This window comes from Homo sapiens, chromosome 18 (genome assembly GCF_000001405.40).
Source record: "Homo sapiens chromosome 18, GRCh38.p14 Primary Assembly".
NCBI lineage: Eukaryota > Metazoa > Chordata > Mammalia > Primates > Hominidae > Homo > Homo sapiens.
Genome location: NC_000018.10, coordinates 65395661 through 65464638, shown reverse-complemented (window position 1 = coordinate 65464638; position 68978 = coordinate 65395661). Strand labels below are relative to the sequence as shown.

Sequence of the window (68978 nt, the reverse complement as noted above, 5' to 3'; positions counted from 1 at the left end):
TTCAAGTTTTAGCTGTGCATATGGCCATGCAGCTTGAATTTATATTTCTAAGTCTTCCTTGCAGATGGTGTGGCCATGTGCCTAAATTTTGACCCAAGAGATTCAAAGGAAATCAACGTACTCACATTCTGAAACTTTTAAAAAAGTACATTGCTTATCTTCTGGTATGCCTCCCTTTTTTTTTTTTTTTTTTCATGGACTGGATCATGGAATTAATTGAGAGGCTGGATATTTCTTTGCCCATCTAGACCCACTCTCCCCTATTCAGTTGTTCTGTGCTCTCAGAAACAGGCTGTTATGGACTCTCAGGTGCTCTGGCTTCAAATTGGTTCAGTCAGTGGAAGATTGGTACATGCAAAGAATGATGTATTTTTATGGGTTCTCCTGTTTTCGAGGCTATGTTCTCTTGTTCAAGACCGTATTTCCTGGAGAACTGTGTCTAGTCCTGCAGCTGCGGCTATTCTTCTTGGATTTTTGGATTCCAAATATTTTTTCCTTTTAAGTTCTAGGCATGATAATGATTTTATTGTTTTGAGGTTCATTTAACTCTCTCTATATCTTTATAAACGGCTCCTTTATTAAACTCTTTTCATTTGTTCAGTTGAGTGCCTCCACCCCTTCTGAGACCTTGATTGATAACAATGCATAGTACTAAGAGTTGCGCCACAAAACAGGTCATTAAGTAGGTTTGTGGGATAGGTTTGCTCACATATCTGCAGTCCTCCTTGCTGAGAGGAAAAAGGACACAGATAGTGTGAGACATCCAGTGCCATAATAATTGTTCAAATTATCATGCACAATCATAGGATTAAAAATGCGGATGGATGGAAAGTCAAGCATCTCGAGATCATGTGGCCATGGCACTTAGTTGCTGAGGAGATCATAGTCAATATAAGGATTGTGGGATAAGCTGGTTGCTTCTGTTGACCCTAAAATGAATGTTGACTTTGTCAGTCTAACTCAAACTAGGATGCAAAGTCTGAAAACCTCTATGAGGAAGATAAAACTGAGGATCAGGCCCACAGTCGGATTTCAGGGGTTGCAGAATTGCAGCCCAAGTTAAATGCTTATCCTCACCAGGTCTCTGATGCTTAGATAAAGGAAGTGATGGAGACACACTGAAACCCTGAAATTGGGTAGAGGACACTTGAAGCTGAGAAACTGAACCCTCAAATAACGTAAAACTCCCTTACTGGTAGAAGCATTCTGGCCCCTCTCTGTCTGAGGAAACCTGAATTTACTACCTGAAATCATCTTTAAATTACTGTACTACAGTTGCCTTATAGAGGGATTCTCCCCATAACCTACCCTGACAAATCGTCATTTTTCTCCAAGCTCATGAGTTAATGCCCAGCCTATTGCCAATGCAAAAGTACAAGATCTGGCAGAAAATAGCCAATATACTGAAAGAGTTGCATAACATTGTCAATTTTGATGAACATAAACCTGACAATTGTAAGATTGTATTCTGAAGGTGTTAGAGAAGACATGCAAAACAGAAGATATTATCATCTTGAGTTTATTAACATTGGTGCACTTCCTCAGGTTTCTAGGTTTAAAGTGTTGGCTTCGGCCCTGGGGAGTGGCATTTACCTTCCATAAGGATACTAATTGTTTGGCCTAAATTCAATGAAGATCAAATATCAGTACTGTCCTGGCATATACTAGATGAAAGAGTACCCTAGATCACGCATGAGAACATCATGGTGTATCTATTATGTATAAAATAAGATGGTTTTAAGCCACAACCAATGGGAGGGCCAGGAGGGCATTCTGGTCATCAAAGCTAGCAGTAAAAAATGGCTTGGTGATGGGGACAACAGAATCTTTTAAAAATTCAGGGGTGACTGTCTAGTGTAGTCTGGAGATGAAAATGGGGAATATCACAATTAGTTTAGGTTATCAATCTGAATGAGAACAGCGGAAGGAAGAGGTAAATAAAGAAGGTTAAGGCCTTTTTATAGCACTGAAAATCAGACACAAGGTGGATTACAGGGTTAGAGTGGTGACAATTAGCAACAGGGTTACATGATATTCAAAGCATTTGACCATCATTCTTAATAACACCTAATTAGTCCCAAAGTTCTTAGAAATAAAATCGATAAGAAAACTACTAAAGTCTGTGACATAAGTTAGGAGATATTTGTTTCTGAATGTTGAAATTATGTCTATCATGGCAGTAAAGAAAAAGTTTAAGATACTGGAACTGTCTTCCACACCCACACCAATCTAGTAAACCAAAAGCAATATGACCTTTCTGTGGGAACTCCAGAGATTAGAATGTTTTTCAAAGTAATGAAAAATACAGAAATGTTGATTCCTCTAAAATCCTCACTTAATTGATTGGCTGGCCCCCAAACTAAATGCACCTAAAAAAATTAAGAAAAAAACTATAATTTGTAACTGTACTTCCCAAACTGTAATCTACATAAATCTCACCAGAGATAATCTTGTTAAAAGGCACATTTTGATTAAATAAGTCTAGGATGACCTGTCAGATTCTGCATTTCTAACACATTTCCAGGAGACAGATGCAGGTGCTACTGATTGCCAATTCAAATTTGAGTAGCAAGAGATTAGAACAAACTTAATCTGCTGGTGTTGCTGTGGTCGCTGTGGTTCTAGATAGTCATTTTTAGAGAAAGTCAGAATCACCAAATCTATTTTGTCCTCCATTTGCATCATTAAAGAAAATGAGAATCAGTTGACTTTCAAGTGATAGCTGTAATATTCCATGCTGATCTGTTATATTGATAATTATTATTGACTGAATGTTTGTTTTCCCCTAAAATTCATATGTTGAAGCCTTAATCCTCAATGTGATGGTTTGGAGGCAGGACATTTGGGAGGTAATTAGGTTTAGGTGAGGTCATGATGTGGCACACATAGGATGGGATTAGTGTTCTTTTAAAGAAGAGAAAGAGGCCAGGTACAGTGGCTCACACCTGTAATCCCAGCACTTTGGGAGGCCAAGATGGGCGGATCCCCTGAGGTCAGGAGTTCAAGACCAGCCTGGCCAACATGGTGAAACCCCGTCTCTATTAAAAATACAAAAAAACAAATAAATAAATAAGTGGTGGGGGCATGGTGAAAGGTGCCTGTAATCCTGGCTACTCTGAGGCAGGAGAATTACTTGAACCCAGGAAGCGTAGGTTGCAATGAGCTGGGATCACACTATTACACTCTAGCCTGGGTGACAAGAGTGAAATTCTATCTCAAAAAAAAAAAAAAAAAAAGAGAGAGAGAGAGAGATAGAGACAAAAGACAAAAGACATCTTTCTTTCCCACCAAGTAAGGATGCAGCAAGAAGAGAACTGCCTGTAAACCAAAAAGATAGCTTTCACCAGAAAACAAATCAGTCTGCACCTTGAGCTCAAACTTTCAGCCTTCAGAATTATGTGAAATAAATGTTGGTTGTTTAAGCCACGAAGCCTTTTATCATAGAAGCCTGCACTGATCCCAGCACTTTGGGAGGGCAAGGCAGGTGGATGACCTGAGGTCAGGAGTTCAAGACCAGCCTGACCAACATGGAGAAACCCCGTCTCTACTAAAAATACAAAATTAGCCTGCCGTTGTGGCAGGCGCCTGTAATCCCAGCTACTCGGGAGGCTGAGGCAGGAGAATTGCTTGAACCTGGGAAACGGAGGTTGTGGTGAGCTGAGATCATGCCATTGCACTCCAGCCTGGGCAACAAGAGTGAAACTCCGTCTCAAAATAAATAAAATTATAAAACAATACGATAATTGTGCTTGATGTTCATGGGGTAGGAAGCACCACAGATACCTTAGTAAGAAACTTGCATGTCAAAGATGGTGGATAATTATCATTTAAGGTCTTTGAAAACGGTCACCATCACTATAGCACAACACGCAACATAGCTTCTTGCAAATAATTCATTTTACAATAGAGAAAAGGAGGTATTGAGCTCACTCCTATTGTATTAACTGTCCTTTCCTCATACCCTGCCACCCAGAAGAAAACTCTTCTTAAAATGATGCATTTGCTTTCTGAAATCTCAGGTGTAGGATAATTTTGTAGACAATACTTTGGAGGGTTTCCTTCTTTTCTATCCCAAATGGGGCCAAATGGGAAGTGGCCTCTCTCACTATTGTTCCAAATAAAATACTGGGAGAATTTTTACTTTCTTTTATTAAGACCTCCATTCATATAAAGGTCCTAGTAGTACCCGAGGAAGAAAAGTTTTTAACCAATAAATGTAGTTTTGTTCAATGGTAACCTGGGATTGGACCTTGGTCATGTTGCTCCTGTTAAGCTCATTCCTCAGAAGACCAGTGGTCTCTTCACTGCCCGTAGCAGTGTCTGATCTCAATCACAGAAGGAAAATTGAGTTGTTGCAAAGTGGTGGGGGCAAGGAAAACGATGTGGAACAGAAAATATTCACCAGGAAATCTCTTCGTTATTTCTTGTCCTGTAGTTTTAATCCATGGGAAAACATGGCCAACCAATAGCCACAAGGTACTGATTCGATAAAGTTTTGGGTTAAACAATCCAGTCAAGCCAAGGTACTTGGGTAAGGGAAACATGGAATGCGGAGGGGGGCTATTGAAGTTTTGTTTGCATTACATTAGCTCATTTTGTATTTTCCTTTTTTTCCCCTTTACCTTATATAAGAAGTGCTGATATTAGCTGAAGTTCATTGTCAGATCAGAGCGTAGCCAAATTGACATTGATCTGTGATTATGCAATAGCTGATGGGAATTATTATGTTGTCCATTTTGTGAATATGTCTTTTCTTCAGGAAAAATGACCGCCTATCTTCCTAAATGCTCCCTCTGGACAGCTCCTTTTGAACATCCCTCTCCCACAGGTTCCATAAATGCTCCCTTTGCTTGTCCCTTCAGGCAAGTTGCTCTAGGCTCTCTGCTCTGGTCCCCTTCTCCTAGGTTTTACCAAATCCTTTTTGTTTCCTTTAACCCTGTGCCTGCTGCTGTAAACTGTCCCATTTCCAAATTCATTTGAAATATGTCGATGGATTCCGTCCTATGTTTCTTGCAGGGACCTTGATTGATATATTTTGAGGGCTACCTTTTGAACATGCAGGCAATGTGATATTGGAGGTGGTAGCAAAGCAGCAAGATAAAAGGAATTTGTGTCTGTCCTGGAATCACCTACTGAGCGGAGCTTCCTATCCTCCCTGGACCTCTTGCTTACCAGACTGTCATATGAAATAGAAATATGTAATCAACTGTTTGTGATACTGTATTTTTCAATATCTTTGTCATAACAGCTTAGACTGTACTCTAATTAATATACCTACTATGTGACCAGCACTGAGCTAAGGGATTTACACAGAATTTCTTATTTAATCTTTATGAAATTCTGAAGAGGTTGCCATTATTAATCGCATTTACAAATGAGAAAACTGAGCTTCACAAGCCCTGAGTAATTTGCCCAAGTTCACAGAGCTAACAAGTGACAGAGTTGGGAATTCAGCTAAAATCTATCTTATTCCAAGGTGTGCAATCTTTATCCTGTAGTGTACTGCTCCTTAAATGGATCTGCTCTGCTCTTTCCAGGTTCCAGTCTCTTCAAACTCTGCAGAATTTACCTAAATTAGCACTTTTCTCTCACCCTCACCTAATCTGTGGGGAGCTGTGATCAGAATGTTCTGTAAGCACAGGAGCTAAGAAATAATCATCAAACCTTACCCCCACAATGAGTCCATCAATCTTTTGTGTAACACTGATCAAAAATAGAAAGCAATGAAGTACTTTTTGTGCAGTATATTTAAGGTCGTCTTGAAATTGATGTACTCCTCCACAAAGTAGAGAGTCAATAGTGATAAGGCAAGCTGGGATTAGATAAAGACACTTATCAAGGATCTGCATCTTTTGCTTGAACAATTTTGAAGAAAAAACAGAGATTCTGTTAACTTTGGCAGAGGCTTTTAAGCTGCCAACACGACCCTAATCTTTGAAATGTTTGACAGGAGGGAAAAGAAAGGATGCTGGCAAAATTATGTGCTTTACATTCCAAGGGCAACATTACAACAAGCTTTTAAACTAATACAGGCTTAGATCATTGAAATATCTCTTAAACACAACATTATAGAGCTTCACTTCAATTTCCCATACTAGTTGTCCTCCTGTGTGTTGACCTCGTCTTTTCCATATTGTGTTCACAAGTGTACTTGAAGAGTATTTCCAAATACTAAACATGTGACTGGAACTATTGAGAACACTGATACTGTGACATTTTTGGTGTTGATGGAGCTCTTTATGTCAAATCTGGTGAGTAGAAATGCAAGCATGTGTTCAGTTATTTTCTTAGCAATTATATGAAAAGTAGAAAAGCTCAGAGTAGAAATAATTAACTGGATTCTATATTTTATGCTATGTATGGTATCACGCTGTAAGCTTTTGAGACGTGTTTGGAGATAGGAATATGGCCTATAGAATAGATGGCTCAGAGCTCTCACAAATTCAGAAAACCACCAGGAGACTGCAGGTCTGCTGAATATAATAATGGTTCTTATAACTAAATTGTTAATTTAGATATTGACACAATACTTTTTAGCAGCTCCAACTATCCATAGACAATCTTATGGGAATGAGAACTGGATTATATTAGAAACTGTGGATTCTCATCCCAACTCTATCACAAGGGTTTTGTGACCTCTGTAGATATAATACCATTCCCATGTACTAGAATAAATAAAAATGTGAAAAGCCTTCACAATATAATTTATTCTCCCACATAGAAGGGTATATGCCCCAGTGCTTTAGGACACGGGTTTTAGAGCCAGAATTTGCAGGTTCGAATATTGGTCCCGACACGAATTATCTGGAATTCTCAGATACTTACCTTGTATCAATGTGTCTTCACTTGAGCACATCCCTTTGCTATTACTAAAAAGTATTTTGATATATAGAGGTTTTTTTAAAAAATAAATCTCATTTAATTGTCACCAATAACTTTATGTACTAGGCCCTTTTTTAAAAAAATCTTTTTTTTTAATGTTTTTATTTCCATAGGTTTTTGGGGAGCAGGTGGTGTTTGGTTACATGAGTAAGTTCTTTAGTGGAGATTTGTGAGATTTTGGTGCACCCATCACCTGAACAGTATACACTGAACCCAATTTGTAGTATTTTATGCCTCACCCCCTCCCACCCTTTCCTCCAAGTCTCCAAAGTCCATTGTATTATTCTTATACCTTTGCATCCTCATAACTTAGCCCCCTTTTATGACAGACAACATACAATGTTTGGTTTTGCATTCCTGAGTTACTCCACTTAGAATAATAGTCTCCAGTTCCATGCAGGTTGCTGTAAATGCCATTAATTTGTTCCTTTCTGTTGGCTCAGTAGTATTCCATTGTGTGTGTGTGCATATATATATATGATATATATATCACAATTTCTTTATCCACTGGTTGATTGATGGGCTTTTCAGATGGTTCCATATTTTTGCAATCGTGAATTGTGCTTCTATAAGCATGCATATGCAAGTATCTTTTATGTATAATGACTTCTTGTCCTCTACTAGATACCCAATAGTGGGATTGTGGGATCAAATGGTATTTTTACTTTTAATTCTTTAAGAAATCTTTAATGTCTTTAAGAAATCTCCACACTGTTTGCCACAGTGATTGTACTAGTTTACATTGCCACCAGCAGGTTAGAAGTGTTCCCTTTCCACAGCATCAACACCAGCATCTATGCTCAACATCACTAGTGATCAGGGAAATGCAAATTAAAACTATGATGTTATACCACCTTACTCCTGCAGGAATGCCAATAATAAGAAAATTTAAAAAAAGAGGATTTTTTTAAAAGAAGACAATTCTCAGCCAGGGACTTCAGAATGTTTTCTTATTTTGATTTATTTATATATTTTCAACAAATACTTTTTTGCCTACTTTAGGGCAGATACTGAGATAAATATGGTTCTCAATTCTATTAGCAATTATAGGGAAAGTCTAAAATAAAAAACACAGATATTTAGTGCATTTCCATGCATGTGTTGGACATTTGGAAGTTCTTTCCAAAAAGTTACAATAATTTGGTACACACTCAAGAAGAATATATGTATTTATATAACCACACAGTTTTATAAAACAGTATTATAATAAAAAAACTTTATATTACAGTTTTAATTGCATAAATTTATCGTTATGCTCTAAACATATTTTGAGGTAAAATTCAGCAATTAAATAGACTGAGGTCTTGCTCTTTAGCAGCTGTGGACAGAGCACATGTATGTATTTGCTTCAGAAGTATCACAGTGTTTCTTTCTAATGTCAAGACACTTTACAATATCATGTTTGAACTTTTATCTGTTACTCACAGTTATCCTGTGAGAACATTTTTATTAACTTTATTTTTCACTTATGGAAGCGGATTTAAACAGATTAGAGCTACATTCTCTCAGCTAGTAAGTGGCAGAGGAGGGCCTCATACCGTGGCTCTCACCCCAAATCCATTCCTCTGTCCTTCGAATCATGCCATGTGGGTTGTCACCTTCTTCCATTTACTGCTCCACTGGTGTGTTTCCACATGCTACCTCTGTGTAAATATCCTATTTCTTAGTTTTCTCTTTTGAATTTTATTATTTATACTCTGTATCAGCCACATGCACAATTTGTGTATGTTTGTTAGAGTCATATGCTGTGCATATGAAGAGTTTTAGAGAGAAGCGTCGGTAGAAGTGTCATTCTTCTGGAATTAAATGAGTATCTTTTGTTGATTGTAGTGATAGCACAAATACTCTCAGTGGAGAAAAATAACTATATATATGCTTCTCTCTCTTTCTCTCTCTCTCTCTCTCCCGTCTCCCCCTCTCCACACACACACACACACACACACACACACATATACAGACAGAGGTATAGAAAATATATTTTATATTACTATATAGTATATAGAGTATACTATATAGTATCTATGTATTTCCCATGCATATTCCCTATACATGTTACTATATATTACTCATTCCATATTCTCTCTATTTGTTACTCTCTATATTACCATATATCAAGTAATATATGGTAATATGTTAAATATATTTACGATTTATATATTTTATATTTTTATTATATATTTACTATTTATATATTTAAATATATGAATATATTAAATATATTTGCTATTACTATATAGTATGTTATTAAATATATTTGCCATTACTATATAGTAATATATAAATTATTAATTGTATTTACTATTACTATATAGTAACAGTTATTAAATATATTTACTATTACCAATATATTTACTAATGTGCTATATTATTTACTATACATAATATATACTATACACTATATCTACCATATACTATATATATTAATTACTATATAGTAAATTATACAGTTAATACTATAACACTACAGTAATTATATAGTAAATTACTATGTAATAAATATAGTATCGCAATATTTACTATTACTATATAGTTATATATAGTAACATATAGAGATAATCTATAGAGAGTAATATGCAGTTATATAGAGAGAATATATATAGACAGATTTTTTAATAAAGAAGAGTTATTTATTGAGCATCTACTTTGTGCCAAGTCATCTATATATGCTATCTCATTTAATTATGACAACATCTCTTGTGTTTGTATAAGTTCCTCCATTATATAAATGTCTTAAGAAACTCACATGCGTGAATTACTTCCTTTGTGTCACATAGTAAATAGAGCCAGGATTCACTTTTCTGTGTTTCCAGAACTTTTGCTCCTTGTGTTTCTTTTAAAATTATGCAATAATATTTATACATACAAAATAATATGTATATTAAAAAATTGCATAATGACAAAATACATAACTGATCCTATCACATAAAGAAATAAAATATTACTAATATCTGTGCATTTAACTGTAAGCACATGGAATTAACTACTATTCTAAATTTAGTGTTTTTCACTACATCACTTTATCAAAAATCCTTTAAAAAGTTTTTATCATGTGTGTAAATACTATTAAGCAATTCAATGTACTGCTTAGGCTTTTTTTGTAGATTTATTAAAATATTATTATAAATATTATTGTTTGCTGTAGATTGGATTATTGATCAACAAAGATCTGAGCTCCAAAGATCTATAGTGGTGTAAATACATTTTCAAACCACTGATTGTGGCCTTGGCCATGTGATGCACTTTAAACAATGGAAAGTTAACAAACTCAAAGCAAGCAGGAAAGGAATTTGAATGTGCTAGTAGTGTGGCTTGCATTAACTCATGGACTATAATAATAGACCATGTCAAAAACATGCCCAGGTAGTTGCTATTGTTTCCATCTGGATCCCAGAACCAGAGGTGTTGCAGCAGACCCAGACTTAACCTCCCTAACGGTAGCCATCATCAGAAAGTGCAGCACTCAAAGAGCAGAGACTCAGACAAGCCCAGACTTCATCACCCATATGGCAATCAATCTGAATACCTGAAAGCATCAGAATAAATGATGTTATAAATCATCAGTTTGGGGGGTAGTTTGTTGCAAAGCAAAAATGTGGCATTAGCTGATTGCTATGGCTTCTCTTACTGATTTTTAAAATCTAATTTTATGTTTTTAAGATATATCCAGGCTGGGGTTTTTGTGTGTTTTTATTTAAATTCATTTCTTTTCATTACTATATATTTAATGGTATCTATGTGACAAAGTTTTTCTAACACATTTCCTCTTTGGTGGACTTTTTTGTTTCCTTTTTAATTTCTTTTTAAATTGAGGACACAGGTGCTTGCATTTAGGGCCTACTCAGATACTGCAGCAAAGATTTCTCCTCTTGATCTCTGTATCTTAATTACATCTGTTAACATCTTGGTTAATATTCACTCCTTTGTGAAGATTTTTGCACCAACCAAAATTTGTTCATCCATTCCCTTGATGAACATTTGTATCGTTTACAGTTTTTAGCTATTATTACTAAAGCTGCTACAAAAAATATGTGTAGAATTCTAGTATGAATATATGCTTTTATTTTTCATGGGTAAATGCCTAAGAGTGCAATATCCGAATCACATGGTCTGTGTATGTTTAACTTTTTAAGAAGCTGGCAAACTGTTATCCAAAGTCGTTCAAAATTTTTACAATCCTCTGAGCAGTAGATAAGATTTCCATCTTCTCCATATTGTCACCCACACTTGGCATAGTCAGTCTTTTAAATTTTAGATATTCAAATAAGTGTGGAGTAGTATCTCATTGTGCTGTAGATCATAATGATGTTGAGCATTTTTTCAAGTGCTTTTTTTCGTCTTCTCTATATTTTCTTTGGGGAAGTGTCTGTTAAAATATTTGTCCATTATTTTTAATAAGTTTATCGAATTTTGAGATGATTTATATCTTCTGAATATGTCTTTCTTGAGATATGTGACTTTCAAATATTTTTAGTGTACTTTATCTGTTCATTATCTTAAGAGTGTCTTTCAAAGAGCAGAAGTTCTTAATTTTATGAAGTTCAATTTATTATGCTTTTTAAAAATTTGTTTAAGTCACATTTTGTTCTTGCCAATGAACATGTTCTATTTCTCCTCCTGTTTAGGTCTTCTTTAAGTTTAATCAACACGTTTTGTAGTTATCAAAGTATAGGTCTTTCACCGAAGGTTAAGGTTTGAATATTAACGTGCTTTTTTTCATCTATTGATAAAAATCTCATGTCTTTTCCATTGTAACTTATAAATATGGTATTGTATCATAATATACTTTCTAATCATCAATAAAACCAACAAGACTATTGTGTATTTATTTTATAATTGCTGATTTGATATTTGCACCTTGGTGTGACTTCTGTTTTTCCCTCGTATCTTTTTCGGTTTGGGCATCAAGGTTATGCTGGCCTCATGTAAAATTTTGTGTAGTAGTCCTTTTCTTTATTTTTTCTCTAAAAGATTTTGTTTCTGTCTTGTTTTTATATTAGAGTGATCTGTTCTTTGAAAGTTTATCAGACCACTGTTATAGAACAATTTTATTCTAGTGTTTTCTTTAGGTATACGTTTAGCGCAAGAGTAATTATTTGAACTCCCAAATCAATTTATTTAAGGTTCCAAGATAGCTTTTAAAATTCTTCTTGAGGTTGATTTTTAAGTTCAATTTGTTGGACATTTTCTAATATACTGGACTGCATTTGTTATATTATTCTATTAAATTGAATATTTGCTAGATATGTACGTATGTCAAATTTTCATTCTAAAAATCAATTATTTATAATTTATTTTCTCTTCTCTCTTTGATAAGTCCTATTAATTATTAGAAGCTTTGTGTATATTTTTGGTCATTTCAAAGAATCAACTTTTGATTTAACTTTACTTTGTTGGATTTAATTTCATTTTATTTTTCTCTATTTTCTTAATTTTAGGCTTTTAGTTCACTATCAGCTTTTTTCTTTCTCATGTTCATATTTGAGGTAACGTATTTTTTCTTAGGTATCCATTAACTACTTCCCATCATTTTAATGGGTAATATTTTCAATATTAGTTTATTTTTAGTATTGTACTTTTATATTTTATTATGATTCCTTCTTTTGACATTGGCCATTCAGAATTATACATTTATTCATATTCATTTTCATTATGTTTTTGTTATTGGCATCTGTTTGAACAGATTTGAGTCTGAAAATATTATTGCATTCATTCAAACTACAAGTATTCGTTGAGTACCTACTGCACAGTAGGTACTTGTCTTTGTTCTTCAGATAGCCTGGTGAATAAACAGACAAAACTCATTTGCCTTCATAGAACTTATAGTCTATTGACATTAATACTTCATTAAAGTTTATTTTTATAGCCTAAAATATGTTGAGTTTTTATAGATGTTCTATATGTACTTAAAAAGAGGACATATCACTGTTTGTTGCTCAGGTCACTAATTCCTTATATAAATATTTCATTAACCAAGCTTATGAATGTTTGTCAATTCATCTACATTTGTACCAGTTTTTTATATATCTAAAAGAAATAAGTTGAAATATTTTATTGTGATGATGTATCTAAAATTTTCTCCCTGAGGATTTATCAATTTTAGTTTTATGTATTTTCAGGGTACTTTATATCTTGATGCGTTTGTAATGTTGTAACTCTTAGATCAATTGAAAATTCAATACACACATGCAATTCTTAGCTGGTATCCACTTGTAAATCTTTTTCTTTCCATTGGTTTCCAGTTCTCTCCACTTGATTTGGGATTGTTTCTTATAAACAAAGTACAAAAAATCTTTTAAAAATTAATCAGATGACTTCTTTCTCTAAACTTATATTATTTACATTTATTGTGTTTAGTAATAAGTCTGAGCTTATATTTTACTATGCATATTTTAAATATTTTGCTGCTTTAAATTGACTTTTATTGCTTTCATTTTTTGTTTGTGTTATTCCACTTTTTTCCATTACTGACTTACAGTTTGGAAGTTATATAAACTTTTTATTTCTTAACATTGATTCTTCTGATTTTATCTCATGTACTTAACAAAGTTTAATACACATCAGTAAGACTGTTGAAAAATATGGCTCTCTTAAGCAGTAGGTTCCTGAGAACAGTAACTCAGGCCACACTTTTCCTGCTTTATGTTCTATTCTGCATCACTCATGTTCTACCATTTTTATGGCCCTATTATTTAGACACCGGCATTATTATTTTGTAATGATAAGGCCTTTTATCTTTACTCATAAATTTAGCAATTAATTTGATCACCCTTTCTTCTTATAGTGCTATTCCTATGGAGAATCAATTGTTGATTGTATTTCACAGTCTTCTAGTTTCATTTCTTGCCATCGAGATTCTATGGCATTGTTAGTCTGTTTATCAGTTATCTATTGCTACAAAAGAAACATTCTAAAACTTGGTGTATTAAAGCAACAAAATGGTTTACTAGTCTTAAAATTTAAGAGATTTACTTGTTGTTGCTTCTGCCTCACAAAGTACCACCTGGGGCTACTTATGTGACTGCATTTATCTAGGGGCTAAACAGGGATCAAAAATCCAAGAAGGCTTCTCTTATATCCGAGAACTTTATGCTATTGAATAAGGTGACTGTTCTTCTTATGTGGCTTTTTTCTCCACATGATGTTTTTAATATCATCTCCTTTCTACACGGCCTCTCTTGCCAACTGAAATGGACACAGGGTCACTTCTACCTCATTTTATTGGTCATAACAGGACACAGAGTGGGCTTAGATTTAAGGGGAGGAGAAATAACTCTACATTTGTAATGAAAGGAGTGACATGTCCTGTCCAAAAATCTTCATTTTTTTCCCCCAAATGACCAGTTGTAAAAGGTCAAGACTGTACTAACAAAATATATGCTATAAATAACGGCATTTTTTTCCTTTCCTGTTAAATCATTACTACAAGGAAACCTGGTAAAAAATCACTATAAAGATCAGATTTACAGGGAATTCTGGTTAAGGACATTCATTTGCCTGAAAATCCCTGGTGAGAAAGAATAAGTTTAAAACCAGCTGTTAGCCGTATTCTTCCCACTATCATTATTCTATGATTCAAATGAGCCCAAATATGGCCAGTGATAACCCTATCAAGAGAGTTATTATTCTTATTTGGCACAGATTCATTTATTTTGTTTTTTATTTAGACAATTATACATATTTTCCACTTTAAACAGTTTTAATATGCCTCTAAAAATAATATATTATAATTTGCTGATTATTTTGATCACATGTGCTTTCTATTTCATATTTTGCATTCAGATTAATTTTATATTCTCTATTAATTCTAATAACTAAGGTATTTAACATTATAAAGTTATTTTGCTGTTTCTATGGACTTTCATTCATGATGGCCGTCTCTCTTTTTGTTTTCATTAATTTTTAAATTTATTTGAATTATATTAATCTACAGAAAACCTGATAGCCTGAATTGAGGATAATTAATGTGTAAAAATGATTGGGTTTGCATCTGTATCTCCTTGGGAGAAAATAACCTGGAACCACTCGAGCCATTTCTCAGATTCTAAGAATTAATCAGGGTTCTTAGGTTTGCCTCCCTCTCCTTGATGTTCATCTTAGATGCAGTATGAATATCACACGGCTAATTCATACGTGCACTGAGGGACATCACAAATTTTATGTCAGCTTGGGAACTATGTCTGTTTTTTGTGTGTTTCATTTTCTTAACTTTTATTTTTTTCCCTTTCTTTCCTTTTCTGTTAAAATTTTTATTCCTCTCTAAAAGCCTAGCAATGAATCAAAATATCATTTTATGCAGGGTCTTTTCTGATTGAGTCTTCCATATTATTGTAAATGGAAATTCAATGTTTCTTCTACTAGAAGGGATTTCAAAAGGAGTATCAGTTTGCCTGTTTTATATATTGGCTGTTGAGTAAGTTTTCGTTAAAAGTGTTCATAGCTAAAGAAAGAAAATAATTATTGTTAATAACCACTACAGCACATTTTCATGCATACAGACAAGGGATTCATAATGGAAAGACAGAAGAAAAGTGAATAACTTCCAATATAGTCTGCCAAATTTTCTTTCCTAAACCTAGTTATATTAAATTTCCACATTAATGATTTACTTTTTGAGCTTCTGAATTACCTTTGATTTCCTGTAGTCACAATTATGTTTGAGAAACTGTTCTCATTTCACTCTCAGTTTTTTTTTTTGTTACCTTCATTAGTTGACAAGAACTGTGTGGGACAGTGGGGTTTGTATAAGCTCTAGAGTTTCTATTCAATAGCTAGTGATTTTCTTTCACCATTCTTTAAAAAGCAAGAAGATTCTACTTTTGAATTTTCTGCCTTTCAAGAAGTTTTATTCTTCCCTTGGGGTTTAAGGAGCCATCTTTTAAACTTCAGAAGTCTCGACTTCAGTTCAAAGATTAAAAGGAATGATGGAATGTCAAAGGCTTCTCGAAGTAAACAACGTTCTTCCAACTGTGAAGAGACAGTCTTAATCCAGGATAAAACGACTATGGATGGAATAAACACCTTTATATTTATTAAAATTACAGAAAGGTATTGGTTACTGGCTGGTTTATACTGTAGCCCTTTTTAAGGGTGAAGCTATGTACTTTTGACATTATTTAGTTTTTAGCAGCATTGTATTATATATATACAAAGGCTTTACTTGGAGAGGGGCTTGTTTTTTTGTTTTTTGTTTTTTTTGATGGAGTGTCACTCTGTTGCCCAGGCTGGAGTGCAGTGGCACGATCTCGGCTCACTGCAACCTCCACCACCCAGGTTCAAGCAATTCTCCTCCTGCCTCAGCCTCCTGTGTAGCTGGGACTACAGGTGCACGCCACCATGCCCAGCTAATTTTTGTATTTTTAGTAGGACAGGGTTTCACCATCTTGGCCAGGCTTGTCTTGAACTCTTCACCTTGTGATCCACCCACCTCAGTCTCCCAAAGTTCTGGGATTACAGGCATGAGCCCCCGCACCTGGTCTTGTTCTTTTCTGTTTTAAAATACATCCAAAAATTTCCAGTATTTTCAGCATACATATTTTTATCTCTGGAACAAATACCTCAATGGTATCAAACAGAAACAATAAACAATTGACAATCTGAGTTAATTTTATTAAGAGAAAATAAAAATGTACTATTTTCATTTCCCAAGGTGCTAGATATTTTTCTTGTTTCAAAGGATATACCTGTTAGACTTAGGGTCATCCCTGAAGGAATTCTGAATTGACATTTTTATTGCTACTGTCTTTGAAACAACCTATATTTTAAGAGCACTGACATGAAAATAAAGAGACTTAATTATTAGTATTTTATAAATTTTTACAATAGATTTTTTGTAGTTAATCTGAAAAAATTAACAAGTTTTTAAAATATTTTCTCACAAAAACGTCATGAATCTTTAACTTGAAAATATAGTCATAATAGCAGGTACACTTACAAAAAACAGTGGCAGATCATTTCATAATATAAATATTAAAATTCAATGGTTTTAGTGTGTTTCATTTAAATAAAGGACCTCTTCAGAATTATAACTTTTTATTCATTTTAAAACATGAAAGGTTTTTGTATATTTATTAGTGGCAAAAAAAGAACGAATCATCCAAAATTATGTCTATAAGCCACAGAACAATTAGTTAATAGCTATATAGTCTTTGTGAATATTAATGTATCCCTAATACACTCATTATAGATAACATTAATCATGACATATACATTAAAAGCAGTTTAATTATTTTTACCAAACATGTTGAGAATCTCAGAGATGTTGTATCACCTGTCTCTTGTTACGTAACACATTATCCCAAAACAACAGTACTAATTACTTCACAATTTCCCCGCATTAAGAGACTGTGCCTAGCTTAACTGGGTCCTCTGGGACTCTTACATGACTACAATCAAAATGTCAGCTGGGATTGCAGTCATGTCAGGCCTTGATGGGGGTGGGATCTGATTCCAAGGTCATGCATATGAATGTTGACAGGATTTAGTTCTTTGTAGCCCATTGGCCTCAGGGCCTCCATTCCTCACTGGCTGTGGGCAAGAGGGTCATCCACTCTCTTGACATGTGGGCTTCTCCACAGAGGTAGCTCGTAACATGAAAGCTGGCTTCATCAAATCTGGTAAAGAGAAGCAACAAAGAGAGTATGCAAGTGAGACGTATGTCACAATCCTTTTAACCTAATCTTGGAAGTGGTGTCCCATCATTTTTGCCATATTCTGTTTGCTAGAAACAGGACACAAGGTCTAACTCACTCTCAAGGGGAACAGATTACCCAAAGATGTGAGTAGCTGGAGGCTGGTGTACATGACAGTCATTTCAGAAGCTGCCTTCTGCACAGATGTTAGGATATTTGAACAGGTATTTTATAGGGTTGTAAATTTAAAATAACAACACAGTTTGTGTCTACATAATAATACCAAACATTCTGACAAAAATAAAAAGTAGTTCGATAATTTACATGTAGCCAAATTATCAGAATCATAACCTGATGAATTTTTTAAATGACGATTTCTCCTTTTATTCTGGGGCTCCTTTGTATTTAACTTCAAAGGTACTGATAGATGAATATTCAGCTAGAGAAGGATTGCTAACTTCTTGTTTGCAATAAAAGCTCTGTGATTACAAATGCTTCCAGCTGTGGGAACTTAGGAGGATATTCACGCAGAATATGCCAATACACCTTCATAATGTTTACTTGGCAAATCTAGGACTAGTCTATTTTTGTTTGTTTTCCCTAGAATATATATTGAGAGCACAATTGTCAAACTGGCTCCCTTTATGTCAAAATACAGGGAATAGAACTTCTTACTCAATTCCTAGGCTAGGAATCTTTGCTATAATAAATTTGAGCTTATCCAATAGAGATTGATTGGCTTTTTTATAACAGGTAGGTATTATATGTGAAGATGTTAATTTTTATATAAGCGAGTGATTTAGATAGATATAATAATCTATATATTTGCAGTCCATATTCAGCAATAACATTTTTGCTGTAGTAGTGTTTTTTCTTTTTAAATTCACTATTGACCTATAAATGAAATAATGAACCAATCAAATAACACATTTTATTATTTATCCATCTTGATCTTATTTCTTTTGCTAATGGTTTCTTAAATTAATTCCAAATCTATTTTATCCACATTTCTTCACTGATTTATACATTGATGTTGAATACATTTACCTTTTTAAATCTAATTTATTACTCTAATTAGTTTAAACAAATTATTTATGAAGGAGTCAGTGGAGGCAAACACTACATTTAGAATTAAATAAATTAATCACTAAATAAAAAAGTTCAGCTGGTGGATGATGATTTCAAATTCTTGCTTACCCAATCCTACCAACCCTTCCCATCAGAATGGCCTGTTAGAAGATAGCAACAAGACTCATCAATTATGCTCTCAACAAAAAGGTTATGCACGTATAAATTAACAAGGTTGTTTTTTATTATGCTATTAAAGTAATTTATTTTGCCAACATAGTCCTGCAAAACAAAAGAAATATTTATATTCTGTTCCTGTTTTTCTTAGACCATACCTACCTAAAAAGAAATTATTTTTAACAAACGTGGATTAAATTACAAGTTAATTAAAATATATTATGTTAAATTGAGAAATAAAACGAAGATATTACCACCATAGAAATGGTTTCAGTAGAATAATCATTTGACATTATAAAAATAATCCTCCCAATCCCTGACATGCTTCCCAATGCATCTTAGTTTCTGATTTTGTATTTGTTGTTCTATCATTTTCCTTTTCTGTACATATGTATGGTACAAAAGTATTGCTTTGGTTTTCAATATGCAAAGTACATTTCAGTTGTAGTAAAAAATTATTAAGTTCCCACTAGGATCAGAAAACTGTATTATGAAGTCTGAAATCTTATTTATAAAGTTGGAAAAAAAATATTTCCTCCAAGAAGGTCATTTAACTTTTAATTAAAAAGAGAAATAATTTATTTTTTATCCAGGTCTGATATCTAGACTTTTATTTTATTAAAAAATATGGAACTGTGAGGCTGTATGATTGTATAATGAACAGAAAATTAAAATAGAACCTTTATAAAAAAAAAGGAGAAATACTATTCTTGGTTGAATTTGAATTTTAGTGTATAGGTTTTCCGTTAGTATATAGCTTTTAACTTCTGCCATTTTCACAAAATGGCAATTTTTTAAAGAAAAACCATGACTGATATAAAAGTTGAAGAATCACGTCTATTTTAAATTTTAATCTGAAATTATTTGAGGTAAGTAGTCTCTAGATGAAATTTCATGGCAATCTCTATTTGTTAATGGTCCTGGCATCATTAGTTAATGGCATAAACATAGAAATAGATGAAACAAAAGTGAAATGTTGACAAATTCCTCCCAAACATAAAGACTCTCCTTAAATGAAGAAATACAAACAAAACTTTAAAAGTCTTCCACATATAGACACAGAAAGAAACATACAACAAAATATGAAAAAATATACTTAGAATACCATATATGTAAGAAACAAAGAATGCACTTATTCTCTTGTCAATACACTTACAGATGTCTATAAATGTGTATAACTTATTATGTTTATGTAAATATGTATTTAACTGTTTTTATGACAAAAATATGTAAACTATGAGAAATAAAACAATAGCTTACTATGAAATTCATATTTAACAATCTATAGAACTGGATTAAAAGATCAAAAACCAAGTTTGAAGAAACTTCAGTAATGTTGACAGAAAAAAGGGATCACTTGAGCCCTCTGCAGATAATAATTATGAAAACTGGCTAAATATGTCTTAATGTATCAGAAAGAACAAATAAGGTAGAAAGATTATTCTTTAAAAAAACTGCAATTGGAAGGGGTAAGAGTTCGAATTTGAATCTGAATTTGAATTTTTTTAGACTAATTGTCCCTCCATCTTCCCTTGGCTTTAGAGGTAAAAACTAAAACAAAAAACACAGTATTATTTGTTCATTGTGCCCAAAAATATAACATTGAGGCAGATAGTTCAGTTAAAAATACAAAGGAAAAAATTCTGGTAGCAAGGGGGGAGTACAGAATTAGTAAGATTCAGAGTATAGACATAAAACTTGGCATATCATTGACTGAATTTAAACCATGCACATGTAAAAGAAATAATAGGGAGCCTGGTGAAGAGATAGGCAGAGGCTGAAATATAATCTATTATTGAAAGTTAGATGTGTACTAGACAAGATATATAATTTTTCTGCTTAACAGTGTGTTGCTTCATAGAAAGCCCAAGTCTTATATGCTTCAGTTGTCAGGAGAGAGTGCCCAAGGCCAGCTAAGCAGCTGGAAAGGGGTTAGACATTCTTAGGAACAAAGAGAACAAAAAGCAGTAATCCACAAATTCCACAAATCTCACAAATTGAGGAAAACATGTAATGTCTACTCAATATATTTATGTAGACATATATATATATATATGTCATATATATATAATTTTGTGGGTAATTAACTGGGTTTATGTTATCTGAATATTTTTATTTCTTCTTTAATTAACCAGTGAAGAATTATATCGTTTTAAAGTATAATTTTGGAGGGATATTTTATTCATTCTTTTCTGTGCATTTATGAAAGAAGTAAATTCCTTCCATAGGACCTCAGTTTGTCAAATTGCCAGGATTTTATTAATTTATTTAATTATTACTTACATCCAATAAATTCAGCTTCTTATGCAAGAAAAACAATCTGTTAGAAGATAGGTTTTTTGCCCTCCTTATTAAATTATTTCTCATTATCTTTGTCTTTCTATTCCCTGTGTATTCTGATCATATTTTTATTCTTCTTCACTTCTTTGCTCTTTTGAATCAGTAAAGCCCATAAGAGATGTGTACATTTTCACCTAGTGTCTATGATATTGACTCCAATTTTATTCAAGCGTCTATAAACAAAAATACACATTTGCAAAAGGTAACTGGAAATTTTCGCTCAGCTTCAGTGAGCTCAAATAGCAAGTCTCATTACCATTTTCAAGGTTACTATACATGGATTTATAAACATCTCTATTCAATTATGGATTGAACTTCTGATATACAAAGTTGTTTTGATAAATTTTTCCTTTTAAAACTAAAACCATTATTTCATTTGCTAGAATATTTTCAGGATTACAAACTTTATTTTTTGTGTGTTTGGTTAAAGGACAACTTCTGAATAATATTTAACTCTCAACACAAAAGCAAATACCAACCAAAAAATTATTTGGTAATTATTGTGAATTTCAGGCAGACACAGGCAAACACGTTCTCTTCTCCTTTTCTCACTTCTTCCTTCCCTTATTCTACTTCCCTTTTTTACTTCTTCCCTCCCTTTTTGTTACCTTCTTTTCTTTCTTAACTTTAACAAATAATCATTGATACTAGGTGTTGTGTTATGCACTGAGGATGCATTTTTGTTACAAAATTGTGACTGGGAGTAGTTTAGCTTAATTTGGGTGATATATCTGTGCTGGGTTGGCAAGAAATAAATGCTATGTGGTAAATATAAAACTCATTTTGCAGTATAGCAGAAGGCAAACCCAGAGCATTTGTAGAAATCAAAAGACTATTGAGCTATCTAAAACACATCTCAGTACAACTATACCATCTCGGTATAACTATACCCGGGATTGTGCAGTAGCTAGGATTTAATTACTTATTGATGGTTAATGTGTATCCTGAGTAACAACTGAGAAGCCAGTAATGTTTGAGCATTACTATTGCCCTCAAGTAACTTACAGGCTACACTGTGTAGTCATAAAAAAGTATGGAACCAAGTCCTTTGCAACAACATGGGTGGAGCTGGAAGCCATTATCTTAGTGAAATAACTCAGAAATAGAAACTCAAATATGTCATGTTCTCACTTATAAGTGGGAGCTAAACAGTGAGCACACATGTAAATAAAGATGGAAATAACAGACTAGCAATTCCAAAAGAGGGGAGATTGGAAGGGGAGTGAGGGTTGAAAAACTACCTATTTGGTACTATGTTTTAACCATTTGGCTGATGGGTTCACTAGAAGCTCAAGGAATCATATTCAGTAATGTAACCTACCGCCTTGGAGGCTTCCATCTGGGACCATTACCATTGCCCCACAGAGACTTGAAGACAGGAGGAATTGACTATGCTGATGCCGATGCTGTCTGCTGTGACATTCATGATGAAGTCATTTGTCTCTGATCTAAGAATCTCATGTCTTCTGTCTTCTAATAATATCATTAACATTGTTACAGACTAACTTTGAGACTGGAAAGTAGAGTAAAATCATAGACCCTCATGTTTCTGGAACATCATAATGGACATCAGGAGGTAAGAAAAATGTTAATAAAAGTATCCCAAATCCAAATGCCAAAAAACGCTTATTAAAACCCTACAATAGTTAAAATACAATAAATGTAGTTGACAAGTGTGTTCAGAGACAGAAGGAAAACCAGACTTTGTATCTCATTCTACCTGCTGAATGGCATGAGTGCACGGCCAAGGCTGGTGGGGGAGTGACTAGCCACAGCCAGCTCGTCTGTTCAGGCCTCCAGGGCTGAAACCTCAAGCTCATTTTCAAATCATTTTTCTCATAACATCACAGGACTCTAGAAGAAAAGAGAAGCAGTTTTTGTTGAAGTTCCAAAATACTAGTGTTTGAAAATATTTATTTTTGTTTTGACTGGGAAACACTACCCAATACTTGTAAAAAACGACCACGCTGTAGAACAGAAGTTTTTCTAGAATTTCTAATTTGATAATCACCAAATATTTCAGTTTAGCTACCCATTAGAAAGTTTTTCCAGTTGCAATTAATGTGGAGGAAAAAGCAGTCTGTTCTAAAATCAAGGGTTCTGGTTAGGTAGACATGTAATGTAGAAAAAGAAGACATTTTCCAGGTTGACTGAAATGATGGAGCAAGATTAAAAAAATACAAAGATTCTGTTAACCTTGGAAAAATGTATATTGAGAAGTAGCCGGGATTGGCTTTTTAAATTTCGGAATTTGGTTTCATCCTAACTTACAAGGTGACTGTTACATGCTTCTATATTCACTGTGTACTGCAATATTGGAATGATGGGTTTAGAACTAGATCTTGGGTGGGATGAACCTAACACTTAGGAACTGAAGAAACAACAAACGTTTTGACAGATAATGGCCCAGTAGAAGCTGCTGAAGAGGACTTGCTCTGAACAAGCCGGACCTGATGGTTGTATTGAGAAGAAAAAAAAAAAGGAAGTGAGATTATGCTTAGTGCCAATTTAAAGATATATTAAAGGCTTTAATATATCTGTAGAATTAAAATACAATGAGGAATAATTATTGAAACGCTAAATGATATCAGCAAATTAGAGCATTTTACACAAATAGCATCCTACGTTGGCTATGTTAACTTTTTTTTTTTTTTTTTTTTGAGAACGGAGTTTCACTCTTGTTGCCCAGGCTTGGAGTGCAATGGCGCGATCTCGGCTCACTGCAACCTCCGTCTCCCGGGTTCAAGTGACTCTCCTACCTCAGCCTCCCTAAAAGCTGGGATTACAGGCATGTGCCACCAAGCCCGGATAATTTTTTTTTTTTTTTTTTTTTTTTTTTTTTAGTGGGGACGGGGTTTCTCCATGTTGGCCAGGCTGATCTCAAACTCCCGACCTCAGGTGATCCGCCGGCCTTGGCCTCCCAAAGTGCTGGGATTACAGGCATGAGCCACCGCGCCTGGCTTGATAATATTTTTGAAAACATTGCATCATCAGTATAGTAAGGGGGAAATGAAATTTTTAACTTTGTCCATATTACAGTGTTCCTTCTGTAAAATAATTAGATGGATGAAATGTCACAGTGTTTTTCTTGGGAACATACAAGTAGTGAGGCTTTTGTATTATGGTAAAGAATACAAACTGCTGCTTCTTTAGTAATGTGGTTGCATTTATAATTGGATGTCATCACTGACAAACATCTCTGCCTGAGACCAGGATAAAGGATGGTGGAGATAAGGTCAGAAGCAGTTACCAGGCCCTGCCAGTGGAGCTTTTTGGATGTCGCTCCCAAAACTATGGGCTGTCAGATATACGGGCAATGAAAGCAACACAGAAACCTCACCAGCAGAGAGCTAGAAAATCAATGCAGGCAATTAGTTCTTAAATTTTCCCTTTAGAAAGTTTATGTTCCATGGAGAAAACACCTGGACGTAGTTAAGTACTGATGTCCTAGCCACCATACCTGGCTCACCTTATCTCAGGGTGGGCCCTCCACCCTGGCCATTTGACTTGGGTTGGCTTGTGTGTTGCACTTTGACCAATGGGCTGTGGGAGATGGTGTGTACACCACATACAGTGGAAGCTTGATGTGTTTGCCATTTTTGAAAGCTCTTTAGGACTTGCTTACTTCTCCTCCTGCCTCCATCCTAGCTTTTCCCTCTACCTTGTGAGATTAACCACAGCTACCCACATCCCCTTGTAAAGGGAGCAAGATGTAAATGTTTAGGCAAACCCTGAGAACCAAGGCGTGTTTATTGCTGCAGTAAAGGTTCAATAATCGTGGCTTTTGCTGGATCTCTGTGTTGCTGTATATTTTTACTTCACTGTTCTTGCAAAGTATACATATTAGGAGCTTGAGAAAGAGAAAAAATGTTAAAAGCACACTTGTAAATTCCACAGGAAATAAGGAGAAACAGACTGGAAGGCATTAAATCACTCAGAGCAAAATAACAATTGGCTAAACCCTTAAACACCAACCAAGGTAGAGATGGGCAGACACCGTTGTACTCACTCTGCTAGAAGAAGAATGTTCCATGTAAGGCAGCCTATTCTCTCTGCCTGTCTGATCCCTCTGCCTTAACCAGGATAGGCCCTGGAAATTACTTCACATCTGGCATTAATCAAAACTTCCAAAAAGGGCTACTTTCTTAAATGTTTGTGTCCAGTATGTGTCGCTGTTTCTCTCTCTCTCAATAATCTGTATCTCTATCTTTAACTCTCTCTCTCAGGCTCCATCTCTAACTCTATTTGTCTCTCTCTGTCTCTTTCTAACACTCTCGCCATATCTCTATCTCTATAAGTCTATTTTTCTCTCTGTCTTTATCTCTAACTCTCTCTGTCTCAGTCTCTATCTCTAGGTCCATATACCCCTTAGGGTTCTTTGGGGATTAAGTAAATAACCACATATAAAGCAGTTTAACATAAACAAGCATGTGGCAAACAGTATATAAATACTTTTTTAAAATAATTACTTAGGAAACGGTTCTGTCTCTTGAAAAAGCTACCTTTGCGAGTCTCAGAATCACCCATGCAGCTGGTACCAGGACAATTAATGCACTCAACACCTCTCATCATCATTTTGGGAATACATAAAGTCACCCATGGAAAATCACGGTACGGGTACCATATTTTATCTCAGGGAAGCATAGATTAGACTGTTCAGACTACATCTTGTCTACAAGAAAGTTATATTTATAGTCTCTCCTTCTGCTAAATTCACAAAGACAAAAATCTACCTGGAGGTTTCCAGCCAATATCCTACTCTGTGTAAAGGAGATACAAGTGGCAGGAATATCCTACATTTTCTAAATGTTTTCCTAAATATTTTCATGAGTCTACAGTAGTAGACCCTGTATTCAGGGATTTAAGATCATAACTATGCTCTTACAGGAGGCACAAGGAACAGTTTTGTGTTATCCTGTGTACATTATGATCTAGACCACATTCCTTATGGGTCTAATTAAAGACTGTGTCAAGTGCATTACTGGTTTAGAAATATATCCTTCTAAATGCTAATGTGGGTGCAGTGAGAAAGGTACTTTTGTACATTACTAATATGAGTAAATATGACTACAAACTTTGGAAAGTAATTTGCCAACATCAATCAAGTGGCTTAAATTATTCCTACTGCATAAATTTCACTTCTATCAATAAGTTCTTGGCTTTTTTTTGTTTTGTTTTGTTTTGTTTTTCAGACGGAGTCTCCCTCTGTCACCCAGGCTGGAATGCAGTGGCACGATCTCGGATCTCGGCTCACTGCAAGCTCCGCCTCCCAGGTTCACGCCATTCTCCTGCCTCAGTGTCCTGAGTAGCTGGGACCACAGGCGCCCGCCACCAGGCCCAGCTAATTTTTTGTATTTTTAGTAGAGACGGGGTTTCACCGTGTTAGCCAGGGTGGTCTCGATCTCCTGACCTCATGATCCACCCACCTCGGCCTCCCAAAGTGCTGGGATTACAGGGGTGAGCCACCGCACCCGGCACTTCTATCAATAAGTTCTAAGGAAATAACCAGAGAAATTGACCACAATGTTAATAATAAAATTATTTATAAAAGCAAAACTGGGGAAATTCAATGGTCAGTAGAATCATGGGTGACTACATTATAATGCAGACATACATGAAATATTTTGCAGACATAACTATACTTTAAAAAAAATTAGTAACATGGGGAAATGCTTACAAAATAATGTTACTTGAAAAAAAAGAACCAAAACTAAACATATACCAAAAGCTAATTTATATTTAAAACAGTATATATAATTTACATAAGTTATCCAACACACAGAGAGGGAAATATCTTGGAAATGCATGTTGCATACTAAAAAATATTTATGTATTTGTTTATGATTTCTGGATGTTTTTCTTTCTTTTTTTTTTTAATTATACTTTAAGTTTCAGGGTACATGTGCCCAACATGCAGGTTAGTTACATATGTATACATGTGTCATGTTGGTGTGCTGCACCCATTAACTTGTCATTTAACATTAGGTATATCTCCTAATGTTATCCCTCCCCCGTCCCCCGACCCCTCAACAGGCCCTGGTGTGTGATGTTCCCCACCCTGTGTCCAAGTGTTCTCATTGTTCAATTCCCACATATGAGTGAGAACATGCGGTGTTTGGTTTTTCATCTTTGAGATAGTTTGCTGAGAATGATGGTTTCCAGCTTCATCCGTGTCCCTACAAAGGACATGAACTCATCATTTTTCATGGCTGCATAGTATTCCATGGGGATCCGTGTTCATTTTCTAAATATCTGGGCATGTAGTTCATTTCTCTTTATAAAAAAGTAAGATTTTTGAACTTCGCTGTAGTTTAGGTATTCAAACTCTATAATAGTCTGTTGGACTACCATTCCACTAGTCATAAAGTAATTTAAAATGAGATTAATCTGCAGTAATCATTCTAATTAAATCTGTTTTGATTTCTAGCAATCATTTGTTGTAAGTGCTCAGAGACCATTCACTTGAAACAGTTTACACTTTGACGTACTTTAAACTCACTGGTCTATAGTTTGCAGAATCTCATTTCTAATAAAAACATTTTTTTTGGTCTACTAACACTTAAGTGTTAGTATATTTATATATTTTCCTTACTTTTTTAACTGTTTATAATATAAACATCAATTTATTGTGGAGAGAGCATACCTTCTCCCTTTTCTTCTATCCAAATTGATAGTGCTTCTCATTTAAAATGTTATCCAGGAGGTCTGTGTTTTACAATTCCCAGATTATACAATGGTCTTTTATCTTCCTTTTAAAATAGAAAATACCAGCCCAAGAGTCCATCCTTAAAGAACCACAATCAGACATGATCTTTGTGAGGTATGGATGGGAGGTAGACTAGTTCAAGGCTCAAACCGGATGGGCAGGTGAGGTGAGCCCTGAGGTCTCCGCTCAGTGCTGCCCCCAGTGTGAGAGGTGGCTCTGAGGTTAGCCCTTGGCTAGGTCATGTTTTGAACATGTGGTTCCTCCAGAGATGAGCACCTGGTAATGTTTCGGGGTCAGGGGGCGCCACAGTTGGGTTTCCATCACACAAGGGACATCCTTGAATATATTGCTCCATCTTTTGTTCTGTTGTATTTGGCTACCAATGACACCATCAATTATTGCTTGTCCAGTGACTTCTCTTTTCTCTTGATACTCTCATGTTTGTTTCAAATCTATTTCACGGGAAAAGGCTTTTTAAAAAAATTCTCATACTTTCCTGATTTGACTTAAAGAAACTACTGGTTCTTCATTGTTGTTATTTCAAGGCCTACGGCTGCCCTCTTCACTTTGTTTTTTTTTAAAACTTTGATGAAAGTTTACTAAATTCCTTTTTTAAAAAAAGTTTCCCCTGTTTCTGGGACAAAGAGAAAAGCAAAACAAACAAACAACAAAAATCAAAGTTTCTTGCTTTTCTGGGTCATCACAATTTGAATGTAAAAACAAGATTTTCAAATACTTTTTATTTTGAATGAAATTCAAATGAATAATCATCTTGGCCTTCTGCTTTTTTGTAAAGCAGCAGAGGAAAATTCTAGGAGAACTTAGCAACTCATTTGAATTTCTTCCCCTCCTTTGCCTGAATCTTTGCCTCTCGTGATCTACATGTCAGAGCTCCTACTGTCTTGTTTCTCCAAGTAGATGTCTTCTCTTTGGAAAGGCCCTCAGGCTCCATAGTTGTTTTCTTTGCATGATTTCCTACAGAGCTTGAGCACTTAGCAAACACTCTTGATGATGCCCCTCTGTGCCTTTAAATTTAATTTATGAATCATCTGTATACTAGAGACCTGCTGTTCTGTGTCAGCTGCGCACATGGTATTTTCTGCTGTTCAGAGCCACAGTGCTGCGCTCTCTTCCATAGCAACTTACATATTACAGGAAAATTACCTCAATGAGACTTCAATACCAGAGCAGAACTATAAAGGAGGTATCTGAAATAGCTGGCATTTCATCCACTCAGTTCCTGAGATAGGGAAGCTTTGTGTTTTCCTTTACAATTTTTTTGCCTTTTTACTTCATATTTTATTTTATTGATGTATAATAATTGTAGATATTTATGGGGTACAGAGAGATATTTTGTTTCATGTATACAATGTATAACGATCAGGGTAATTAGCATATCCATCATCTCAAATAGTTATCATTTTTTGTGTTCAGAATATTTGAAATCCTCTCTTCTAGCTATTTGAAAATATAAATAAATCATTGCTCACTATGGTTACCCTATAGTGCCACAGAACATCAGAACTCATTCCTCCTATCCAGCTGTAATTTTGTATCCACTAACCAACCTCTGCCTCCCTTCACCCATACCCTTCTCATCCTCTAGAATATTTTCTTAAACAAGATCAGTTCCTTGGTTTTTAGCGTGTCTCTTTTCATCTTTTCTTAAATTTAACATATTGTTAATTATTATCTTTATTATTTATAAAATATATAAATGAATACAAGTAAAGATATTTATTTAAAGTTGCTTATACAACATTCTTTCGGTAAGTTATATACAATAATCTTTAAAGCCACAGGATTTGCTTCAAAATTTATTTGTATTTATGTTGGGTTATTTCTAGTCCAATTGCTGCCAACTGTATGAGATGTTAAAAAATAACTAAAAGATTATAGAAAAATATTTCAATAGATTGTTTTCCTTAGGTACTTTTAGCAACAATAAATTTCTTCCTTACAAAGTCTGAAGTCTAGTATACCAAGCAGGGAAATCAAAGAATGTTCCAATTACAGCGGGGAGAACTATTTGGAGCTCACTACCCTCACTTCCTCATTTTCCCCATACTTGCCACTGGGATGCCTAGAGATACTTCCAAGAAACTCTGTAAGTCTGGAATAAGACAGTAGAAAATTAATATTTTAGAAAATTATGTCTATATGGAACCCTGCAACCACCAGCCACAGTAACCACATATAACTGCAGTAGCCACTGCTACTTCACATTTCAACATAAATTCCACCATTCTGCTTCTTGTGTGCCACCTGATAAAGAAATATTTTATTCCTTTCCCCTGCTTTCATTCATCAATTCACTTCTACTGAAGTCCAAACCAAAGAGGCAGCAGAAACCATGTAGTCAAAAGGTAGCCACTGCAAATTCATAATGTCGCCTTACAGAAAGCACTTGAGACACGGTGTTTCCAGTGCTTATGGTTTGAATAATCGGACATTCTACGACATCATTAAAACTATAAAAGTCAACACAAAAATTCTAATAACATGCCTTTGAAAAATAAACATTGATCAGTTGAGGAACAGGCAAACTTCAAGAAAGCTACAGAAGGAAGAGATGCATTTCAATTTTTACAATCAATTAACTTTTATATTCTGTCCAAAACCATGGAGGTAATAGGAAAAATCAGAATATCCACATTACTTAAATTGATTTTAGAATGAAACATGTATGTCAGAGACAGTTACCCAACTGAAATTGCACAAAGAGAAATTTAGTATTTAACTCTTATTACAAAATATTTAGGCTTTTGCTAGAATAACAATTTCATATACAATGAGTTTACTTTGCTAATAAAATAAGAGACATTGAAGACTTTATATAAATATTATTTAAATTTATGTAATAATCCTTAGTATGTTTCTCGATATTAAAAATAATTTAAAAAAGCTTTTTATAAATTGTTTTTGGATGCTCTAATACTATATAAATGCTATATAAAAGCTTTCAAAATTGGGAGATATATATTTGACTATTTTGCATTTTATTAAAGAATTTCTCAGGTTTCTTTAACAACCATTTGTTCTTATTCAAAATATAACACTTGTGATATAATAAGCTTGACTTTAAGAAGTCAAACCACGAAATATTCTGAGGAATAACATATATTATGATTTGATGATGCTAAGGTTTCCTTCACTGGAGTAAATTGGTCAAATATGAGTAAATTGACCAAATAGGTATAGGTATAGATATAGACACATATAAATATAGATGCTCCAGTACCTAGTACAAACAACTAATTTGAGAAGCTAGGTGGTGGTTAAGCACAGGCATTACTAGATTGCTGACATTTATTGCTTTAACTGTCCAGCATGTCCCCACTGCTTTTTAGAAAACTGCCCATACCCTCCTACCCTCACAACTATCATGGGAGCCTCACAATAAGATAGTAGGGCAGAAGTTTTTGCACATGTTTTGTTGGTTTGCCTGTGGTCAGCAGACACAATCTAAACCAATAACCATCCATCTCTAGGAAAAGCTGAGAAACAGGCCTAATATACCAACTCAGTAGAATGCTCTGAGGATATATAATAAACAGCTATTTATGTAACCATTTTTCTTCTTTCTAGGAACTTCGGACAGCAGTTAAGTAATACATTTTAAAATGGAGTAAAATAGCAACACAAATTATAAATTATACAGATGGATAAAGAGCAGCATGGAGAGACAAAAAAAGAAAAAACGTGACAGAATCTGATATTTGATTTCTGATCCCAATGGAATGTCTATCCTTATTTTTCGTAAGATATACCAATGCCTTTATTATAGGCTCACAGTTGACTCACTTTTATTTTATCTAATTCAAGCTGGTTTTTTTGTTTAGTCCCTAAAATATGTTCATATTTAAACATTAGTTTTAAAAATTAGCAATGTTGCTGCTGAATATAAAATATATTATCTCTAAATAAGATCACCGTATTATTTCACAAAAGCACAATAAATGTTACCCATTTTCATTTGTTTAATTTTCAAGTAAAACATTTATTTGAAGAAAAAGCATGTTAATATATAAGCAAAATATAACATTTGAATGATACATGCTTGTCAACTTCTAATGTGTAAATCAATGCTCACAGTAGAATTTTACACAACAGCAAAAACTGGAAGCAATTCAAATGTTCATAAATAGGAACGACAAAGGTGTATCAATACAATGGATGTTATATAACACTCCATAGCAATGAAACACAGCTATACACAATAGGACAAATTTTAGCAAAATAAAAATAGCAAAAAAAATTTAAAAGATTATACATAGTACGATGCACATTTGAAACTATCAAAACAACTAAAACACAAAACTGCATGTTAGCAATAGATATAGGTAAAATGAATGTCAATGAAATTATAGACAACAAAATGATAATCATGAGATTATCATGACTGGAGGAGGAAGTCAGGGAATAGATGGTTAGATATCAGTTAGTGAATATGCTACTTTTTAGAGTATTAGTAGAAAATATACTGAAAAAGAAGTTAAAAAAAAGCAGGTCATATATGATGAGAATGTATCAAAAGCTAACAATTGTTGTTAATCTAATTCAGTTTTTAAAAATCTATTGTTAGCTCGACCTTCCCCTTGACACACACAAGTGATACATTATACAGCATGTTTGCAAGTTTAGGCAGAAAAATTGGATTAGCACATATTTAGTAAATTTTCATCAAATATTGTGAAACATATTTGTTGTCCAATTTTTTTAATGGAAATTCTCCTAAAACCTGTATTTTATATTTTAAATATAATATTTTAGAATTTATTTACTATAACATTTCAAATGGTTCTAATACTGTCAAGTATAAGGTGCATTTTATTTTCAAAGTTAAACATGAGAAAGGGAAATGAAGGTCACAGATGAGATGAGATAAGGGTCAGATAGTTACAATGCAAAGCAACACAATAAGAGGGAGGTGTTTCTGCTTCTGCTTGTCTACCTAGCTCAGTTATTCAAGTCTGTGTTCCTGAAAATATTATTTTTAGTTTACATGACTTAGAAGCCAAGATTTTACTCAGCAGAGATTGAATTATACTGAACCTGAACCATGAATTGGTAATTTATGCACCTGAAACATGCTTGAAAATTATGAGCAAGGTGACCTGATGGTATTTCTAAATAATCGGCCCTCCCACTTCCTAGGAAATTTCACCTTTATTACCTCAGCATGATGCTTTCCATCTTACAGCTCATCAGAATGGGCCCACCAAGGATTTTGCTGGTAGTCTGCCTCACATGTTCTAAAAAATGATTGTTATTAAAGAAAAAGAGAAATGTATTTTTCATGTACCTGATTTCTATTATCATAAGAATGATCCTGACTGAACTACGTTTCTTTTGATTGTGATTACGACTATAAATAGTATAATTTGGTTCCCTTGCTCTCTAAGTGGAAACTAAGATTTTTTTTCAGGCTACCGATTACGCTACACTGACATTGAAGCTTGATCAACATGATTGTGTGTTACTAAAGTGTATTCTAAGAGATCTTTACAAATAGGACAATATCCCATCTGAGAAGTAAATTTAAGGTCAGGACCTTTTTGTAATAATTTTTGTATTTTAAGAGCTTAGTTCCTTTCAGTCTATTAACTATATGTTATCTTAGTTATCAGTAGTATTTTTGCTCAAATTAAAATTACTAACAGTTTGAACAAGATATATTCACGGTATATCTGGGATAATGCCATTAGCTGTGATCAGCAAGAAAATATACAGATTATTGTTTTTCAACCTACAGATAATCCCAGTAATTGCTCTTCAAGGTGACCCTCCTCCCTGCTGCCAATCATCAAGTCTTTTTCCATCCAATCATCCTCCGTGTGCGTTTAAATATCTCTTTTGTACATATATTCAAATTATTCAATCTTTCACTTTTCCTCACTTCCTATTATTTACTATTTCCTTTTTCTCCCTTACTTAGCCATGTTTATTCTTTCTGATCAAGCTAAAACCTCACTTTCCATAAAGAATTACTTAATAATACTATTCCAAAATAATCTCTCCTTTTGTGAACTCCTAAAAGTCAGGACTTCAGCCACTCATGTGTATCTTTAAAACCTTATATTTTAGTTACTTAAACATTTGTCATGACAATCCTATTAGCCTGGAAATTCTTGGAGCAGGAGGCTGATACGCTTTTCAACTTTTCATTTATCCTTCCCTTCCCTGATAAAAATTAATAATAATGGTCTCTGCTGTGTTCTTATTTATTTATCTCATGCCAAATAGTCTTCTATGAGCTGCCTTTACAGTGATGAACAAGATTAATGTGGCTTTTTATTTCATTGAACTTCTAGTAGTGACTTAGATATTTTATTAAAGAAACATTTATTAAATTTATACATGAATTTCAGATTCTCCAAATTCAGTGGTAATGCTCAGATATTGATTTTTTATAATTGAGTTCCAAGTGAAAATATCACCTTCTGTTCCTATAACTTCAAAGTCTAAAAAAATTATAAAGTGATATATGTGTAAAGTGATGATTAATTCTTCTATTTAAGAGTCCTTTTCATTGGATGCAAACTATATTCCTCAAAAATAATATTCTAATTTCTAATTTGAATTTTTCATTACCTTGAATAATTATTAAAGAAGTAGAATTTGTCAAAATTATAAGAAATTTCAGCTACTCATTTTGACCACACAAAATCCCCCAGTTTTTAATCTGATTGCAATTATGTGAAAAAACAAACTTTTTAAAAAGTAAATTGAAGGTGGTTTATGTCCATTCAAACGCTTTCTTAAAACAAACAATGCTTGAGTGTCTTAAAGGGCAAATAAAACCCTAAGTCAGAAATTAATTTTTCTTTTTCCAGGAGAGATGGATTTCATAATCGCAGATATTTCTTCTTTGCTTTCTATGATTTTCTTGCTAAGTCTTAGAAGCTGCAGTTTTAAGAAAAGCATTTGAAATGTGTTTGTAACCTGAATGTGAGAAACTGGTTGTATTAGTCTGTTCTCATATTGCTAAAAATAAATACCTGAGACTGGGTAATTTAAAAACAAAAGAAGCTTAACTGGCTCACGGTTCTGCAGGCTGTACAGGAAGCATGGCAGCACCTGCTTCTGGGGAGGCATCGGAATCCCTACAATCATAGACGAAGGCAAAGAAGGAGTGGACACATCATATGGCCAGAGCAGGGGGAAGAGAGAGTGAGGGGAGGTACCAGATATTTGTAAATGACCAGGTCTCATGAGAATTCACTCACTATCATGAGGACAGTACCGAGGACATGGTGCTAAACCATTCAGGAGAAACCCACTCCCATGAGCCAATCACATCCCACCATGCCTCACCTCCAACATTGGGATTTACATTTTTTTTTTTTTTGAGATGGAGCCTTGCTCTTTTGCCAGGCTGGAGTGCAGTGGCATGATCTCAGCTCACTGCAACCTCTACCTCCCGAGTTCAAGTGATTCTCCTGCCTCAGACTCCTGAGTAGCTGGGACTACAGGCATGTGCCACCACACCCAGCTAATTTTTGTATTTTTAGTAGAGACGGGATTTCACCATGTCGGCCAGGATGTTCTTGGGATTATATTTTGACACGACATTGAGGCAGAGACAACATCCAAACTATAACATTCCATCCTAGCACCCTCCATGTCTTTCTCACATTGAAAAATACAATCATCCCTTCTCAATAGTCCCCAAAGTCTGGAATCATTTCAGCATTAACAGAAAAGTCCTAAATCTCATTTGGAAATTTATTGCTTTCACAAATGAATCTATAAAATCAAAATAAATTATTTGTTTTCAAGATATGATGGGGGCACCAGTGCTGATTGGGTAAACATTCTCATTCCAAAAGGGAGAAATTGGCATAAAGAAACAGGGTACAGGCCCCATGCAAGCTTGAAACCGAGCAGACCAGTTGTTAAATCTTAAAGCTCCAAAGTCATATCCTTAGACTCTATGTCCAGCATCCAGGGCACACCGGTGCCAGAGGGGGGCTCCCAAGGCCTTGGGCAGGTTAGCTCTTGGGGCTTTGCCGGGTTCAGCCCCAAAGGCTGCTCTCATGGGCTCGTATTAAGTGCCTGCAGCTTTTCCAGGTACAGGGTGCAAGCTGTCAATGGTTCAACCATTCTGAGGTCTGGAGCATGGTGGCCCTCTTCCCATAGTTCCACTAGGCAGTGCCCCACTGAGGACTCTGTGTACAGGCATCAATCCCACATTTCTTCTCTGCATTGCCCTAGTAGAGGTTCTCCATGAGGGTTCCACCCTAGCAGCAGGCTTCTGCGTGGACATTCTAGCTTTTCCATACATCCTTTGAGATCTAGGAGGAGGCTTCCAAGCCTCAACTTTTGGATTATGTACACCAACAGGCTTAACAACCATGTGGAAACCACCAAGGATTGCCATTTGTGCCCTCCAGAGTGGCAGCCAGAGTTGTACTTGGGCCCCACTTAGCCATTGCAAGAGCTGGAGCAGATAAGATGTGGGAAGCTGTCATGAGGCTGCAGCAGAGCAGCGGGGCCCTGGACCTGGCTCACAAAATCAGTCTTCCGTCCTAGGACTCCGGATCTATGATGGGAGGGGCTGCTGTGAATGTCTCTGAAATGCCTTGGAGACCTCTTCCTATTGTTTTGGTTTTCAGAAGCACTTGCTACATTTTTAATTATATAAATTTCTGCAGCCTGCTTGAATTCCTCCTCTGAAAATGGGCTTTTATTTTCTACCATACAGCCCGTCTGCAAATTTTCCAAACGTTTACACTCTGCTTCCCTTTTAAATATACGTTTCATCTTATTTCTTTGGTCTTGAATCTGAGCATAGGTTGTTAGAAGCAGTCACACCACCTCTTAATCACTTTACTTCTTAGACATTTCTTCTGTCACATACCCTAAATCATCACTCTTAAGTTCAAACTTCCACACACCCTTGGGGTATGAACACAACCCAGCCAAGTTCTTTGCAAAAGCAAAACACATGTGACTTTTGCTTCAGTTCCCAATAAGTTTATCATTTCCATCTGAGGCCTCCTCAGCCTGAACTTCCTTGTCCATATCACTATCAACATTTGGGTCACAACCATTTAAATAGTCTCTAAGATATTCCAAACTTTCCCTCATATTCCTGTCTTCTTCTGAGCACTCCAAACTCTTCCACCCTCTGCCTGTTACCCAGTACCAAAGTCATTTCCACATTTTCAGGTGTCTTTATAGCAATACCTCACTCCTGCTAGGAATTTTCTGTATTAGCTTGTTCTCACATTGCTGCAGTTAAATACCTGAGACTGGGTAATTTATTAAAAAAAGAGGTGTAATTGGCTCATGGTTCTTCGGACTGTACAGGAAGTATGATGCTCGCATCTGCTTGTCTTTGCAGAAGCCTCAGAAAACTTACAATCATGGCAGAAGGCAAAGGGGGAGCAGACAAATCATAGCCAGAACAGCCGAGAGAGAGAGCGGGGGAAGATGGTACACACTTCTAAACAACCGGATCTTGTGAGACCTCGCTGTAGCGAGGGCAGTACCAGAGGTGTGGTACTAAGCCATTCAGGGGAAACCTGCCCTCATGATCCAGTCACCTACCACCAGTCCCCACTTTCTAAATCTGGGATTACATTTTGACATGACGTTTGAGTGGGGGCACACATCCTAACTACATTTCTGGTCAAGCAAACGTGTGACAAAAGAAAGCTGAGTGCAGAAAAAAATAGAAAAAGAAACTATTTTTAAACAATGTGAATATAAAATGAATATTTAAGGTACATGTACAGTTATTATTTCACATGCCTCTCAGCAATGGAATATAGTTTGAGAATTATAGCTTGTGTAATTACATTTACTTTCTTCCTGATTATACTGCTATTGGTGAGCCAGAAACTTGTAAATTATTCAAACAAGCATAATTTTAACTTTCAAGAAGTAAAGGGATTTGTTGGTGTTGAGATGTGCAAGATGAGATCAGAATAATGCTGAATTTGAGGCACAATGCTCATTTTTTATTGACAGTTTATTACCAACAGATGGATAGATTTCTTCTCCTTGGTTTCAGAAACCAAGTCATATGTATTTCCCTTTTAAAAATTGTTCATTTTTAAATACAGAGCACATCCCCAAATGTAATATAAAATATAAACTGTGTAACTATATGGTCAACCCAATATCACCCTCTTGAGGTAAAATTTCTGATACAAGTATTGATAGATATTACTGATCTGATATGCCTTTAATTGACTATAAGTAAAATGTGTAAGAAATGCACATTAAATTTACATTGTCATATCATGTATATAGGATATATATAGACACAGGCACAATATACACAGAAGAAAATATTTATCAATTAAATTATTATGCCAGCAGCAGTTGGATAAAGTAGTGCTTCCATTAAGTTGAATAATAGCAAACTGCATTTAATACATGATTGCACAAAACTCTATCAAAAATTATCTGGCAAGATTTATTGACTGGCTGACACGTAAGCAAAATAAATAATATAATGACAATAACATTTATATAATATACACATAATAAGTAGTTTGGATAAGGTTGTCCCTTTTTTCGGTCTTATTCTAAAATAGTTTACAGTTGTACCATGAGGAAACAAGCCATCAATTCAATAACATGTGAGAATATTATTTGCAAAAACTAAATGTGTTTAGAGAATTATATCCAACATGACCCATATGAAATCTGTGACTACATGACCTTCTGTTAGCATTATTTTATTTAACTGAAAAATAGATTTTATGATACTTAGCAACATTTTCTTTTTGTCTACATCAGTAAAAAACAAAAATAAAAATAATTGCAATATTGGCAAAAAATCATTTATGAGCTATTATGCTATGTAAATTATTTCATCTCTGGGTCTCAGTTTTCTGATATGTAAAATGGGGATAATAATATCATTACTTTCTAGGAATTTGATTAATGAATATTAATTATAAAGTGCTTAGAAGAGTTTCTGGTCTATATAAAGAGATCAATAAATGTTAGCAGTATAATTTTGGATACACACTGTATGTTCATTCTCACGCTGCTATAAGAACATACCTGAGACTGGGTAATTTATAAAGAAAAGAGGTTTAATAGGCTCACTGTACACACATGGCTGGGGAGGCCTCACAATCATGGCAGAAGGTGAAGGAGGGGCAAAATCATGTCTTACATGGTGGCAAGTAAGAGAGCAAGTGCAGGGGAACTGCCCTTTATAAAACCATCAGATCTCATAAGACTTATTCACTACTACAAAAACAATGCAGGAAACATCTGTCCCCATGATTCAATTACTTCTCACCAGGTCTCTTCCCCGACACGTCGAATCATGGGAGCTATAATTCAAGATGAGATATGGGTGGGGTCACAGCCAAACCATATTACACACAAAAAGGAAATTAAATGTATTCATATTAGAGTTTTTAATTAAGCACCTAATGCCTCAATCCAAGCTCAGTGATACATAATTAACTTATTTTGTTGCTTACTGTATTAAAGGAAAGCAATTTAATTACCCCATAGGCATTTTTTTTCTTCATGTGTCACTAACATATATTACTGGACCTTAAGGACGTATCTTATAGATGATGTGTTTTCACAACATGCTACTAAAAGACCAGTATAGGAGGCATTATATTCTCCAGGAATATCTTATGTATTGTAGACGCAGCTTGTTGCATCCTTTGCATTGAGATAAATGTAAAATATTTAACTAATTATGTCAATTTATGTTGTTAGAATAAAATGCTGTTTGAAGGATTGTCAAATTTTAGTTATTAAAAGTCTATATGTACTTAGAGTCTGTCCAAAACAAAACTGAAACATTAGATCAAACATGTCACAAGAAACTTTTTTTTAACTAGAGAAGGATTATTTTTCCTCAAAAAATGTTTTTACTAAATCATTGCTTTCAAATATTTCTGTTATTGTTTTTCTTTTCGAAAGTCTCATAGCTGGCCATCTGTTGCATCTCCAACAAGACTTTACTATTGAGATTCCTCCATATAGTGCAGTAGAATAAAAACCTTCACATGTGTCAGAAAACAAATTTTCACCTATATTTATTGTTGAAATTCTTTAATTAATATTACATATTATATGATGCCACTACTTTAGATTCTGTTGTCAATAAAGAACCAAAGCAATAATCAAGAAAAACCCTCTATCTTCTGCACCCCCCCAGTGACCAGACACATTTTCATTTCTATTTTTATAAATATTTAAGTTTGACAACTACAACAAGAGTTAAAACACAGCATCTGCACCATCTCCTTCTGCTACTAATTGTGGATGTTTTCCACCAACTTCTAGGAAGAAAATCCCACATATAAATCTCCAGTCATTGGGACTTCACTCAATCACCTGAAAGCATAATTACTGCTATCAAATAGAAACTACATAGAACTCAGTATGTTTAAAATCAAAGTCAAAGAGTTCTACATCCAGAATTTCAGTGTAAGGAGCTCTAAACACCCACTCCTTTGCAAAACAAGCCTAACTGGTAAAATTATTTTTTTAAATTGATCATTTAAATTCTCTGGAAATTGTCCTAGGTTCATATAATAAATTAACAGACACTTCTCAAAAGAAGATGTGTAAGCAGCCAGAAAACATGAAAAAATGCTCAACATCTCTAATTATCAGAGAGATACAAATCACAACCACTATAAGATACTATTTGTATTAGTCCATTCTCATGTTGTTAATAAAAACATACCTGATACTGGGTAATTTATAAAGGAAAGAGGTTTAATTGACTCACAGTTCAGCATGGCTTGGGAAACCTCAAGAAACTTACAATCATGGCTGAAGGAAAAGCAAACACGTCTTTCTTCACAGGGCAGCTGGAAGAAGTATGAGAGCTGAGTGAAGGGGTAAGCCCCTCGTAAAACCATCAGATCTCATGAGAACTGGCTTACTATCATGAGAACAGCATGAGCAGCATGAGGGTAACCACCCCCATGATTAAATTACCTTCCCTCCCATGACATGTGGGGATTATGAGAACTGCAATTCAAGAAGAGATTCGGGTGGAGACCTAGCCAAATCATATTACTGTCTCACATCAGTCAAAATTTTTACTATTAAAACGTCTAAAAATAACGGATGTTGGTGAGATTGTGGAGAAAAGCTCACAATTACACACTGTTGGCAGGAACACAAATTAGTTCGACTCCCACGGAAAGCAGTTTGGAGATTTGGAGCAGTTTCTCAAAGAATTAAAAATAGAATTACCAGTTGACCCAGCAATTTCATTACTGAGTGTATATCCAAAGGAAAAAATCCTTCCACCAAAAACACACATGCACTTGTATGTTTATCATAGCACTATTCACAATAGCAAAGACTGGAATCAAACTAGATGCCCATGAATGGTGGATTGGATAAGAAAATGTGTTACCTGTACAGCATGGAAGTCTCTGCAGCCTTTAAAAAGAATGAAAAGAATAAAATCATGTCTTCTGTGATAATATAGATGCAGCTGGAGGCCACTATCTTAAGTGAACGAATGAAGAAACAGACAACCAGATATCGCATATTCTCACTTCTATGTGAGAACTAAACACTGGGTTCATATAGACACAAACATGGAAACAATAGACACTGGGAATTCCAAAAGTAGGGAAGGAAGGAGGGAGACAAAGGTTGAAAAGTTACCCATTAGTTACTAGGTTCACCAGATGGATGACTGGGTCATTAGGAGTCCAAACCTCAGCATCAGGCAATATATCCATGTAACAAACCTGAAAATGTATTCCAAGAATCTAAGGTAATTTTTTAAATAAAAAAAGTATTAATGCAACAAAACCTATTAAGTCTCTGTAAAAATGGGAAATGTCTCTTTGTAGCACTTGAGTCATGACTCACTCCTTTCCTACAACCCCACTTCAGCTTGATCTTAGCTCCACTCTAGAGAAGTGTGTATAAAAATGCAGGACTCACTTGCCATTTAGCTCCCAAAGAAGACGGTATCTTATCATGAGAGTCTAAACATCAGTACTTCTCATTCCCTCCAACTCTGAGTTGCAGATGCCAAATTCCTGATGAATGTAGCCAAATAAGTCAAAAATCTCGTGCATCACCCTGGAAACAGTAAAAGGGCATAGGCTCTGCACCAGGCAGGCAGGCCACAATTTTCTTGGCCACAGCTGGCCCATAGTGTAGTGGTTCCATGTGGGAAAAATGAAGCCAAGAATTACAAAGCTTACCACCCTTTCTCAGCACTCAGATTACTGGCTCAGGGATTTTCAACAGGGAAAGAGGCAGTCAGTCATAAGAACAGAAAACTCTGAAGATATCCTCAAAAGATCTGTCTTTATTTGATACAAAATGAGAAGTTCAAGGCCAAAAATTATCTAATGGAGAAATTTGGTGACAAGCAAATTAGAAAAGACTGGTAGTTCTTCGTAGTTAAAAGCAACAAGTTATTACATTTTGAGTCTATTGAAACACTAATGATATTTGAATGTTGATTATTTTATCTTGCATTTTTATGAAATGTGTTTGATATATTGAGGTTCTAATTTCATTTTTCTCAACATATTTTTATTTCCCTTTCGATTTCTTCATTGACCAATTGGTTATTCAGCAGTGTGTTATGTAATTTTCAAATATTTTTTAATTTTCCAATTTTTCTCCTGTTATTGATATTTAGATTCATATTACTGTGATCAGAAAAGTTACTTAAAGTGGTTTCATTTTTTTTTAATTTGATAAAACTTGTTTTGTGGCCTAACATATGATCTATCCTAAAGAATATCCTGTGTGCTTGAAAAAAAATGTGCATTCTCCTGTTGGGTAGGATGTACTGTATATGTCTGTGAGGTCCATTTGACCTATAGCACTGTTAAAGATTGATGTTTCCTTAATGATTTTTCTGTCTGGATCACCTATCCATTGTGGAATGGTGGGAGGGGGGGAGGAATTGATGCCCCTACTAGATCATATTTTTGCCCATCTCTCCTTTTAGTTCTGTTAATATTTGCGTTATAGACGTAGGTGCTCTGACGTTGCATGTATATAACCTTACAATTGCTATATTATCTCCTTGAATTCAATACTTTTTCATTATGTTATGACCTACTTTGTTTATTTTTATAGTTTTTCACTTAAAGTCTATTTTGTGTGAGGCAAGAATAGCCACACCCGCTCACTTTTGTTTACCATTTGCATGTCTTTTTCCACCCCTTCGTTTTTTTAGCCTACGTGTGTCTTTAAAGTTGAAGTGAATCTCTTCTAGGTAGCATATAGTAGGCTCTTTGTTTTTTTTAATCCATTCAGCCAGTCTATGTCTTCTGATTGCATAATTATATCCATTTATATTAATAGGTAAGGACTTATTTATGCCATTTGTTATTTTCTGACTCTTTTGTAGTTCCTTTGTTTAATCTCTTGCTGTCTTCCTTTGTGATTAGATGATGTTTTGTATTGTTATCTTTTGATTTCTTCTTCTTTATCTTTAATGTATCTATTGTCTTTCTTGGCTATCGTAAGGCTTATATAAAATATATTATAGTTATAACAATCTATTTCAAGATAACGACTTAATTTTGACCAATACAAAAAATTTGCACTTTAACTTCTCCTTTCCCCACATCTTACGTTAGTGAAATCACAATTTATATCATTTATATATTGCATATCCATTAACAAATTACTGTTGCTATAGTTATTTTAACACTTTGTCTTTTAACTTTTGCACTACAATTAAAAGTAGTTATGCAACACCATTATAGTGTTAGATTACTCTTAATTACTTTCTTACATTTATGATGAATTTTCTACTCTCATGTGTATTCATGTTTATGTTTAGTGTCTTTTCATTTTCACTTGAAGAACTTCCTCTAGCATTTCTTGCAAGGCAGGTCTAGTGCTGATGAACTCTCACAGCTGTTTCTTTAGCAAAGTCTATTTGTCTTTCATTTCTAAAGGACAGTTTTGCTGGGTATAGTGTTGGTGATTGCAGCGTTTTTCTTTTCTTTTTTTTTCTTTTTTTTTTTAAGAGTTTGAGTACATTATCCCATTCTCTGCTGGCTTGTAAGGTTTCTGCTGAGAAATATGTGATAGCTTCTGCATATTCCCTTATACGTAATGAGTTGCTTTTCTCTTTATTTCCCTCTTCAGGACACCTGAAGAGGGTACCTGAATAAGTAAATTTCTATTATTTATTTAAATAAACTTTCTGCCCCTTTAAATTTCTCTGCTCCCTGTGGGACAATCATCATGCATATATTAACTTGCTTGAGAGTGTTCCTAAAATCCCTCAAGAATCTCATTTACAATAGTATCAAAAAGAACAATACAAATAAATTTAACCAAAGAAGTGAAAGTTTTGCACATTGAAAATTATAAAAAAATGAAACAAATTGAAGAAGATACAAATACATGAAAACTATTCAAAGCTTTATATTGATTCATTGCATTCCCTATAAAAATTTAATGGCATTTTTCATGAAAATAGAAAAAAAAACTAAAATTCATATGGAACCACAAAAAAACACTAATAGTGAAAAAATGGAGAAAAAAGAACAATGCAGAAGTTATTACAATCTCTCATTCCAAATTATACTGCAAAGCTATAGTAATCACAACAACGTGGTACTGTCATTTAAAAAAAGACACATAGGCCAATGTAATAGAATAGGATGCCTAGAAATCTCACATTTGCCGCAATAAACATACGTGTGCATGTGTCTTTATAGCCGCATGATTTATAGTCCTTTGGGTATATACCCAGTAATGGGATGGCTGGGTCAAATGGTATTTCTAGTTCTAGATCCCTGAGGAATCGCCACACTGACTTCCACAATGGTCGAACTAGTTTACAGTCCCACCAACAGTGTAAAAGTGTTCCTATTTTTCCACATCCTCTCCAGCACCTGTTGTTTCCTGACTTTTTAATGATTGCCATTCTAACTGGTGTGAGATGGTATCTCATTGTGGTTTTGATTTGCATTTCTCTGATGGCCAGTGATGGTGAGCATTTTTTCATGTGTTTTTTGGCTGCATAAATGTCTTCTTTTGAGAAGTGTCTGTTCACAATAGCAAAGACTTGGAACTAACCCAAATGTCCAACAGTGATAGACTGGATTAAGAAAATGTGGCACTTATATACCATGGAATACTATGCAGCCATAAAAAATGATGAGTTCATGTCCTTTGTAGGGACAGGGATGAAATTGGAAATCATCATTCTCAGTAAACTATCGTAAGGACAAAAAACCAAACACCACATGTTCTCACTCATAGGTGGGAATTGAACAATGAGAACACATGGACACAGGAAGGGGAACATCACACTCTGGGGACTGTTGTGGGGTGGGAGGAGGGGGGAGGGATAGCATTAGGAGATATACCTAATGTTAAATGACGAGTTAATTGGTGCAGCACAGCAACATGGCACATGTATACCTATGTAACTTACCTGCACATTGTGCACATGTACCCTAAAACTTAAAGTATATTAATAATAAAATAAAATAAAAAATTAAAAAAAGAAATCTCACATTTGCAGTAAACTGACCTTAAAACAAATAACCAAGGACTCCCATAAGGAAAGAACTGTCTTATCATTAAATGATGCTTGAAAACCTGGATATCCACATGCAGAAGAGTGAAATTGAACCCTTATGTCATATTATATGTAAAAAAAAATTAAAAATAGATTAAATACTTAAACATAAGACCTGAAACTGTAGAACACCTGGAAGAAAACATAAGGAAAAACCTTCTCAACATTGGGCTGGAAAATTGCTTTGTGAATATGACCCCAAAACACACATAACAAAAGCCAAAATAGGAAAATGGAATTGCATAAAGTTAAAAAGCTTCTAAAACAATCAAGAGAATTAAGAGACAACTTGCAGAATTAGAGAAAATGTTTACAAGTAATACATCTGATAAGTGGTTAATATCTGATATGTATAAAGAACCCAACTGCTCAATAAAAAGAAAGCAAATAACAAGATTTTTTAAAAAGGTAAAAGGATATAAAAAAAACAGTTCCAAAAAAAGACATACAAATCACTAACAGAAACATGAAAAGGTGGTCAACATCAGTAAACATCCAAGAAATGCAAATCAAAGCAGTAATGAGATATCACCTCACACATCTCACACATGTTAGAATAGCTATTGTCAGAAAGACAAAAGGTAACAAGAGTTGGCAAGGGAACCCTTGTACACTGGTAATGGGAATGTAAATTGGTACAGCCTTATGGAGATAGTAGAAAGTTTCCTCAAAAATTAAAAATAGAGCTTTCATTATTATTCAGCAATCCCATTTCTGGGAATATATTCAAAGGTAATGAAATCAGTATGTTAAAGAGATTAAGACACTGCCATGTTTATTGCAGCATTATTCAAAATAGCCATGATATGGAAAAAAACCAAGGAATGAGTGAATGAAGAAAATGTATGTCTGTATATGGAAATAAATATTATTTATCCTTTAAGAAGAAATAATTTCTTACATTTGTCACAACATTGATGAACCTGGAAGACATTATGCTAAATAATATAAGCCAGATATAAAAAAAGAAATAATGCATGATCTCACTTATATATGGAATCTAACAATGTCAAACTCATGGAAGCAGGCAGTTGAATGGTGGTTCCCAGTGTCTGTTGTGGTGGGAGAGGGGAAGTAATGCAAAAATGTTGCCCAAAAGGTATAAAATTTCAGTTAGGATAAATAAAATCTAGAAATTTATTGTATAACATGGTCACTATAGTTAAAAATTATATAATGTATACCTGAAATTGCTGAGAGTAAATCTTAAATGTTCTCACTGAACACACACACTCACACACAGAATAACTATGTGAAGTGATGGATATATTAATTTCTTTGATTATGGTAACCATTTCACTATGGATACATATATCAAAGCAACACATTGTATACCATGAGTATATACAATTTTTACTTGTCAATATTCTCAATAAAGCTAGAAAAAATGCAACAAGCTAAACACTAGGTCAGCTAGTTTATGAGGGATAACTTTCTTCTATTGGCTGATTTAAAAGCAATAATATGAAATAATGTATATATAGTATTGTTTTGGGGTCTATAACATATAAAGTGTTATACATTTATGTACAGTACAAAGGAGTACAAAGGAGGTGTGTGGGAGCAAAGCCATATGGAAATGAAGATGTGAAATCAAATGGTAATCATGATCATTTAAATCTACAGGGACAAATGAAGAGAACCAGAAATGATAAGAGGTTAAAATAAAAAACTGTATAAATACATACTTTCTTTTCTCAGTTTCATTAGTAAGCATGAATTATATAAAGCCATAACTTATATTATGACTTTATAACTAAAACTATTATATTTATAACTAAATAGATATATGAATAAAAATAATAGCATATAAAAAGGGAAGAAAGATATGGCTATATAGAAGCTGTATCTCACTAGATATAAGGTAGTATAAATCAAATAGATAACAATAAGATATATATGGTAAATCTGGTATTAACTACTAAGAAAGCAATTTAAAAAACACATGGGAGAATATTAAAGAACAAATCTTACACTAGAAAATATCCATTTAGTGCAGAAAAAGACAGTATAGGAGAGAGAGAAACAAAAAATATATGATCATATAGAAAATTTTGAGTACAAATAGTATAAAATCGTCAATGATGGTACTGAGGGTCAAGGTAGGAGCCCTCAACTGATGTAAATCAATGCTACATGGTTTATATATCTGTTTCTATGTCAGTACCATACTGTTTTGATTATTGTAGCTTTGTAAAATATTTTGAAGTAAAGAAATGTGATGCATCCAGCTCTTTGTTATTTTTTTCCGAAGATTGTTTTGGCTATATTGAGTATCCATGAGTCCATATCAATTTTAGGATTCTTTTTCTATTGTTGTAAAAAATGCCATTGAGATTTTTAGAAATTACACTGAACTGACTCTGTATATCACTTTGGATAACATAAACATTTAACAATACTAATTTTTCCAATCTGTGAAGATGGGAAGTCATTTCATTTAACTGTTTTCTTTAATTATCTTCTTCAAAGTTTTATAATTTTCAGTGTCCAGGTCTTCCACATCTTTGTTTGAGTTTATTCCTAAGCATTCTATTATTATTGTTGTCCTTATTGATAGATTCAAGGTCTTCATTTTCTTGTCAATTATTCCAGTGTTTTTGTATAGAAAGTGCCAGTTAATACTTTACATTTGGTTATTGGTTTTTGATGTTAGATTCAAACTCACTGTTAGATTTAAAACATTATCCTTATTATTTTCTAGCTTTTGTATATATGAATAAGTCACTTTCATAACTTAGCTTAATTCCTATTACTGTATATGAATATTACTTCAGGATGGCTACCTATTCATCAGAAAATTCATGCTATCATGGCAATTTTTCTATGATTTATTCAGTTTGCTATAGTTCTACAATTGGGCTTGTTATTAAAATACACCGACAAATTATAAACAAAAATATAATACATTTTATTCATACAAAAATCATATTAATAACTTTATGAGAAACCTTTGTGCTTTTTATTAAAACATTTCTCTCTTTTTGATAAAAAATTATTTTGTAAATGGACTCAATCTGCTCAAAGGTTTTAGAACATTTTTTTCTGCCCCTCCCTAGGCAACAATAGACATAATGTACATTCATAATTTATATGAATCTGCACTTTAATGTCAACTGATTGTATAAAATATAGACTTTTTTTACTTCTTTCAACTAAAATTCTATATTTATCTTTCTTACTCCATAAGCAGTCATGCTCTTTGAGATGATTTTTAGCATCCCTTAAATTAAATTTGTTGTTATTTTAGCACATAATTATTTTTAATTAGGAGTTTATTTTTGAGTTAACTCTCAATCTCATTTACAGCTGTATATGAGACAAATGTCCTCTAACTTTCTCCAGTGTCATGTCAGATAACTGTGCTGCTAATCATTCCATGCTCCAACAGTGATTTTAAAATTTAATTGAGTTTTGGGTCTCGTTATTTGAAACAAACTTCCCAAATACCCATGTACAAAGACAGCAAATCCTAACTGGGTTTTGAATCAATTCTTCCAAGATTTAGTGCACCCATAAGGTATAATACCTTCCACACTGTATTTAAGCACATCATTCAGAAGCAATAATGTCTATCCTTCTCTTTTATTTTGTGTATGAAACTCTGTGTGGTGGTGTGATCCACATAGTCCAAGCAGTGCTGAACACTGGAAGCAGCAACAATATCCTATCCCCTAACTGCATTTACTGTTAAGTGTAGATGTTTATGCATTCATGTATCTTTGATGGAGTGAAGGCTCTGAGATGATTGTTTGCAGCCACATTAGGGAAATCGGTGGAGACAGGGAATGGCATGATAGGAAGGAGGCTGTGACTCAACTGTTTCAGAGACCATGACTCCTGCAGAGAGAGCTGCAGGTGATGTGGTAGGGATCATGTTTACATAAAGCTGGTGACACTCTAAGCCTAAGCTATAATGCCTCAGGGCCAACCTGGAAAACAAAAGTACAAGCTCACACTGAGAACCATGTTCTGCATTCCTTACTTCTGAACTGGTCCCAGCACAAACAACATAGGCTGGTGCAGCATCATAGAGGCTGAGTGTCCATAGATGACAGTGGTCAGTGACTCCTTCCAAAGCCTGTTTGTTGTTAATGGATTTCTAAGAAAAGGCTAGGGCTGATTTATGGGCACTGTCTTGTTCCTGGGTACATGAAAGCCTATTTCTATGTAATTTAAAAATAACTCAGGAAGTCATTGAATCTGTGAGTAGGGAGATTGTAGTTAGAAGGTGAAATTTTACAATTACAATGGAGGAAGACTGAAGTCCTGAAGATATATGCATTTTAAAGCTAATGGCCAAATGGAATTTGAATATTAATTATAATATAAGCATGTAAGAACAAAAAAGACCCAGAGAATGATAAGGACTGTAAAACTCTAGTTTACAAGACAAAAACAAAAATCAACAAAAAGAGTTTTTAGAGCTGCTATATGTCATTTTCCTGAGTATTAAATTATTTTGAAGAGAAACAATTGCATCAATCAAAAGCTACCCCTCTGCAGTTTGGAAGGAATTGGCTAACTATTTACTCTCTTGAGTCCAAAGAACAGTTGGAGGAAACAATTTTGCACCCTTGTGAATTTCATTCCAGTCTTGCTCACATACTTGCTCAATATGTTTTTGTTGACAGATGAAGTGACTGGCAGATGTAACAAGCGACTTCTATGTTCTTTCTAGTTATTAAGGTTTTTTCTTTTCATTTTATTTTTTCTTCCTTTTTGTTTTTCTAAGTAGAATAATTTTATTTGGATGAAAAGCACTCATGGCAGCAAAAAAATCTATGGGGATATTCAAAGTGTTTGAATAACATATGGTGTGCTTGGATATATAAAACAAATCTAAATGTTTGCAAAGAGCTTCGTATTTCCAAATTTCGAATGATACTAGAATTTACTCAAATTTATTTCATATAAATTATCACATAGTAGATGTGATATATTTTGAAAGTTTACAGTATATGCCTTACAAAATAAATTAGAGGGAGATTTTCATTTCAGAGATGTATTGCAACTTACAAGATAGTAGATACCAAATCAACCATAAAATACCAGCCTGCCTGGCCAGGTTGGAAAATATTCAGTGTTACACAGAATGCACTTAAACATTACTTCTTTGTAAAAAAAATAAAATAAAGTAAAAAATACTTTTTTGTTCAGGTAAATGCTAAAATTTTATTATGCACCAGGATTTCCTGAGCCACTACAGCATGGCAAAGACCCGCTAATGCAAAATAAAGTGCACCCAGCTAGAGATAGTGACAAGTGGTAGCGGTACACAGAGATATGCCAGTGTGTCTGGGAAGTAACTGGGCGTATCGTGTGCAGAATTTATTGAATGAGGCAGGTACGGCTTAGTCCCTCTTTAAAGGACTTTCTTAGCCTTACTAAGCAAATAAAATTATTTGTAATTATTATTACAAAGCAGAGGATATAAAAAAAAGAAAACAATTCAGAGAAGTGATAGAAGATAATGATCAAAGACTTTAACTTATTTCAGACCTTAGTAAGGGGTCCGTGAAATCTCAAGCATACATACAGATTAGTGCATGTGTGTGAGTATTTAAACTATTCGGTAGGCTCCATGATGAGGTTTTAGTCATTTCCTGCTGATACTTTTGTTGGTATTTCAGTCTAGATAAAAATTATGTCAGGATACTTTTAAACTAGATACGTGGACCAGAACCAGGAGGTGGAGATGAGACTCAAAAGTATACAAATGGCAATTGCAATCATGATTCTGGGTACAAGAGCAAGAAAATCTCATAAGTGCAGACCTTCAAAATGAATACTTTTACCCTTATTCCATGCTCCTTTGTGAGTTTAAGACAATGTTGTTTCCTCATGCTTTAGAAAGTCATTTTCCATGAGTAATAATTTTAGATTATCATAAAACAATACATTTCATTTTTTGGAAATCATTTTATACTATTGTAAAACAAGACAAACTCAATTATTTGGAATACATTATTTATACATGCATGTATATAATAAATTGGCATGTTCTAAAACCTGACTATCTTTTCTTAGCCATCTTATGCTAGGTAATTACTCTTCCTCCTTCCTTTTATTCTTTAACTATTTACACACTGTTGACAATTACTTGTTCAACCTTGCTTACTGTTTTCAGCATGTTTACATCAGTATTTGTACATAAATCTGTTTCATTTACTATTATTTCTGTTATATTTTCTGAATTCCTCACATTTTCTATGCTTTTCTTATGAGCTTTTTTACTCTCCCAATGCATCCCTTGAGTGTTGCCTGAACAGGTACTGCAGTTCCTGATCCTCATGGGAATAATTTCTTAGTAGTTTCCTTCATTCCCATATCCTACTTTGTGATATGCTCATGAAACTTGACTTTTTAAAAAAAATATTGAAACAGAACCAATTATTTTCAAATATAATTTTACTTCCAGATAATGAGGGTAATTGGATTTTAAACAATATTGTTAATACTATCTCCTAATTTTCTGTAATTAGGTTAACTATAGTTGTATTTTCTATAGACTCAATATATAAATTTTACCAGTTTCAGTTCATTTTTCAACAGACTTTTATTTCACTAAAATGTTAATAAGATACTAATTTAATTCACCAAACTTTTCAAAAATGTTATTTAAAGATAGTTTACAAAGAAGGCCATTTATTTTCTTTTTTGTCTTTTATTTATTACTTTTATTTTCCCACAGGTTATTGGGGTACAGGTGGTATTTGGTTACATAAGCTCATTAGTGGAGGTTTGTGAGATTTTGGTGCACCCATCAACCGAGAAGTATACGCTGCACCCAATTTGTAGTATTTTATTCCTTGTCTCCCTCCCCCCACTTCCACCCAAGTCCCCGAAGTCCATTGTATCATTCTTACAGAAGGCCATTTATTTTCCTCACAGGGACTCAGATATCTTTTTTCCAGGTCACCAGTTTAGTAATGTGTCATATTTCATGATTATTTTCCTTAAAATGTTAAAGATTATGCTACTTTGAAAATTTCTAAATTTTCTAAGTGATTTTGTGTATTTTATAAATTTATTATTTAAGAAGCTCACTTATTTTACTTTTACTTTTTTTTGATTGCTCAACAGCCTCTCAATTAAACTTGTTTCTCTATTTTTCAGTAGGATATTAATACTTAAACTGTACCATTTGTTGAGTATGATGTCTTAAATTATATTTCTCATATTCTGATTTAGTTTAAATGGATCTATGTTACGTTGTTTCAAGTGTTTTAAATATTTTATAAGTTATCCAGAACAAAATTGAAATGCTACCTATAATCTAGGATATTAATTTTTAGGTCTCATATTCAAGTCATTTTTAATCTGTTTTAACTTTTGTTCATATAGTTTGAATTTTCAAATCTCCTAGAAGTGAGTGTTTTGATGTTTATTTTTCACTGTCCTGCCCTAAAGGTGTTCTGCATTGCCAAGTTCAGTATCATCTAATTCAAATTTTTGTTTTCCATTCTGTATTTTCAAATTTTGGTCCATGATAAGCTAAAGTCAGGAAGTCTTCAGACATGGAAAACTGCTGTTTCAATCATTACCGTTTATGCATAAGCGGACTTACTTTTCATGTTATGCTAATATAAGTCTTTCTGTCACATAAACTAATAATAATTGCCAAGAATTCGCACTGAAAAAAAAAACTATATTATTTTCTTACCTGTAGCTGATTTAATGTTAAAACAAAGTTGAATCCAAAATGTGGAAAGTGTAAATTCATACAGGTTTGTTTTCGGTTTGTATTTACTTTTTATTTTTTGTTTTCTTTTAAACATGAAAGGCTGTTTTGAATTTAAATTATGTATTTTTCTTTATGATCTGGCTTTATTTTTATATGTTTGCTAGTTTTTTCCTTATGTTTGTAAATTTTGTTCTTGTAGATTGCCACAGTTTAGTTATATATAATACCTATTTTTTATTTATGTAAAAATGACATGCAACTGTGAATCATAAGATTGCAGGAATGGAATAATAATGAACTAATTTGCAGTGAAGTGGACTCATTATCATGCCAGCTGCTGGTATTTTCCCACCCAGTATTCTTCCTGGCAAACAAGGTCCCAGGGGGAAAGTCTTCCGTCTGGCTAAGGAAAATAGTCCTTTACTTTAGAAATCTCTTTAAATCTGATAATCATTACTTTAAAGTAATAATAATTTTTTAAATTATATACTTGTTTTTCCAATGGCAGCTGTTTCTTTATGGAGTCTATATTATATATATATGAATATATATATTCATTACCTTAATATGCCTTGTTATAATGCTGTTTTATTTTTGGTTAAACATTACATATAAATTACATGTAAAACATAAATTTCCAGAAGATACATGTAATTTCGTATATTAGCCTTATAGAATAAGAACCATCAATTTCAATTGGTAATACAATAAATTATATAGTATATGGGCAAATTCAGATTTTATGTAGATACATTATGTGTGTATATATATATATATATATATATATATACACACACACATGTAGATGCATATATGTTCTTGGGTTTATTTTGACATTTCAAAAATTACTGCAACCTCTAAACAAGAAAATAGCAGTCTATTATTCTTTTTACATATGTGTGGTTAAATACTCATCTTAAATCCTCTTAATGAGAAATACTTGCTAAATAATCATACAAATATGGTAACAACACTATGTAAATAATGCAGCTTATTTTCTTTTGCATTTTATTTTAATATGCATGTTCTTGAGCGCATTTGGCATTAGCTCTGCCTTTAATTTTCAGTAGCCTAGAGGAAAAACTAAATTGATGAACTTTCATATTTCTTTAAGCTATGTAAAACCCAATTATTGTCATCAACACAAGCTGCTATTATGTGGTCATTAAACTCTTTTGTTACTCAAAATTCTCTCTAAAATAAATGTGCCACCTACATTCTAAAATATTTTTGAATACATTTAAAGCATGATTATAACAAAGTATCTGAGCTCTTCTATTTTGTATGAACCTTAAATAATGTTTTGGTTCTTTCTAGTCCTTTTTCTCACTTGCCACAGTGTTCCACAATATCTGAGGAAATAAGATCTTCTTAAAATAAAAATAAGAATTACAAAATTTTCCTATCTTTAGATAAATATAAAAGCCCATATTTTGAAAGACTGTTGACACATTTAGAAATATAATAGCATAGTCATCATAGAGAGTTGAAAGTGATTGTTTAAATTTGCCCTGATACACTGAGAACAATATTTTTCTTAAATTCAATGGCTTTGATAGAAAGTATTTTCATGCATTTATCAGAATTTAAAATGCTACTTGGGGAAATGCAGAGTGCTAGAACAAGTTTAAAATGTAGCATGACATCTTCAATTACACACAATCAATTGACTACTCACTTCTTCAAGTTAAATTTGTCTCAGGATATGTCCATACTGTAATAAAATACTTCTACGCTTCAAATTAAAAAGGGCATGTTTTGTTTTGTTTTCTTAACTGAACAATATTGATATTTTAATCACCTAATAATTAAATTTTCATTTTTATCCGACTTATTGGAATCCTGTAAACCAATTTTCCAAAAAAAGGACTTAGTAAAGGGAAAATATGAGCAGTTATATAAAAGCTGGCATTTTAAGCTAATAACCTGTTTAGTTTAAATGAGTCTATTTCACACATTATTTTCTTTCTCATGTCTTATTTTTTATAAAGTACTGATTCCCTAGGAGAGCAAAATTAATTTATACAGAGCATCCACTTTTGAATATGAAGTAAACTATTTTTAAATAATTAGCTCAAACCATAAGGTGGTGCAGTGTGAGTGATACCTGTGGGTGTGCCAGTTGTAGAATGCCGGTGCCAATCTGCAAGAGATAATTTAGCAGTAGGAGCATCTGGCTCCTTGGCAAGCTCGTTAGGCATTTTTCTTGGCACCAGTTAGTTACCTCTATGTTGATCACTTGATAATACATTTTAAAAGGTCTATGGATTATTTAGCTAACATTTAAGCAGTGCTTATTCTTCTTTTTTCTTTTTAATCAATGTGGTTCTCATCGGGTCAAATGCAGTATATTAGTGTGTATGAGAGAGAGAGAGAGAGAGAGAAGGAGGGAGAGAGAGGGAGGGAGGGAGGGAGAGAGAGATAAATCTAAATACTTAAGAGCTTTACTAATAGTCTGAAACAGAAAACACTTTAAGGTTGTATTATTGTAGAAGAGTGTTCCCTAAAAATGTACCACAATGAAACACTATTCTAAACTGAGATATAAAATATACCTTTAAAAAGTTTGTCAAATTATATATATTGAATAACAAATACAATGTTGAAGTATCACACTACCAAACTTAGGTAGGAAAAAACAAAACAGAAAACCACAGTATGGATTCCTGGTTGATACATGGTTTCTATCTATCATAATTAATTTAACAGAGACAGATCAAATTAGTTTCGTTGTAAGAAAATCTCAGTGGAATAAAGTAACAGTTGGTGCAAAGAAGTTATTTCAGTTGCACAGACATGGTTAATTCTCTTGCAAAGCTTTTCCAAATAGCCTTACTTTAAATTAGATATGATATTTCCACTTTTTCGTGCAGAAGTGCTAATTTCAGTCTTTATAGAGGAGTTTGCCTTTTGGAGAATAAAAATTTTGATTAAGCGTTTGACATTCAAAAAGTTCCACCATAGTTTATATTCATATACAGTTATACTTATAAATAAGTGAATGTTTATCTAGTTAGGTATATACATATGATTTAGAATGAATTATAGGCCAATTTCTTCCTCTCACCCTGTATCCAGGCACAGTGCCATGAAATCTCTTGCCTAAAGGTGAAACTTTCTTCCTCAACTCTTGACTTGGGGATTAGCCACTGACTTGCTTGGGCCAAAGAGATGTTAAGAAACCTAATGCAAGTAGGAATTTGAACTGTGCTTGTGCAGCCTGGTTGTCCTCTTACATCATGGTCATTGTCATGAGAAGAGCTTCACCTGACCCCTAGTAGAATGCAGTGGGCAAGTCCACAACTAACCAACCAGCTGGAGGCTACAAAAGCAGAGACACCCCAGCTGACACAAAGATTCATGAGAAATAAACCGCTTATCGTACACCACTGAAAGCCTGTGGTAGGCCCACAGTAACTGCTGATTGATATAATATATTTTACATTTACTTTGTGCTTAGAATAATTGTTGCATATTCTTAAACTTAAACCAATATAGTTAATACTCCCCAATTGGCCCTATTAATATAATATCTATCTATAAACTTTATATGATTTTTATATATACTTGGGTTGGGAACATCTTTTTTAGCAAAAAAGGGAAAATGTAAGTCACAGAAAGCAGGGTAAACATTAAATCATGAAAGTAAAAAAAATGGGCAAATGTTTGTATAACTTTTTATTTTGATAGAAGAATTGAAATCACCCCAATAGTTCCATAGACAGTTTTTTTTTTTCTAATAAACATAGAAATTGACCTTTCTTATCTTAAAGCTTGAATCTTCCATTTGTTTTATCTGGGTTTCTTCCTCAGGAAAGGACCTCTCGGCCTCTCAAAAAAAAAAAAAAAAAATCAAAGAACTGACAGTCTCCAGATGACCATATCTAGACAATGAGATGTCAGATCCCTCATTCATCATGATTCTTTCCTTGCTCCTCCCTAGTTCCTGTTTTTTTTACACACTGCTACATTTCTTCCTGGGTATATAAACCCCTAGTTTTAGTGGTCAGATAAATGGGTTTGAGGCAGATCTCCCACCTCCTCGACTGCAGCACCTGGTGAAAGCCTCCATCCTTGGCAATAATCATCTCAGTGATTGGCTTTCTCTGTGGCAAGCAGCAGGACCTAGACTGAACCGCTGATGTTTTGGTAACAGAATCACAGAAAATCACACATGTGTAATACACATAAGAAAGGACTCATAAAAATAAATGTGAAATGGTGAAAAGCTAATATGCTATTAGCTTTTACAAATAGTTAAGTCATAATTAAAAGTCAAATTAATGAAAATTAGTAAAGATTCTGAATAAGCAGTTCATTAAAAAAGGAAATTCAATGGTCAATGAAGTTCAAACAACTATTGGACTTCAATAACAGAAGGAAGTATGTGACTTGTTCACCATCCTATTGACATTAATAAAAATCAATTATTATTGATAATGTTTAAGAAGGCAATAGTGTGGGAGAGTGTGCTATTTGGAATGTGAATTGTGGACAACTTCCCAGAAGTGGCATATAATTTAATAAAGAAAAGGAAAACAGAGTACACCTTTCTTCCACAGTACCATTGTTAGTGGAAAAAAATATGTGTGTGTACCCACACATACACATATATATATTTATTTGCAGTATAATGATGAAAACTGGAAGTAGATTGATGTTCACCAGTAGGATAATAATTGCATAATTTATGTTCAAAAGTACATCATGCAAATATTTTTTTAAAATCCATATTTTTATATAATCTGAAATTTTACCCATTATATATTAAGTAAAAATCATTACTGTGTAATATATATATATAATTTTATTTTTATATAAAAACAGAAGTGAATAATTTCTTTTTATATTGATATATGTATATTCTCATATAGTAATATCAGCACAGACAGATACTGAAGGATTGATATGAAATATTTAATGTTCTAACGTTCTGTGGGTTTCTTTTGAGGGGAGAGGAACAACTTGCTAGGTTTCTCTCTGCATATTCCAACTGCATTGCTACAACAGGGTAGTACGGTCTTATATTTACAGTTCAAATAACAGTTCCAATTGACAAAATCATCTTTTTGTGATAAATTCTGACTTCCAATTCTGTAAATTGATTTCAGCAGTATGGCCACTTTAATACTAATTTTTACACTCCATGAAAATGGACTGTTTTTCCATTTACTTGTGCTGTCTCTGTACACAGCTAGGCATTGTACAGTAATGGAAAAAGATGAAAAAAGGTGAAATACGAAATAAATCTCCACCTCAGGTAGAGTGAATGGTCTCAGGGGTTCTTGTCATGTCAATTGCTCTTGACTTTGTGCGTTTTATTACTTACATCCTATTCATCTTGCAAATCCTAGACCAATGGAATTTTTTCAGTCCCATTTCTACATCTTTTGTTTCCTTCAGCAACTGTTTTCTTCAATTTTTTGTTCTGTTGTCAGAAAAACTGAGTTGAATGCTAAATAATTTTCAAATCAACATTATCACCATTTTATCTACTAAATTGCTAAAAGCTTGAGGACTGGGGTACACTTGTACTTTATTTCTCTGTTAATCACAAGATGAAGCACGTTGACCAGTCTGAAAAAGGCACTTGTAAACATTTTCTGATGATTGTTTGGTTTATTTGTATTGCTAGTACTAATTAATCAAGAATCTCCTTTAAAAAACTTCTCTTAATGACTTTCTCAGCTTTTCCTGTAATGTGATGCTAAAATAGCTTTAATTCATTTTCTGAAATAATAAATAGGAATATAAAATCACAAAATTTAATATCCCAAATGAATTATCAAGTCAAGTTCTAGGCCTACAAAAATATAATATTTAAACACTAAAAATAAGTGTTGTTTTTATTAGAGTAATTTTTTAAAATTTCAACTTTAATTTAGATATACAGGATACATGTGTAGGTTTATGACATGAGTATATTGCACAATAGATAGTTGAAAAACTGTCAAATCACACCCTCCTACCTCCTTCTCCCCTCTAGTAGTCTGCAGTGCCCATTGTTCCCATGTTTATGTCCATATGTGCTCAATATTCAGCTTCCACTTATAAGTGAGAATATGTGGCATTTGGTTTTCTCTTCCTGAGTTAGTTTACTTAGGATTATGGCTTCTAGCTGCATTAATGTTGCTGCAAAAACATAATTTCAGTCTTTTTTATCACTGCATAATATTCTATGGTGTTTAAGTGTCATATTTTCTTCACCGAGTTGACCATTGATGGGCACCTACTTGAATCCATGCTTTTGCTATTGTGAGTACTGTGGCTGTGAACATGTGAGGACATGTGTCTTTTTGATACAATGATCTATTTTCCTTTGGGTACATATCTAGCAATGGGATCAATGGGTCAAATGGTAGATCTTTTTCATGTTCTTTGAGAAATCTCGAAACTACTTTCTGCAGAGGCTGAACTAATTTACATTCCTATCAACAGTGTACAAGTGTTTCTTTTTCTCTGAAGCCTTGCCAGCATCTGGTGTTTTTTGACTTTTTTGGTAATATCCGTTCTGACAGGTTTGGAATGACATCTCACTGTGGTTTTGATTTGCATGTCTTTGATAATTAGCGGTGATTAACATGTTTTTCACATCTGTCTTGACCAATCATATGTCTTCTTTTGAGAAGCGTCTGTTCGTGTCTTTTGCCCGTTTTTAATGGGGTGTTTTTTGCTGGTTGATGTGTCTAAATTCCTTATAGATTCTGAATATTAGACTTTTGTTGGAAGCACAGTTTACATATATTTTCTCCCACTCTGTAGGATGTGTATTTACATTATTGATAGTTTCTTTTCTTATCCAGAAGCTGTTTAGGTTAATTAGGTCCCGCTTGTCCATTTTTGTGTTGCAATTGCTTTTGTGGACATAGGCAAAAATTACATGTCAAGGCCACTGTTGAGAAGGGTAGTTCCTAGGTTTTCTTCCAGTATTTCTATAGTCCAAGGTCTTACTTTTAAATTTTTATCCACTTCGAGTATCTTTTGTATATAGTGAGAGGTGAGAGATCAGTTGAATTAATCACCATATGGCTAGCCACTTGTCTCAGAACCATTTATTGTATAGAGCATCCTTTCCCTATTCTTATTTTTGTCAGCCTTGTCAAAGATCAGATGATTATAAGTGTGTGGTTTTATTTCTAAGATTTCTATTATGTTCCATTGGTCTATGTGTCTGTTTTCATACCAATATTATGCTGTTTTGGTTATTATAGCCTTATAGTATGGTTCAAAGTGGGGATATAGCAAGGTTAAATTGTGTATACAAATTATATTTGATAAGTTGAAGAACCAGATGCTTGCCAAACCCATATAACGTCAAAGTTCTAGTGTCTCTTAAGACTTCACTCTCAGAATACCATCTCTTCACTCCTATCCTAGTAGTCTGAAGGAAAATTAAAACATTCATATATACACACAAACCTATGTATACACATGAACAAGCACACAAAACAACAGCAGCGAAACTTGACCCAGGGCATAATTGAAAACTTTAAGATACATAATATTTAAATTTATAACAGTGTTTTTAACCTTCTTAACCCTGGATACACATTATATTCACCTAGGCAGTCTCAAAAAAATAGCTAGGTCTGGTTCCCCTGACAGACCAAATCACATCAAAATCTCAAAGATGCAGTCATCATTAAGAATTGTTCAGGGTAATAAAGGGATGCCATTTATGTCACAGTATATTTTTTTCTGGTAATAACTTGCTGAACAGAAGTTTATTCCTTAAATAGAATATATTTTATCCACAATCTAAAAGTGTTTTGCCTTCTTTTCTTATTAATTTCCCTGTCCTTTAATTACCTATTTTTCCCATTCTAAGGGGAGCCTTCTTGAATGAGAGCTGCTCTCTTTGTTGTGACTGAAATAATCTTTGGATCAGAGTTCCCCTATGCTTCACAACATTATACATGTCAATCCTCTTAGTCTAAATGTTATTTCTCACCTGGCTTGGAATCAAGCTTGCTAGAGCCCTAACTCCCTTGGCATGGAGCATTTTACAGATACACATGTTAATAATCATTCTTTTACACAGCTGGGGCTAGTATTCATATATTTCCCAGAACTACACTGAGTCTCAAATGTCCCTTTATTCAGTACCACATTATTTACAAGTAATGTGAAGGCCCCCAATGAAAGTATCCAGCTTGTCTTCCTCTTTGTTGATATCTTTTTAAATCTCTAGCTCTAGTGCCTAATAGGAACTTAACAAGACTTTGATGAATGAATTAATGATTAAAAGTTATACATTTTAATTGTATTTATCTTTGCTGTTCATCCTGAATTGTCCTGTTCAGCCATTATCTGTTATCAATGACATTAAGATTAGTAGCTGAAGTTGTGATTGAAACTGAAATGTACTCAAGAATATTGTAAGTGACATGGAGGGCTTTGTTTTACAAACCTTTACCAAAGTGTACTTGCAAAAATGTAGAAAAAATGCACTGTGTAGATTAGTGCAGGCCAATATTTCTTTTTAGAACTTTGGGAAAAAAAGTTACATTTGATCATCAGTGTTGATTTCTCCAGCTTAAATACTGCTTCCTTTCGTCTCTGTTTATTGTTTTTATTTTCTTTTTCCGTATTTATTTGTATCGGATAATCATCATTTATTCTCTGTTCTTTTAAAAACACAAACATTAAAAATGACATGCAATGTCTTTTGGGACCTGCTCAATATTTACTATAGTATCTTTTCCATATTGTCTGTAATATGGTCATCCAGTTTTGATTAAAATTCAAATAATTTAAAATACTTTATTTAATTATTTTTTTTGTCTTCTCTTTTCTTCTTCCCCTTGTCCTTCCCCTTTTGTCATGACTTTCCTCCCTTCTCTTCTACTTTTTTCTGTATTGGCCTCTGTGTCTGATTAATGACTGATTCCTAATTTCTTGAATATTCATTTATTAAATAATTAAGGCATTTATTTTTGAGGTAATATATATGTAAAGAATGACTATCCATTAGGCACTACTGCCAGTTCTAGGGTAATGCAACTCTAATATAAAGTGAGAAGGGAGGAAGGAAAAAAAAACATTAGGTAAGACAAGAATAAAATATATTATTTTTATTTTTTCCTAAACTTTGCACAGTGTTCACCCTTTTAAAACTTCATCCTGCTGCAAATGCACAGTTTAATATATACCGCTATGGCCTTGACTGCTGGTCCTACCTGCGAACATAAAACTAGCAAATCCATCTATGAATAACATCCAAAACCTCTCTCCTATTGATGGACCAAATGTTTGCTTCCTCAACAAATTCACATATTGAAACCTTAACCACGAATGTGATCGTATTTGGAGATGGACTTTGGAGAGCTAATTAGGTTTAGATCAGGTCATGAGGGTAGGGTTGCCATGGTGGATTAATGTTTTCATAACAATAGGAAAAAAGAGCAGCACTTTCTCTCCCATCACAATGTGAGGACTCAGTAAGAAGGCAGCTGTCTGTCTGCAAGCCAGAACAAAGGCTCCAATGAAAACTAAATCAGCCTGAACCTTGATCTTAGACTTCCCAGCCTTCAAAACTATGAGAAATAAATGTTGTATAAACCACCAAGCCAACGGTATCTTGTTATAGCAGCCCAAACTAAGACAACTATCATCAAAATAATTTTAAAAAATAAGTAAAACACAACCCAGGACTATATGTACCCTTGGAATATGTCTTCATATACTTTTTAATAGAAGAGAACTTCATCCACCAGTAATAAACTTAAAGTTTTATTTCATAGCCTTTTATAATTAACAAGAAGCTCGTATCATTCTTTAATTCCCTTTCCAGCAGTTCTCTGGCTAAAGTAGAATAAATCTTTCCATATTGCTTCTTGTCACTCCACCTGCTCCGCTGGCTCACCAATGCATGATGAAGTGGTCATTTATAGTATATGAGTATTAAGTTATAATCAAATGGCTACCAATTGATACTCTCAATTGATCTCTTTATGACCTGTGAATAAAAAAGCAAATAGCTTTCTTCTAATTAATATTCTAGAGCTAATCACTAGATCATCTATGTGTCCCTGAGGTGGTTATCTCTTGATTTATTTTTTTTTTCTTTTTGTAAAAATATCGATGAATCTAAAGTCTCCCAACTGTTTTCAGCTATATAGAATTCTGGAGATTGTTTTTAAACACTCATTCTTTTGTGATCCGTCAAAAGAATAACATTTAGTAATGCCAGCAAGATATGAATCTCCCCAGAGTTAAATGGCTTCAACTTCTTTCTCTCCTACACTCCCTTTTATACTTATTTTCCTAGTATTATCTTTCCATCTTTTAAATTATTTCATTCCCCACATTGAGTGTTGTTTTTAATTCCTCCTTTCTTAAATTTCTTTGCTGTTCTCACTTTGACATCATTTTTTTAATATCGTTTCTTTTCTCTTCATACTTCGTTTTGTCTTTCTCTATTATTTTTCTCCTTGGTTCTAAGTCTCTTTTGTTTTCCTCCTCACTCTCTTTATTTTTTTCTTAACTCATTCAGATGTCTCCCCTGCCCAGTTGTGGATTTTTTTTTATTTTTTTTCTTTCTTTATTACTGGAAGTGTGATTTCTGACTTTTTAGTTGACTCCTGCCTTCTTTCTTTCTCTTCTTATTCTCTTATTCTCAGATTGTCTCACTTTCTTAAACTTTTTCTCTCTTTCATCTTGCTTTCCCCCAAATGGGCACAAAGGTAAATCTGTTTTCTCTTTTGCTTTGTCACCAAGTGGGATATATTAAGATGATTGTGAGATGGAAAATTGTCAATACTTCAAAACATAATAAGGTTCATAGCTCCGTATCACCAGGATTTTTAAAAATCTTAACATGTGAGAGGAAGACAGTATTATGTGATTTAGATTTAAACCAAGAGCAAATAAACCACAAGTAGAAAAAAATATATATTATGTGGGGTCACAAATAATCCCCCTAAAAATGCTCAAATTTGCATAAATTGATCTTTGAGGGGTCCCCTTTGTATGACAACCCTGAGATAATAATTTTGAATGTAACTATAAGATAAGGTGAGGTTATTAAACAGCTTTAGAGCCAACACATATGCCCTGTTTACTACAGTGAAAACTGATACTCATTTCATTCATTAATTAATAACTAGCAGCATGTATAGAGGCAGACATCACTATAGTCCAGCAATTGCTGAACATCTGTGCTGGTTGATAAATTGCCACGACTTCCTAAGTGTTCTGTCATCTCCTCAACCTGTGTGGAGCCCCCCTCACCTGTCTTCACATAAGCCAACAGCTGAAGAATTCATGTGTGGAGCAGCAGGGGCCTCCATGTAACTGTTGCAGTGCCTATTCTAAGTGGACTCTACCAGGCCTGATATTAGTTTGAATTTTACCCTAGAGAACTGGAAATAAAAATGAAATGTGGCCCTTTTTTGTTAAACTCACAATCCAGTGCATGCAATTAGTATACATTAGTGTATATCAAAGTTATGCACAAGTTATATGAAAGCTCAGAGAAAATGTTAACAATATAATCTATATCTTTCACTTTTCACATATAGCACTTCATTTAGTTCTAAAAGAAACCCTCCAGCAGGGCCAGGTCACACTGAGGGGCTGAGGGTTGAGCTGAGCAAATGTGACAATAGATTTTGGGGTAGGTGCCCACTTCCCTTTGCTTTTGCTGTGCTCATTTATGTTTATCTCAGTGAAGAATGGATTATGGAGTGGCATTCCCAGAGCTTAAATAATGTAAGGTTGTGATACATACCGCTGTATTTCCCCCCTGAGGTTCTGGTTTTTTATATTTATATTATTTTTATCATACTTTAATTTCTGGGATACACGTGCAGAATGTGCAGGTTTGTTACATAGGTATACACGTGCCATGGTAGTTTGCTGCACCCATCAAACTGGATCCCTTCCTTACGCCTTATACAAAAATTAACTCAAGATGGATTAAAGACTTAAACGCAAGACCTAAAACCATAAAAATCCTAGAAGAAAACCTAGGCAATACCACTCAGGACATAGGCATGGGCAAAGGCTTCATGACTAAAACAGGAAAAGCAATGGCAACAAAAGCCAAAATTGACAAATGGGATCTAATTAAACTAAAGAGCTTCTGCACAGCAAAAGAAACTATCATAAGAGTGAACAGGCAACCTAGAGAATGGGAGAAAATGTTTGCAATCTATCCATCTGACAAAGGGCTAATATCCAGAATCTACAAAGAACTTAAATAAATTTACAAGAAAAACACAAACAACCCCATCAAAAACTGAGGGTCTATTTTATGTGTGAGTGAATGTTACCAGCTGATGACAATAGTTGAGATTTCTTAAGGTAATATGAGCATCAAGTCATGAAAAAAGAAAATGAATAATTGGAATCGACATTTACAAACTTCTCTACCTCTAGATACATAAATCATTTTTAAAACATAAAAATAAAATTACTAGATTACTAATGTGAAAGTGCATTAAATGGCTACATAAACAGTTTTAAATAAAAGTTACAAAAAATATCAAGATTCACATTACTTATTACAAGTAATGTGAATACTTATAAGATGTCACATTACTTATTATAAATTAATATTAACTGATTAGAACATTTTCTTATAGAAAATATGTTTTTGACCTTTATGTATTTTTTCCTTTATAATGAGATGCTTAGAGAACATTCATATGCTAACATTGGTATAAGAATAATCATTTTATCTCTTTGTTTACCATTTTGTACATAGATTCTAAATAAATACTGACCTTTGAGTTTGGCAGTCATAGTCTCACAACAGCTGGCCCAAGCACGCTGAGATCCATATAAATACACTAGCTAAAGCTCATGGACTATTCTGAAATATTTGCCATACTTAGATTTTTTATTAATGCATTCTACCAGAGTTGCAATGTGATTTTCCTATATCTACCTCACCAAATCTTACTCATTCATCAACACTCAATTTGAATGTCATTTCTTTGCAGAATCTTTATTCTTTCTTGTAGGGCAAAGAGACCTTTCTCTTCAACTCTCTCTGCATTTCGTGCCTGCCTGCCTTCAGGTTCTTATCACATTCAGCTGGGCAGTGTTAGTTGAGTCTATTTCACATCTTCCCTTTTAAACCACTAGCACTTCGAGAACCGGAATTGAGTTATTATTCATTTGCATAAGACAACAGTGCATAACAGAATGTTATGTTCAGAAGAAGTACTTAATACATGATTAATAAACACAGGATCAACAATATTACTTGGCCACAGTCAAGAGGCAGTCTCTTTTTGTTTTTATTTATTTTTATTTTTTTGGTTTCGTAAAAACTACCTGACAGTGTTCGCTGCATCGGATTATAGCTCAGGACGTTGCATACCTAATTGCTCTGCTTGCTGCAAGTACCCTTGAATAGGACTGCATTAAACACTGACTGGAAAAGATAGTGAAATATTAATAATAACCCAAAGGCAAACTGAAGGGGCAATTGGACAAACACAATTTAAAGCATGATTAAGACATTCAGCTAAGCACGTTATACGTTATTAGTTTATTATTTCCTCACATGTGTGAACTTGTTGTCTTAAATTTTAAAAAGGATATTGGCTTATTTTGCAAGAGAGAATCAAATAGTTTATAGATTTAATTATGCATCATTAGCTGTAGGGTCCTTTAGGTTCTTTATCAGAAGAGGTAATATATCTATAACAAATAAATTATTTTGATTAAAATTTCATGAAATTATTTGAGGTATCCCTCTCCTTGAATCTAATTCTTATAATGGGTTATCTGAAGGATATATGCTGCTCTGAACTTTGAGAGCATTTTATACAAGACTAAACAGAGAAGGGAAAGATAGAAAAATAAGGACTTGTTATAAAATATTGATTTTATAAATAAATAAGTGTCCTCAATACTAATCTCGACTAAGTTATAGGCATTGACTGTTGGGTATGATAGTGTCTCATCACTCCAGTATCCCCCAAAGAACAGCATTTCACAAAAAGTGTGATATAGTAGATAATAGCCTCTTAAAGAAGACCAGTTTAACTCTTATTTCTACCTGACTTATAATTTTTTGCCCAGGTTGATCATGTATTCTTTATTTTCACATCCAGTAGTTTCAGTCTGTTTCTCTCTCTGTGTATGTTTTTTTCTTCATCTTCATTCTCCATATTAAGGTATTTTATAGGGAATACAGTATATATCAAAAGTAGTATATATAATTATATTACATATGAAATACATAATTGTAATGAATAAATATACATGCATAGATATATGTATATCCATATATATAGAATAAATAATGATTGAATGCCTTCAATTAACCTCCTATACCTTTGAAGAAACTCCATTTAGGAAATTATTTAAAAGATATATCCCATTGAGAAGAGTATGGGCTACCTCAAATATTTGTAGTGTTTTATCAATCGTGCAGAAAAATTTTGTAAGTATGTGTATATATACACACACAGGTATAAATGTATATTATATACTTACATTTTAAAATGTTACATTTTAATATTTATTGAGCTAAAAATTTGTCTGTGTCCATATTTTGTTCTCAGTTTATTCATGCTTACTACCCAAGTTAAAAAAAAAAAAAAGGCCATCTTTCTACAATTAGACAAAGTGTCAGTGGATCCATATTTAACAAAGAACTTTTTATTTATTTACTTATTCAAGACAGAGTGTCGCTCTGTCCCCCAGACTGGAGTACAGTAGTGCGATCTCAGCTCACTGCAGCCTCTGCCACCCAGGCTCAAGCAATCCTCCACCTCAGCCTACTGAGTAGCTGAGATCACTGGAGTGCACCACCACACCTGTCTAACTTTTTAAAATTTGTGTAGAAAGTTTCACCATGTTGACCAGGCTGGTCTCCAACTCCTGGGCTCAAGAGATCCACTTGCCTTGGCTTCCCAAAGTGTTGGGGTTACAGGTGTAAGCCACTGTGCCTGGGCAGCAAAGAGTATTAAACACCATTTCTTTTGGTTTGAGAATGTTTACAGTAAGTAGTCCTTCAGTTTAAGGTATAAAAAAAGAGTTTAATTGGCAACTGGCTAAGAACTAAGGGAGTCAAGAAATATCTACAAACCAAGTGGTTGTGAAAAACCACATATCTGGAAACAATTCCTAAAGAAGAACAAAAATCAATATAAACACTAACCTGAACCCACGTAAAATTCCACAAAACGAAAAACAAGATGAACGCAGAAAGAAATAGTAATTCTAATAGTGGTACATGAACAAATTAAATGTTAAAAAGCATCTGGTTTGTATTCAATTCAAATTGTTGAAATGTACCCCAGGAAACAAAAGATGAAAATGAGAGGATGCATATTTATTTCGTATTCTAAGATGAAAAGGGAATTTACTGTGTTTATAAAATTGCAAATCAAATAAAGATGTAATTGTAAATTAAAATCTGTTTGAGACAAGAAAATGTATAAATTGATATTAAAAAACAAATTAGTGAGGTGTAGAACAATCTTGAGAAGCTCTTCCCAGAATTTATTGGCCGAAAAGATGAACGGAACATTGAAAAAACAAAGATACGAATATACAATGAAGAACCAACATTGGGATAACAATTGTATACATAGAATGAGACCAGAAATGATGAAAATAATTTTAAATTTATAGATTATGGCAATTAAAATTTGGGAAATTAGAGAAGGAACTAGTAAGGAGTTTTTCCATTTTTCCTATGGTTACTTTTTTATGTTATTTAAACAGATTTAAACGTAATTTTAAAAACTAACTTGAATTAAAAAACTAAAGACTGAATAAACATACCTGGTCCCTTTAGGGAAAATAGTTCATATAAAGAAGATAGAAAACAGAGGATAAGTAAGAGGTCATTAAAAGATGTATCAAAGTAAAAATATATGTATCTGTTATTATTATTGTTATTATTATTATTATTTTGTTGAGACGGAGTCTCACTCTGTCACCCAGGCCAGAGTGCAGATGTGTGATCTCGGCTCACTGCAACCT

General features: G+C 33.8%; 1 long non-coding RNA gene across 1 annotated transcript, besides 1 other annotated feature; it reads right to left on the bottom strand.

The window, feature by feature from the left end:
• Nucleotides 1-16408: 16408 nt before the first annotated feature.
• Nucleotides 16409-40626, bottom strand: LINC01916 (long intergenic non-protein coding RNA 1916). Its single transcript, XR_001753544.3, has 3 exons — nucleotides 40568-40626; nucleotides 22816-22949; nucleotides 16409-17492 (listed from the first exon to the last, which is right to left on the bottom strand). It is a non-coding gene; the product is annotated as a long intergenic non-protein coding RNA 1916 (long non-coding RNA).
• Nucleotides 53036-53613: an enhancer, noted in NCBI's record as "VISTA enhancer hs947". NCBI's record gives its function as "enhancer in: forebrain[3/6]" and the evidence as "EXISTENCE:transgenic organism evidence [ECO:0001131][PMID:17130149]".